We start from the raw sequence: 71,090 nt of genomic DNA, 5'->3' as shown, positions 1-71,090 counted from the left end.
TAGCTAATGGAGTAAAACAGCTGTGCCTCTTTCCCATCCCACACAGTAAAAATTTCAGGCCTTCCTCTTATTGGCACGAATTGTCACATGCCCTTTCCTGAACCAATCACTGTGGGCTGGGAAGATGAAGTCACCTGATTGGCCAGGCCTGGGTCATGTGCCCATATTAGGGGCGGGGAGAGTGAAAAGGGAAAACTGTGGGACTGTTATCACTGTGGGGAGTGGAGCTGGACTTCTGAAAACGGCAGGTGACCACAGAGGGGAGCCGCTTCCTCCTGACTGAAGCTTCGTCTCAAGGGGCAGACTTGGCTAAGCCCGTGTGGCCTCCCGGGCAGGGCAGGTCTGTGTTCTTGCTGCTCCTGGAAAGGTCTGGGATTACAGATCACACAGAACTAGAATAAATTCCAGCTCTGCCTGTGTGAATTGGGCCAGTTCTTTTAGCTCTCTGTGGCTCAGTTTACCCATTTATAAGTCAAGACTAAGTAGCACCAGCATTATCAATGTTATCAAGCAAGCAGGGTGCCTAGCACTCGGTTGTAAACCTCTTGGGAGGTCTGGGTGAGGTCCTTTTAAGGCAGAAGTGGCAGTGCTTTGGTTCCTGGATTGTTGGAAGGACAACAATTCTGTCTTTCTGTCTTTGGGTGGGTAAAATGTGTGAATGGTCCTTGCCCACTGGCTGTACCTACCCCTGGTGGAATAATACCAGGGTGGGGAAAGCAGGCCCTGGAGTCCATGAGCCTAGGCATGCCACACCTCCCCACTTGTTAGTCACGTGTTAAAGTCATGGAAGTGGGCTAGAATGGCTCAGGAGACCTAACAAAGTTGGCTGCCCCTTCTGGGATCTGTAACCATCCTTAGCTCACACTCTCAGCCTGACCTACACAAGAGACCCGTGGTGTTTTATTCAACAGTCAGAAAAGCCTTAAAATAGTCTGTTCCCACATGCCTGAACCGCTCTATCATGGCTCTGTGCCTTGAGTTTTAGACTTTCATCCCTTCCAAGACATAAATACTCCTGGGAGGGGTTTGACATTAAGCAGTTAATAACTGTTGACACCTCTCTGTGAATGAAGGTGCTGAGAACAAGATTTATAAAGGGATGAGAGAGGGAGAGAAATGGGCATTGGGTACAAAAGGAAGTGGGTCCAGGTCCTACTGATGGGGAGAATTATTAAGACAGAGAGGCTGAGGCTGCCACCTCCAGGCAGCACTGGCCCACACTGGAAAGCCAGCTCCTCACGCTGCCCTGCCGCTCCCCGGTGCCTGGGACCCTGCAGATGGAGGCAGTGTGGGTAGTGAACAGAACATGAGCTTTGGAAACATGTGGAATGAGGAGAGAATCCCGCCTTTGCCATTTAAACACAATGTTTGACCTTCAGCAAATCATTTAACGCCTCAGAATCTCAGTCTCCTCATCTGTTAAATATGGATCCCTAATACAGGGTTAGTACCGGGGTGTGTGAACTATGTTTCAAGACTCTGCGTTTTTGGCTTACCCACTGAGATTTTCCTGAAAGCAGCTGAGTGGCTCTAGAGCTTTCCATGTTCTCATGGCAACCCCACCCAAAGGAATCCTCCCTACACTTCCAGCTCCTGACCCTGACTTCAGAGACAGAACCAGACAGCCCATCAGATTCTTAAGAAGAGGCTCGTGGTGTTAGGTCCTGGCCTGGCTTTCAACACCAGGTCCCCAAATCAGGAGGCATCTTGTACCTCCCGGCTCCCTTGCCCTCCAAGCACCACCATTTGCCCGTCAAGGAACTTGGACCCGTGTCGAGTCAGACAATAGCAGCTTTGTTCTTCATTAAGGAATCTTAATGGACTGAAGAAGAAGGAAAAAAATCTGAGCTCTTCCTTAAGAAGCTCATAATTTAATAGGTGAAATGTCAGGGAAAATCAATGCCAGGCTGTTTCCTGGCGGCCTCATTATGCTGTCCATTAAACAACTTTTATGTTTTGTTTATAGTTGCTCGTTTTTTCCCCTTCTTATTCCACCCCCCCTTTCTTTAAAAAAAATAAAAGAACATTAAAAATTTTATGATGTTAAAAAGGGACACGGCTGAGAAACCGAGTTAGGAGAAACCTACTGACCATCCCTGGCAGGGCTGGGAAAATCCAGTCACCCCAGAAAAGGAGATGCTCCCAGCAGCGGACTGAGGGCCGGGCCCAGCAGCACGGGTTCGGGGTCAGCACATTCTTAGCATTTGGCTGATTCTGAGGGCATTTCTGAGGGAGGAAGGTCCTTGTTTGCTGGGCGATAGTCAGAGCGGTCCTGGAGGATCCAGAGAGAGGGAAGAGGGAGCGGACACTGGAGCTTTGCTTTTCCCTTCAGGGAGAGAAATGCGGAGCTCCGTTGTCTGGCAGGTCAAGAGAGGCGCTGGTCTGGGTGTAGCCTTGTTTACAGGCCTATGAGTGAGAAACTCAGCGTGCAAAGGCAAGTCTTAGGAAGTGAGGCCTCTGGCACGGCCAGCTGGGTCCTGCCTGTTCCCAGTTATGGTCTGGACACAAGCTGTGATCACTTGGGGGACACCCCAACATGAGGCATGACCCAGGCTCAGGATGAAGCTGCCCCCCGCCCCTACCCTCAGCCTGGGAGTCTCTAGCCTTGGTCAAGGGGGGATTGGGCAGAAGTCAATCTCTCTGGAACTTCTGGAGGATGTGTTTGTGCCCTCCCCTCCACCCACCCATCCCCTGCCCTGGGATTGATTCTCTGAATCATCTCAGACATCAGGGTCTGGACCAGATTCTGCCAGGTTATCAGAAGAGAGGGTAGAAGGTCTCTTAAGTATAGGCTCCCCCAAGAGCTGACCCAGAGAACAGAAGTGCACTGCAAGTAGCTGATGTGGGTGTTGATCCCAGGAAACTCCAGCAGAAGAGTGGGGAATCCAGAGTGGGAAAGGGAGGGAGTTGGTCAAGGGTGATTTACTGAGTTGATTGGGGCTTCCCTGGCGGCTCAGACAGTAGAGTCTGCCTGCAGTGCGGGAGACCTGGGTTCGACTCCTGGGCTGGGAAGATCCCCTGGAGGAGGGCATAGCAACTCACTCCAGTGTTCTTGCCTGGAGAACCCCCATGGACAGAGGAGCCTGGCGAGCTACAAATCCATGGGGTTGCAAAGAGTCGGACATGACTGATCAACTGAGCGAGTGACTGAGTTGATTACCCTGGGCAACCTGGGCTTCATTCATTTGTGGAAATAGCTAGCACATGCCCTGGGGAAGGGTTGGGAGGACACAGGTTCTGGATCAAAGCTTCCCCTCCCTCCCTGTCTGCCTTGGGCCAGGCTCCTGCCAGGCGCAAAAACACAGGACAGAGCCTGGGGAGATGCAGGCTTGTCCTGCAGGAGCTCCCTGCCCATGGAGAACCAGAAGAGGGGCGTACTCCTCGGAGCTGGCATGGTTGCTGTGCGCAGGCCAGGCCAGCTTCCCTGTGCTCCTTGCCCGCAGCTCAGAGCTGAGGTCTAGGGCCTTCAGGATGGAGGTCATCATTCCTACTGTGGCCTGCACATACATCCGAAGATGCTACACGGGCCACCTGGCACGTCACATGGACTAAGTCTCTCTAAGTCTCTGCTTCCCAGCAGGCTATTCCAGGCTTCTTCTTCTTTTTTTTCCTTCTTCTTAAAGTCTTTAGAAATCAAATTGCCAACATTTGCTGGATCATCGAAAAAGCAAGAGAGTTCCAGAAAAACATATATTTCTGCTTTATTGACTATGCCAAGGCTTTTGACTGTGTGGATCAAAATAAACTGTGGAAAATTCTGAAAGAGATGGGAATACCAGACCATCTGACCTGCCTCTTGAGAAACCTATATGCAGGTCAGGAAGCAGCAGTTAGAACTGGACATGGAACAACAGACTGGTTCCAAACAGGAAAAGGAGTACGTCAAGGCTGTATATTGTCACCCTGCTTATTTAACTTATATGCAGAGTACATCATGAGAGGGCTAGATGAAGCACAAGCTGTAATCAAGATTGCCGGGAGAAATATCAATAACCTCAGATATGCAGATGACACCACCCTTATGGCAGAAAGTGAAGAGGAACTAAAAAGCCTCTTGATGAAAGTGAAAGAGAGAGTGGAAAAATTGGCTTAAAGCTCAACATTCAGAAAACTAAGATCATGGCATTTGGTCCCATCACTTCATGGGAAATAGATGGGGAAACAGTGTCAGACTTCATTTTTTTTGGGCTCCAAAATCACTGCAGATGGTGATTGCAGCCATGAAATTAAGACACTTACTCCTTAGAAGGAAAGTTATGACCAACCTAGATAGCATATTAAAAAGCAGAGATATTACTTTGCCAACAAAGGTCCATCTAGTCAAGGCTATGGTTTTTCCAGTGGTCATGTATGGATATGAGAGTTGGACTGTGAAGAAAGCTGAGTGCCGAAGAATTGATGCTTTTGAACTGTGGTGTTGGAGAAGACTCTTGAGAGTCTCTTGGACTGCAAGGAGATCCAACCAGTCCACCCTAAAGCAGATCAGTCCTGGGTACTCATTGGAAGGACTGATGCTGAAGCTGAAACTCCAATACTTTGGCTGCCTCATGTGAAGAGTTGACTCATTGGAAAAGACCCTGATGCTGGGAGGGTTTGGGGGCAGGAGGAGAAGGGGACGACAGAGGATGAGATGGCTGGATGGGCATCACTAACTCAATAGACATGTGTTTGAGTAAACTCCGGGAGTTGGTGATGGACAGGGAGGCCTGGCGAGCTGCGATTCATGGGGTCTCAAATAGTTGGACATGACTGAGCGACTGAACTGAACTGAAAGCCTTTATTAAATTTGTTACAATATTGTTCCTGTTTTATGGTTTGGTTTTTTGGCCAAGTCATGTAGGAATCTTAGCTCCCTGACCAGGGATCGAACCTGCACCCCCTGCATGTGGAAGACAAAGCCTTAACCACTGGACCACCAGGGAAGTCCCTGGCCCAACCTCTTTTGTGAGCCGGTGACACAGTTCCACATGAGTGAGTGGAAGCTGCCAGACTTCCCAAGGCCTATGCCTGGAGCTGGCACTTCGTCACTTCCACCCCATCTATTGGCCAAGCTGAGAGTCTCTGATTAGCTCAGACGAAGGAGAGGTGAAATGGACTCCACTGCTGCATGGGGATTGGAGCATAGTTGCATTGCAAAGGGCACCTTTAAGGAAGTCATCAAGTGGGGCCATGAATTCAATCACTGTACTCATAGCACATTTGAGGGATGAAATGTTGTGTGTGTCAGTTGCTCGGTTGTGTCTGATTCTTTCCAACCCCATGGACTGTAGCACGCAAGGCTCCTATGTCCATGGAATTCTGCAGGCAAGAATACTGGAGTGGGTTGCCATTGCCTTCTCCAGGGAATCTTCTTGACCCAGGGATTGAACCTGCGTCTCCTGCATTATAGGCAGATTCTTCAGCGTCTGAGCTACCAGGGAAGCCTGAAATGTGGTACCATATAAAAGTACTTGGAAAGATTATGACTGAAATAATGCTCTCTACTGTTTTTGTGAAGGAGCCAAGAATTTTTTAAGATAAGTCTAGATGCCCATGGGTCATTGAGTCAGAACCAAATTACTTTAAAGCCAGAGATTCTTTGAGGGTGAACATATGAATCTAGATCTCTGCCTGCGTGTCACACACACACACACACACACACAACACATCCGGATGAGGTGCTCAGATATAGCTAGATACACACAGGTTCACGTGACCCCTACATGTCCCGTGTGTGACGCGTACGGTCACATAGGCACCAGAAGCTGGTTCACACGCCCAACAGACATGGATGGCCCCACTCATAAGGTACCTGCACACACACATACACATGTGCTCACACACCTGGACACACAGATGGGGCAACCAACACATGTCTCTCCCACACGGACACAATCTGCGCATACCCACCTCACCCCAACTACTCATCTCCACGGGGCTTTTCAGTGAGGCCTCTTCAAAGGGGCGGGAGGAGTGAGTGGGTGGGCTAGGGAACAGATGTGGCCATTTGGCCCCAGTGCTTCTGGGAGTTGGTATCAGTGCTCACAGGGCAGGCCAAAGGATGCCTTGTAGATAAAAGGGAGGCGGACTATGAATCTCAGGAGGAGGGATTCTCCCCAGGTGGGGCTGAGGACCTGAGGACAAAGCGCCCTCCACCAGCTCCAGTGCCTCCTCGCCCCTGGGAGGGATGCGTGAACCCTGGACTAAGCAGGCAGATTGATGCTACTCCACGCCCCCAGCCCCACCTGGTACATATTAGCAGGAAGTTAGAGGTGACAGTGATGATGAAAAATCCCACCACTTGGTACCTCATGCGGACTATGTCACAGCTTCTTGGCCATCAGACCTCCAGCTGCTGCATTCCAGGGTATAATTGGGCGGGGTGGGGGGGGGAGAGGGGAGAGGAGAGAGGGTTTCTAAGGCTCAGCCTTCCACCTCTGAGAGGATGACAGCTGGCCAGCAATCACCCCCACACCTCCCCTGTGGGTAGCATTTATTCAGTGCTTTGCTAAAAGCTCCTTTGTTTTATTTTTTAAAAATATTTATTTATGTATTTATTATGCGCTGGGTCTTCATTGCTCCCCGAGGGCGTTTCTCTAGCCACAGAGCAGGGGCTACTCTCCAGTTAGGGCGTGCGGGCTTCTCCTCGCAGCGGCCTCTCTGGTTTCGGAGCACAGGGCCTCTGGCAGGCGGGCTTCCGTAGCCGCAGCTCGTGGGTCCCAGAAGGCAAGCATAGCAGCTGTGGCTCAGAGGCTTAGTTGCCCCCTGGTATGTGGCATCTTTCTGCACCAGGGCTGGAGCTGGTGCTCCCTGCCCTGCAAGGTGGATTCTTAATTCACTGGACCACCAGGAAGCCCCTAGAGGCTGCTTTAAATCAGCGTTTCCCCAACTGAATCCCTGGTCAGGGAGCTTGATAAAAATGCACAGTCCTGAGCTTCACCCCAAACCTGCTGAATCAGCCATGAAGAGGTGGCGAGCTGTGTGCCTGGCTCATCAGGCCAGCTGGGAAGGAGGGCGGGGCCTGAGTGGAAGTGGGTGTGGCTTAAGGCGGTCAGTTCCTCCCCTTGGTTTGGGACTAAGGGGCTGCCCTGGGTGGCACTGGGTTGATCACTCTGAGTGGCTCCTTATATTAGTAACAGATATCTAGTGGGATGGCTTGGCAGGCAGAGGCATGATCCCTGAAATACTGCTTGGTTAAAGTGATTTGCCCCAGGTCACAAACCATAAGAGTCAGGGTCTTCCAATTCTTTGGAGGGAGTGTGCCTACGTGCTAAGTCGCTTCAGTTGTGTCTGACTCTGTGCGACCCTATGACTGCAGCCTGCCAGCCTCCTCTGTCCATGGGATTCTCCAGCAAGGATACTGGAGTGGGTTGCTGAGCACTCTTCCAAGAGATCTTCCCCACCCAGGGACTGAACCTGCATTTGTTAATGTCTCTTGCATTGGCAGGTGGATTCTTCACTGCTGAGCCTCCAGGGAAGCCCTTTGGAGGGAGCACTTCACAGTATTTGTCTTAGGCAGCCTCATCCATCCCCTCTTCTCTCTCTCCATCTCTCCCCATCTCATTGCTATCGTATTTCCAGCATTTTCCATCATTTGGGGGTCTCATGTCTCCCTTGTTCCATCAAGACTGACTATCAGGAAGGATGAGCTATCAGTGATAATACTTAGAAGTAATTTATGTGTGGGCTGTGCCTTTGAAGCTTAATTTTTAAGCTTGGAACAGAGAGCTTTTGGGAGCGGAAAGCAATGTCTGGATTGCCACTGAACAATAGCACCTATTCCTACAAACCCTGTCCCAGCAGCCCTGGGAGAAACTCAGGGGGTGTCCTTTCACCTCTGAAGGGAGCCTGGGGCCCTGGGCCACCCTGGCCCATCTTTGTCTTAACTCTCCCGAGAAGGGTGAAATCTTAGCTTTTGAGCCAGGAATATTGTTTTGAAAAAATGAAACGCCCAAAGAGTCCCTATAGTCCCCAAACCTCATTTTAAAGGGATTATAGCAGCTGGCTTGTAAATCCTGTTTCTTATGGTGGGGGGCTTAGAGTGGGGCTCAGGCAGGGCTGGGGTAGGGGAAAGAAAGGAGGTCATTTCATTTCCTGGAGAGGAAAGCCTGGGTTCTCCCCTCTGCCGAGCCTGAGACTGAGCTCACTGCCTCCACAGGGGAAAATGGACTTGGAATCCGGTGACCAGGGTTCTAGCCCCAACTTTGCATTCAATTTTGGCTGATCTTGGGGCTGCTCCATTACCTCCTCTGGACCTCAGTCTCCTGGGTGACAAGCGCTTTTTTTTTTTTTTTTTAACTTTTTCTTTCGTGTTGAGGTGGAGCCAATTAACAGTGCTGTGATAGTTTCAGGTGCACGGAAATGGGACTCAGCCATACATACACATGTATCCATTCTCCCCCCAGGATTTGAAAATCAAAGAGTTTTGCCACCCTCCTTTCTTTTCCTACCCTCCAAGTAGGAGTCCCTTTCTCTGGGTTCCCCTCGCACGTGAGGGTGTGACAGAGGGGTGACAGGCGAGATGGATCAAAATGCTCTGCCCAGGGAAGGCGCAGAGCTTTCTGGGGGCAGCTGTGGGGGCTGAGAGATTGCAAAAACTCTAATTTTAAAAAAAAGGAGGCTTATTTTTGGGGAGTGGGTGGAATTGAGGAAGAGATGTGACATCTGCCAGGAAGTGGGACTAGGGGAGGGCCAGGTAGGGAGAGAGGATTTCAAGTAAGTTTCACGGCAAGCTGGGCAATGCAGTTCTCCTCCCCGGAGCCCCCTGCAGAAGCTTGAGCGGCCACCATAGAGTTATGAGGTCAGATTTATAGTTCTTTTGGGCAAATGTGTGTGCAGACACAGGTCTCCTGGAAAGAACTGCAAGGCCCATATCAAACTGATTGGTGTTTCCAGACTCCAAGATGGGTCCAGACTGGTGGTGGTCTGAGGGTGGGGGACAAATCACTAGTGATGAGGGAGATGATTTGGGTGAACTTAAGGTTCACAAGGCTGAACTCAAGATAATTGTGAGGTATTGATTTAAATGGGTCCTGGAAGAAAATAATGCACGCATTATTTTAATATCCTTAAAATCTGCAATTTTAAGGATATTAACGCAGAGGACAAGGTCCTGAGAGGTATTTATGTTAATAAATTATGAGTTGATCCCAAGGGGAGTGTTTAGTGACACTCTGACTACAAGGCCAGTGGCTCTAAAGGCTAGCAGCAGCAGCTGCCAGAAGGACGAGAACTTGGTGGGGATCAGCTGGCCCACACCCAAAGGGTCTGTCTCCACGTCCACTGCCCACGGCCCTGTGTGCCAGGAGATTACACAAGCCCCTTCCCCAAATATCCGGTAGCTATCTGAAGAAGCGTTAGGGAGAACTGCGGAGGAATTGAAGTGTCAGTGAACAGAATGAGCTGATGAAAGAGATTGTTAAAGTGGTTGGATTAGAGGGAGTTGTGAACCAGACTAAGCAAAACTCAGCTTCGCTGTCTCTTTCACCCCCGCCTTGACTTCTTCCTTTCTCATCTTCTTTCCTTTTCCCATGAAGTGCAAGCTCCTTAGGGGATTTAGAGTAGCTTTAGAGAAAAAAATGACACAATTGCGGCAACTTCGCTCCACCTAGACCAGTAGCGCTCCCGGACGATCTTCATACACACAAATCATGTAAATCAAATTAAATAATTTTTCAATCAATAGCATCTCTCATGGCTCCTTCTCGGACAGTCATAATATTAGGTGTGAAAATTTAAGTTCCTAAGAGTGAGTGAGTGAAAGATGCTCAGTCGTGTCTGACTCTTTGTGACCTCAAGGACTGTAGACAGGCTCCTCTGTCCATAGAATTCTCCAGGCAAGAATACTGGAGTGGGTAGCTATTCCTTCTCTAGGGAATCTTCCCGACCCAGCGTCTCCTGCACTGCAGGCAGATTCTTTAGCATCTCAGTCACCAGGGAAGCCCAAGGTCATGAGAAGTCCTGTATTTAAAAAGAAGACTCTTGACTGTGAGTCTTTCTCAAATGTTTCGACTCTGGTATGTACCTCCATACAACACATGTTGAGATCCAACGGAACTGCTTCCTGAAGAACCCGTTTTGAGAAATGCGGGTCTGGGAGCTGGCGTGGGTGCCTTCCTGACATCCTGACAGCTCATGTGCTGATGAGCCGGGGAGATATCCAGCTCCCAGCCCAGCCTCTCCTGGGAGGGCAAGAGAATTGACTCCTCCACAGGAGGTTTCCAGCCAACATCCATCCCCAACACCATCTCTGTCTCCTCCACCAGGGAGAGGTTAGAGTGACCTGCCAGCCACAGATTTTTAGAGCTCCCAGTTTCCAAATAATTTCTCCCCACTGCCTAGGCTTCCTTTTGCCTCTGTTATTGGGATTAGAAAGAGAAGAACAGCTCTAAAGACATGAAACACCAAACAACCAAAAAAATCCCGGACTGAACAATACCCCAAGCCACATCAGAGCAGCTTTCCCTGCTGGCCCTCTGCCTTGCGCAGAGTCAGGGTGTCTGGGTATGTCTTCCAGCTCCACCCATGGTCAAGGCCAATGTTCTCTCTGGGGGGCCTTGGTTTCCCCAACTCTTCGCTTTTTCTCGGACACCCTCCTTGGGTGGTGTGAATGAATGGGAGGCCAGAACAGCCTCCATGATGAAATATCAGCCCTAAGGTAGTTGCAAGGTCTTTATTTAAGTACTTAAAATTCTGAACAACCTGAATACTGTATTAATCTTAATTAGTAAGTTAACATCTGTTCAGCATTTGACATTTTACAAAGCAGTTAGTCAGTCATTCCCAGGAAGAGCCCCTGAAGGGAATAGTGCTTCTTCCCTCCATTAGTGAGGAAACAGAGGATCGGCAGCTTGCCCAAGGTCACATAGGTAGTTGGCAGAGTTGGAATTTGAACCAAAGCCTTCTGATTTTAAATGGGGCATTTTTAAAGAGCAGAAGACCTTTGAGATTTTTTTTTTTTTTGACCTGTTGAGAAAACGAGACTTCCTTTATCCTACTTTCTGTTGTCTGTTTTTGGATGTGCGTGAGAATAAATTAGGCTGGGTAAGTTGTTATAGACACACTCTTACTCAAGAGATCTGTTTTCAGAGAAAGAAATTCTGTGGGCTGGAGCGGTTAAGGGAGTCTTCCTAGAAGAGGTAGGCCCAAGACTGGGCTTTAAAGAATAAAACACAAAACATATCAAAAAGCTCTAATACATCAGTCATTTACACCATAACATAAGATTCATTTGATGTTCAGTCTTTACACACAGGACAAAAACAAGGTTTTCTTATTTTTTCCATTCAAGACAGCCATTACTGTGAGGCAACTGGGGGCTAGCTTGCTGATACCAGCTTGTCCCTTGGAACAGACCCCTGGGATCAGAATATGATTTTAAATGTAAAGAGGAAGGAGACAGGGGTTCCCCATCCATGGGGAGGTGGAGGAGCTGAATTCTGCTTTCAGCCTCTGTTCTGTTCTCAACCTACTTCCCTCCGTCAAAGTGGCTCACCTGGCCTCCTGGGGACTGCTCGGATAGGGCTGAACACTAAGGCACTGGTCATGGGGTTTCGGGGGGATGGTGTGGGAAATCCAAGAAATCTAGGAAAACTGAATTTGATCCCTGGGCCAAATTCTGAGGCTGGAATTGGAGGCAGCTGGTGTCTAAGTGTCCATTCCGTCAAAAATACAGAAGAAAGAGAGAACCTAAAACAGAGATCATAAAACCACAGCAGGCCGAGAGGTCCAGAGATCGATCAGGATGAGGGTCGGGGAGGCTGAGCCTGTGGGTGGTGGGCAGAGGCGCTATCAAGGCCCTTGGGCAGGTTGGACAACTAGCGGAAGAATCGTGTTTCTAATTACATTTCCGATCTCAACCTCTGTTCAGTGAGTGAAATGAGGTAGTGATAGTCGATGGGGAATTGCTTCAAAAAGTAGAAGAGTTTGGCAATGGTAAATGTGACGTGAAAGCTTCTTGAGTGGTCGTTAGCTCCTCTCTCTCTGGTATTTACCTCTGTAGGTGGCAAATAGGGAACTGGTGCCTGAGTTTCTTGTCTTTTCTCTTTGGCTCCCTACAGGAACCCCTCAGTTATAGCTGAGGATACAGGCCCAGGGCAGTGATTTCTGCGGGAAGCATGACCATCTGGGGCTGACAGGCTGAAGGTCCAAGCTGCATGGTTTCTAGATTTTGTCTGATGAGTAAATTTGCATTCTGCTTGCCCTCAACATGAGACAGACAGCTTGTGATTCTGTGAGTGAAAGAGGCTGAGAGAGACAGGCTAAAACGGTGAGAAACATCCCTGCAAACCTTCTAGAACACGAGCCCTTGTGGTGCAGACAGTCATATGAGACCCTTTTCAGGGAGGGGAGGGGGGCCATAAGGGGAAATGGAGCCTGACAGAAGGACCAGTTTGGGAGATATTAATTGCTCCCCTTTTGGGGCTCCTGGCCACAAGTTCCTGTGCCCAGCCTGGATTAAAGCTCCATGTTGCTTCAATCCTGGGCCTCCAATGAAGAGCTTTCCAAAAATGCAAAACCGCTGATGAGGCCATCCTGATGGAAGGACATAGGTCCCCTCCCTGGACCTCATCCCTGAGTCTTGGCTTTGAAATCACATGCAATGCGGTGAGGGTGGGGGCTGTGACTCTGACTGTCTGGAAGCCCCCTTCCCCACCATGCTGCTGTTTTAGGACCAGCCAAGAATGGGGTGTGCTCCCTGGATGGGGCTCAGCCCCTCCCCAGCCTCCTGATCTTGGCCATGTTGCTGGGAAGTTCGCTTTCTTGGCGGAGTTCATGTTCCAGGCATCAGATCCCACCATGGGAACCTCACTGTCTAGGGCCACCTTGCCAAGTTGCACAAGCATTTACCACCCGCAGGCAGGCAGGGAGCAGCAGGGGGAACAGGACTCCGGTCTCCCCAGAAGCAGCTGTCAATCTGTGCTGTCTAGGCCTGGTGGGAGGCCACGGCAACACCTCAGGGACCCCTTCCCACACCCTACTGGCCCACCCAGCCTTGCCTGCGAACTGCTAGGCTGCTGGGCATCATGATGACCCAAAGAAAAGTGGGGCCCCGAGCGAACGCCCCACCTCCAAACTCAGAAGGAGCCATGGAGGGGCGTCTCCATAGGGCATCTTAGCAAATGCCATCCCTGACACAGGTGTGCCCTGACCCTGTACTCCAGGCGGCTGCCTTCTCGTCACTTGAGGGACCTAGCAAAGGACAGATGCAGAAACCAAGCAGCGTGGGGGAGGCCCTAGGGGACCCCTTCCTCATGACCTTCAAGGCCGATATCAAGTGTAGGACAATTTCGTTCTGGTGAAAACCCTCTTCCTGGTGGCAGACTGCTGACTTTTTGTTGTGTCTGCACTTGGGGGAGGGGGTGAGCTAGCTTTTTTTTTTTTTTTTAAATAAAGGCACTAATTCCATTTCAGGTTGCCTTCCAGAGGCCTCACCTCTTGAAGCTATCACCTTGGGCCTTAGATTTTCAACATAAAATTTGGCATGGGGTTCACAAACATTCAGATCATGGCAATATTCTGTTATTAGGTCTTCCCTGGTGGCTCAGCTGGTAAAGAAGCCACCTGCAGTGTGGGAGACCTGGGTTTGATCCCTGGTTTGGGAAGATCCCTGGAGAAGGGAAAGGCTGCCCACTCTAGCATTCTGGCCTGGAGAATTCCATGGACTATACAGTCTATGAGTTCACAAAGAGTTGGACATGACTGAGCGACTTTTCACGACACTTCACTTCAGGATTTATCCATATTGCTATGTGCTGTCATTTCACTTAGCTTAAAAAATTTTTACCTTTGAAAAAAATATTTATTTTTATTTATTTATTTTTGGCTGCTTTGGGTCTTAGTTGCGGCATGCGGGGTCTTCCCTGTGGCTCCCTTCCCTCTAGCTGCAGCACCCAGGCTCAGAAGCTGTGGACTGTGGGCTTAGTCGTCCTACGGAACGTGGAAACTTAGCTCCCCCCACAAGAGATCGAACTTGCATCCCCTGCATGGAGGGAGGATTCTCAACCCCTAGACTACCAGGGACGTCCCTGTTCTAACTTTTTATTTTGAAATAATTTTAGGCTTACATTGAAGTGGCAAAAGTGTACAGAAGTTTCATCTACCCTTCACCCAGCTTCCCCGGATAGTAACATCTTACATAACTACAGAACATATACTAAGACTAAGAAGTTAACACTGGTACAATCATAGTAACTAAACTTCAGGATTTATTTGGATCTCACTAATCTTCTCTCCAGAGTCTTTTTTTTTTTTTTCTGTTCTAGCAGCTAATCTAGGACGCCACACTGCATTTCATTGTCATGTCTCCTTAGGCTCTGATCTGTGATGGCACCTCTCTGGTTCACTTATTTTGACAACCGTATAATATTCCACTCTGTGATTTCACCATGTTGATTCATCCATAGTTGACCTTTGGGTTGCTTCTGAGGTTTTGTTCTCATGACGAGTGCTACTGTGAAACCACTTGTACATGTGTCTTGCTATACAAGAGTTGCAAGAATTTCTCTTGGGTGTATACCAGGAATTAAATATTCTGAATCATAGGTTTAAATATTCAGCTTTAGGAATAATGCCAAACCTTTCCAGATTGAGTGTATCATTCTATACGTCTATCATGGTCTATGAGCCCTTCCTTATTTGATGTGGTCAGACTCATTAATATTCACCAATTGCAAGGCTTGACTGCTCTCGGTCCTTTGAATACACCAGTGTCTTTCCCCCTCAGGACCTTGGGCATAGCTGTCTCCCTGTTGACATGCCCCTCCTTTCCAGCCCCCCTCTCCTCTTGTTCTTTAGATTCCATGGAAGGCTTCATCCTATGCCTATCCAAGCCTCCGCTCATCTCCTTATTGCATCTAGCATCTTGTCTTTTCTCTCTGACTGCAGTGTCAGCTCCACAAGGGCTGTGATCACATCACTCTTCCCCACCCATGCTCACCAGCTGGGCACGGTGCCTGGGACCCAGTAGATGTTCAACACGTGTCTGTTAAATGAATGAATGAGTGGATGGAACTTGTCTGTACAGGATGCTTCCTATTGGGAATCACCCTGGCCCCACAGCCAGTAAAAGTAAAAACTTCATCTGGTTTCCAAACTCCAGCCTCCTGTTTTCACCAGCAATAATTTGCTGCAAACCCTGCCAGCAAAGGACAGACCATTTGGGATGCATAAAGCAAAATGGAATCATGTGCAAGATCTTTGGGGTGGGCTGCGCTGCTTGTCCCGAGTCTGGGGGGGCCCTAGAGGCAGGAGTCAAGGCTGGAGGAGCAGCTGGGTGGGTGAGACAGAAGAGGTGAGGGAGAAACACACATCTCCTTGCTGGCTTCTTTTCTCTCAGTTTGAGACATGTGAGAGCTTGAGAGTGAGGGTGTGCAGGCCACACGGATGGTTCGGGGATCTTCCCCTTCACTGATGGTGGGTGGTCTCCTGGGCAGCCCCATGGAGGGATGGCTTCTCACAATTGGAGGGCTGCTGGGCTGCTGGGAGCATTTTCAGGGTCCCATCAGGGATTCTTGCCGATCTTTTATTAGAAAAATTACTGGGGCTTCCCTGGTGGCTCAATGGTAAAAAATTTGCCTGCCAGTGCAGAGTCATGGGTTCGATCCCTGATCCAGGAAGATCCCTCATGTCTTGGAGCAACAGGGCCACAACTATTGAGCTTGTGCTTTAGAGCTTGAGAGCCACAAGTTCTGAGCTCATGTGTTGCCACTACTGAAGCCCACACACCCGAGAGCCTGTGCTCTGCAACAGGAGAAACCAACTGCAGTGGGAAGCTGGTGCATCGCAACTAGAGAGCAGCTCCAGCTTTCTGTAGCTAGAGAGAAGCCCAAGCAGCATCAAAGACCCAGCATAGCCAAAAATAATAAAAATAAAAAATATAAATAAAATTAAAAACCATACTATTGTACTGTTGGTTCTTTCTGGTTGTAAATAAAGTGCATACAATTGTAGAAAAGAAAATAACTAAATCCTTGACTTATCCATCACCCAATGATCTCACTGGTTCCAGTGAGATATTTGGCAGTTCCAGCTGCCATATTTCTTTCCTGTCTTTCTTTCTCCTCCCATGTTCACTTAGGAGAGCCTGGGAAACAGTGATTATGAGTGGTTAAGAATATGGGTTTTGCAGACTGACAGCCCTAATTCAAATTCTGACTCTGCCTCTTGCTAGCTGCCCGTGTGTGTATGCTTAGTCTCTCAGTTGCGTCTGACTCTTTGTGACCCCAAGGACTGTAGCCCTCCAGGCTCTTTGTCCTTGGGATTATTCAGGCAAGAATACTGACATGGGTTACTATTTCCTACTCCAGGGTGTCTTCCTGACCCAGGGATCAAACCCACATCTCTTGTGTCTCTTGCCTTGGCAGACAGATTCTTCCCAACTACACCACCTGGGAAGCCTTGCTAGCAGCATGACTTTGGCAAATTCTTTAACTCCTCTGTTTTCCAACCTGTAAAATGGAGCATTAGCCCACCCATAGTGCCTGCCTCTTAGAATGGTTCTAAGGATTTCGTGCTCTATGCATATAAAGCACCTGGTCCATGGTAACTACTGAATAAATGTTAGCCACTGTTGTGTCAAACTCATCCAGTCATTCAGTAAACACTGTTTTGAGCATTTACTGTGTGCCAAGTACTGTCTATAGAGCGAGGCATACAGCAGTGAGCAAAGCAAGCATGTTGCCTGCCCTGGGGGAACTTATAGCCTCTTTGGGGTGAGGGTGGAGGCCTACCAAATAACATGCTAATGAATTTATAATCACGTGTTGCCATGAGCCTCATAAACATAAAGAATAGGGTGTTCTGAGCCATCTGAAAAAGTTACATCTCAGCCAGATCTGAAAGACAATGAAAAATATGCAGGGTGGGGGTGGAGGGAGGGATGTGAGGCAGAACGGGGGACTTGGTTAGAAGGAGGTTTGGGTATGTTGAGATACTGACAGCAGCCTCTGTGGGTGAACCCAGCTGAGCAAGGGGACAGAGGTGGGGCTGGAGGGGCAGCTGGGTCACAGTCTGTGGGGCCTTGTCAGTGTCCCCAAAGATTTTTAATCTAATTCCCATGCAAAAGGAATAAAAATTATAGGCAAATGTGTCTAAAAAAAGATCACACATGTCCACCATCCTGTATTCTATTCTTCTTGCACTTAGCCTAAACCCCACTTTCTCTAAAAAGCAGTCCTAGACATCATTTTGAATTACCGTGTAGTACTCCACTGTGTGGATGGAGGAATAATAAGTCATTTTTCTGTTGTTGGAGGATTGGGTTGTTTCCATCTGGGGGTAGCCAGTGGCTGCTCTTCACGATCCCAGCAGTTTTCCCTGGGGACACGCTCCCATCCCACCATGGCCCAGGAATCCCTAGTAGACAGGAGGGAAGGGGCATGCATAGCTTTCTCCCCAACCCCGGGCTGGCCTCTGATGTCATGGAAAGTTGGCTGGCAGCTGTTGGCTCTCACCAGCACTGGCTGTACCAGGCTGGCATCCACCCCTGACCACAGCGTGGAGCCCATTTGGGCTCCACCAGGACATCAAGAGCCAGGACAGGGCCTCCTGGAGCCTCCTTGCTCTAGTCTTTCCCTTCTCACTTCATCCCTTTGTTCTGCAGGGCCCTGCAGGCCCCCCCCCACCCCAGCCCTACCACCAAGGGATGAATGAGCTAGGGAGGGGTCTCTGGCCTGCTACTAATTATTTCCAAAAGTCCCTTGTGACTAGGCAGGTTGGACTGGGACAGACACCAGCTCTCCTCTCTCCATCCTGCCGCTCACGGTTCAGAAAACACAACTTTGAGGAGGAAGCCAGGTAGCCCTGAGTCTGTGCGAGGGGGCATGGAAGATTTCTCTGGAAGGACACGCCACCATTAGGGGCAGGTCCAGAAGAATGATTGATGTGGGATGGAACCTGCTGTGGGCCACTGGGAAGGCTCTGCACCAGAAGAAATGTATGCGGGGTCACTATTCACCTTCTTTTTCCACTCATAGGGTCATCCTGGGAATGTGGGAATCAGAAGGGCCTCTCTGGGTCTGATACAACATTAGAGCTTGATAAGGGTTTGCATGAATGAAGAAATTAAATAATCCCTGGATTCACAACCCCAGAAGGCACAAAAGAAGGACACCTGGAGATCACCCAGTGCTGCATGCTTCATCTCTCTGGGGTCAGGCTCTTTTTAGGAGAATCTGATGAAGGCTCTGGTCCTTTTCTCCAATCTTCTCTCTTATCCACACACACTCAAAGCCTTTAATATGATTTAGAGGCTTCCCTAGTGGCTCAGTGGTAAAGAATCCGCTTGCCAATGCAGGAGATGCAAGAGATCTGGATTTGGTCCCTGGGCCAGGAAGATGCTCTTGAGGAGGAAATGGCAATGCACTCGAGTATTCTCGCCTGGGAAATCCCAGGGGCAGAGGAGCCTGGTGGGCTACAGTCCACGGGGTCTCAAAGAGTAGGCCATGACTGTGCACACACACATGTGTGACACTGTGCCTGTCTCCTTGGGGCTGAGCCTTCAGAAAAGTTCCCACATTTGGGTTCAGGGTGTCACAAGCAGGCTGTGTGGCTTAGGGCCTCCATTTTCTGATTGATGGCATTGAATAGGCACTGGCTCAAAGCTCCTTCCAGGATTAGAACGCAAAAAACTGGTTTATTTCCAAATAAGACTTTCTCTCACCCTCTGAGGGAGTCACTTGCCCCGGTCAGCTGGCCACAGACGACAGAGAGACAGTGACTTGAGAGTCCCTCTACTTGGGTGTGGATGGGAGCGGGCAGAAGGAAGCGTGGCCAAGGGTCTGCTGCAGCTACTGACAAGGATTCAGTGACCTTGAGTCTGGACTACAGCATGGGAGAGTTCAGTGAGGGAGACTGTCATCACAACAGGAGATGGCCAGGAAAAGTTGTGGAGCTTATAAATAATGTCAGATAAAGTCTAGAATGTGGGACCCTCTACTCACCAACACCCAGGCTCCTGTCCTATAAATGGTCTCCTCTGTTCTGACTGCAAGCTTTGTGATTTGTGTCCACGAAGACAAAGATTGGCGTCTGAATCGCCCTTTCAACTCTGTACAGGGCCAGGCACAGAGTAGGTGTTCAAAAAATATTTGTGGAATAAATGAAGCAGTTGGGCTGCAGCAGTAGAGACTCTCCTGACCCCAGCCTCAGCCTGAGAGCATTGTTAGCGAGAGGACAGAGGCAGCTCCAAAGACCAGCGGTGCCCGGGGGGCGTCTATGCAGTCTGCTCCCAAGCCCCTTTGACAGGCCTGCTGGCATTTGGCACGTGGCGTCATCTTCTGGACCACAGAGTGCTTTCCCATGCAGGAGGCCCCATGGAGGCCTCAGGGAGCCAGGCATGGTCCTGCCCAGAAAGCTTCCACTTGGGTCATTAATAATAGTGCAATTAAGGAAAGCGGGCTTCAAAGAGCTGTGGCTTTATGGGAATAGACTTGGATGGAAGTCATTATTTTTTCTGCCCCATCTCACCCCTCATTCTGTCTCCTCTGTCTTCCATTCAGCCCACGTTTGATCTCCTGCCTGGGCTTTCTTCTGCCGGCTCGGGGTCCAGGGGGAATGGGCTATTGTGTCCATGGCAGGAAGGATGGGGAAACCCTTTGAACTGCCCTCTGGTCCAGAGGAGATGCCACCCTGGTGGGGTTGGGTGGGGGAGCTCTGAGAGGTGTCTGGGGGTGTGAACTGAAGGCAGGAAGTGGTGGGGAGGACCTAAAGAAAAGTTCTCTGCCAGATCAGGTGAAGGAGGGGCTCTGGTTTGCAAAACGCCTGCTTGAGAAAGAGCCAGAAGCTTGTGCTGCACCCTCCTTGAGAGATATGATAGCAATCATAGCGATTAACATAGTTCATTCTCACCAAGAGCTCATGATGTGCCAGGTCTGTGCTGGGCAGGGGCATTGTTTCATTTCATCTTCACAAGAGCAGTCCTCATTTTACAGATGAGGAAACAGAGACTCCAGTGCCCTGTCCCTTCTCTCCAGTCACACAGCTGACATCACTTATCTGTGTGACCTGGGTCATGAAGGTTCACCTCCCTGAACTTCTGTTTTATTCCCATCTGCCAAATAGAAAGACTGAGCTACGCGTATCTGGTTCTTGGGATGAGTCATATGAACTTTGATGTCATTTTTGTCTGGTTATGGCAGGATGGACCATACAGAGGTTACCAGCATCACTGTTTCAACAGCATGACTCCCAGGTCCCAGGGGAATTATTCAGGAGGTGTGTCTCCATAGCAGGTGAGAATCCATGGTGACAAAGCTGTGTCTTGAGGATGAGTTCTAGTCCTTACTTATCATTCGCAGAATGTGGCTCTTGGGGAAGACCACTTAAGAAGTCGTGGACTGCAGCCCCCAGGAGGGGGATGGGACCTCCTGGGTAAGCCAGAGGGTGTGGGCCCTGGCTTGGAGAGAGAAAAGAAGGGTGATAGAGATAGGGGAGAGATAGAACCAGACAGAGATGTAAAAAGAAAGACAGAGACACATGGCTTTACAGAGAGAAAGTGAGTGAAAGAGAGTGACTCGGAGAGAGAGAAAGAGAGAGGGAGAGGAAGACAGAGAGAGAGGGAAATAGAGAAACGGAGGCAGAATAAGAGAGGAAGAAAAAGAATGACAGAGGAGAGGAAGAGCGGGAAGAACGGAGAGTCTGAAGCGGGTAGGAGTGGAGGCTGCCCACGCAGCCCGTGTGGGATTGAGCCGAAGCCTGCTGTAATGGCGGTTCTGATCTCCCCAAGACAGTAGCTGAGAGGCGAACGCCAGCACCCCCGAGAGCCGCCTGCGGTGAGGGCCTAGGAGGGAGTGCCGAGACGCGAGGCCTCAGAAGGCGTTGGGTGGGGGAGAGAGAAGGCTGCGGTTCTTTTGGTTAAACCGAAATTATGATTGTCCTGCTCAATTTCAGAAGTGCGCCAGGGCCCTCAGAGCAGCCCTCGTGCTCTTTCTGTGAGGGAACATTGTGGGTGTTAAGCAAACATACTCTCTCAAGTTCAGTCGCGGAGGGGAGCTAGATGGGAGCGATTAAACAGAGCAGCTGTCACAGCTGGAAAAACAAATCCATGCGCGGAGGCATCAACCAGCGGCAGGAGCGGCCGCTCATCCAAGATGGCGGAGGGGGCCGTCGGCTTCGGTGGCGCGGGGCGCCTGGGGGTGGCCCTGAGCCCCGGTCTTCACTTGAAATCTCAAGCTCATCGACGGGCAGAACCAGACAGGCTCTGGGAAGCGAATGATAACAGAACTCCCTTCCAGGATAGGAAGAGGCCAGTCCCATCTAGTGCCTTACAAATACTCTCTTTAGCCCTCGAAGTAGCCCTCTTGAGTAGGTCCTGTTGCTTAACCTACCACCTCTTTATGGGGTAGCCCCATTTTATAGGCAGAAAACCCGAGTCCTGCTCTTTGTCCGAGATCACACCTAGCAAATGGCAAAGCCAGGACTTAAACCTCCTATCTCCCGCTTTCCCGCCTCTGCTGTCCAGGTGAGCCCCGTGAGATACTGCAGGTGCGTCCCACAGGGAAGGTCCTGGCCGTGGCCACAGAAGCCCCCATGGGTTGGGGATAAAGAGCAGGGGGCCAGCTGGAGGGACCCTGTCTCCTTTCCAGGTCATAACCTGGGAATGCAGACTTGCTCTTTTTTCCAGACCCCTCTGTAAGTAGCATGTATCCCCAAGAAATCCTTTTGGGGGAGGTGAACTGAGATGGGCAGATGGCAGGGTGGGAGAGGAATAACTCCTGACTTGTTGCTCAGCATGTTTTCATTTCTCCTTTTGCTGGTGACTCACTTTTCTTCTGGCGACCTCTCCTCCTCTGTTCGTTTGATTCTAGCAGAAGTTTCCAAAACGTTCCCCTGCCCTTCATAGTGGCTCGCATGTGACTCTCTGTCTCTGTTCGGAGTACTTTCACCTGTGAGTAATAGATTGCACACCTACCAGGAACTTCAACAACAAAGACACTGAATTATCTCCCATAAGGGAAAAAATCTGGAAGTGGAAATTTCTAAGTTTGGTGTAACAGCTAAACAATATCATCAAAGACCAGATTTTTATCATTCTCCTGGTATTACTGGACTGGACTTTTTTCTTTGAGCTTTTTGCCTTATGGCGGCAAGATGGCTGTAGTGACTTTTGTATTATGATTCCATCCAGAAACAAGGATGCAAGAATCTTTACTCTTGCTAACCTGGCTTTTATCAGGGAGAGAAAAACTTTCCAAGAAGACACTAACGTACTTCCCCTTATATACTAGGGTGTGTGTGTGTGTGTGTGTGTGTGTGTGTGTGTGTGTGTGAGTTGCTCAGTCTTTGCAGCCCCATGGACTGTAGCCCACCAGGCTCCTCTGAACATGGGATTTTCCATGCAAGGATATTGGAGTGGTTGCCATTCCCTTCTCCAGGGGATCTTCTGACCTAGGAATCAAACCCTGATCTCCTGCATTGTGGGCGAATTCTCTACTGTCTGAGCCACGAGGTTCTTATATATAGTATATATTTTAAGTTTTTATTTGGACATCTCTCTCTCTCTCTTTCTCTAAGTTAAATTAAAGTTGCCCAGGTGTAAAGTCTGAATTCTTTATTTTTGATATTGTTATAGGCGAAAATCCAGTGGTATCTTGCCCTGTGGTAGAGTGACTCTCGTGGAATTGAGTACAGAATGAAATGTCATGAAAGTATGAGAATGAAAGGGCAGTGCCTGGGGTTGCCTTTGCAACCCCCACAGACTGGCCCACCAGGCTCCTCTGTCCATGGGACTTTCCAAGCAAGAATACTGGAGTGGGTTCCATTCCCTTTTAGAGATCTTTTAAAATAGGATTCTATTGGTTTTCTATTCGTGAAAAGCAATTGACTGCACGCTTAGTAGCTTAAAACACTCACTGACATGCTCATTCATCATCTCATGTTTTCTGTGGGTCAGGAGTCCAGACACCTTTAGCTAACTCCTCTGCTTTGGTTTTAATCCAGGTGTTGGCTGGGCTGAAGTCTCATCAGAAGCTTGACTGGCGAATGATCCACCTGCAAATGCACTCAGGATGTTGGCAGAACTCATCTCCTTGTTGTCGTGGTACTGAAGTGCCTATCTTCTTTGCACCTGTCAGCTGGTGGCTGCTGGCATTTTCAAGAAGCCACCCACAGTTCCTTCTTTGTGACCCTTGCACAACAACACAGCAGTGTACTTCTTCAAAGCCTGCATGGGCATCTCTTTCTGTAGTCTGCTAAGATGGAGTCTTTTATAAAGAGATGTAACCATGGAAGTAACATCCCTGTGCACTTGCCACATTCTGTTGGTTAAAAACAAGTCACAGGTTCTGTCCCACACCAAGAGGATGAGCACAGATGCCCGGGCAAGGAGGCAGTGTGTCTGGAACAGAGTGAGGAGTGGTGGGGAAAGAGAGGGGAGAGGTTGGCAGAGACTTCTAGCCACTGAAGGGACTTTAGATTGTATTCTATGTGATGATGGGCTTCCCAGATGGTGCTAATGGTAAAGAGTCCACCTGCTAATGCAGGAGCCTGAAGAGATGTGGGTTCGATCCCTGGGTCAAGGAAGATCCCCTGTTAAAGGGAATGGCAACCCACTACAGTATTCTTGCTTGGAAAGTCCCATGGACAGAGGAGCCTGGTGGGCCAGTCTGTGGGGATTGCAAAGAATCGGACACGACTGAGTACGCACACACAGTTATGTAATGATGGAGTCCAGTTTGTCCAGTATTTTCCCATCTCTTCTCCCACTTTATCAGAACTGCTCCCTGAGGGAGAGGATGGTGGGGAGTAAGGTAGTCTCTCCATTTCACATCTGGGAGACTGAGTCCCAGAGAAAAGGAGGAATTTACTAAGTACTCCCAATTCAGGAGAGTTTGCCCTCTTAGCCCAAGAGCTCAGGGAAACCTCTTCCCATTCCCTGTTTGTGCATTGTGGAAGGGGTGCATGAATGGGAGAGATTGGCCCCCAAGGGTAGACACCCTTGTGGTTAACCAAGCCACATCAGGCATGCCCCAGTGCCAATCCACTTGCCCACCAGAAAAGCAGCCACACCCCCCCTCCCCTCAGTATGACAGGGACATTCCTCTCCCTGGGTTTCACCAGCCTCAAGACAGGAAACCAAGTGGGTTTACGGGTTTACAAGCTGATGAGACAAGAGACAAAGGCTCATTAACCCACTCCTCTTGGTCCTCTGGAAGGCTGCATTCATCAGAGTCTCTCGTCTCACATTTTGTTTCTCCAGTCCTCTCATGGCCATTCATCTGCTGGCTTTGCCAAGGTTCTCAGGCTCCTCTGTGCCCTCATGTCCTTCCTAGGTATCTCTCTTGTCCTTCTGAGGAGACTTAACCATTTTTCCCTTTTTTCATCCATTCATTATCCATCCATATATCCTTTCATCCATCCAAACTTAGAGTTGTTACTATGTTCTAGGACTTACAAGGATGAACATGGGGTGGCCTGCCCTAACAGGCCTTGGTTATTGTGACAGGTCAGCAGCATGAAGAGAAGGGAAAGCATGAGCGAGGGGTTGGAGGGACTGTAATCATGACTGTGTGAGGCTCAGGGCACTCAACCTAGGGCTCAGTCTCTCCAGGAGTTAGCATTGGAAAGGTAGGAACTTGCTCCAGACCGTCAAAGGGAGATGTCTAAGGACCTTCTGCATTTGACATGATGTTTGGGCTTCTCTGAACTGGCAACCTTTCGTGTCAGGGAGAGGAGTTATAGGAGCCCTAATGCCTTAGGAAATGGATATGTCTCCTAACCAGCCTTCTGTCTCAGGAGCCCACCGCTTCATCCATCCACAGAGTGATCCTTAGAAAGCACAAATCAGACCACATCTCTCCCCTGCTCAATGCATTTCTGTGGCTCTCCAGTGCTTTTAGGCTAAAGTCTAAGCTTCTTTGCTTGACCCCATGTTGTCTTTTCCCTTAGAACCCTCTGTTCCAACTTGTTTCTTGTTTCTCTCATGTCACTTCTTTTGCAAGTGATGTGCTGGTCAATCAACTGTCTGGAAGAAATAAAATTAAAAAGCCCTGATTTGTAGCATTTGCCAATTTCTGTGGTGCAAATACTCCCACCATGGCTGATTTCAAGCTGCCAACCTGATTCCCCTGAAAGCAGAATAGGGACGAGATGAGAGGAATGGGTTTTTGGAAGCCCTTCCCTTTTCTCCACCTGGTGTAGGACAGTGTCCAAGATAACTGTGCTGCATCCCCGTATCCCCCTTGAGTCCATGTGACTTGGGTCAGCTATTTAAGCTCTCTAAGCCTCAGCTTTCCCTAATCTAAAATGGGGACAGGGATAATGTCTCCTTAATATGCCATTATAAGAACAAAATGGTAGGATGCATCAGCATGGCTAGTACAATACCTGACACACAGCAAGTTCTTAATAAACTGAAACCATCGTCTCCACCTGTGAGATGCTTCCCCATCCTTCATCCTCAGTTCAAAGCCACCTCTTCCCTGGAGCCTTCTGTGATTTCATCATTGAACTAAGTTACTGATTTTCTACACCAAAGTGCACATTTTATACACCATTGTTTCACATCCTTTTTTTTTTTTTTTTACCAAGACCCTAACGCTGGTAAAGATTGAGGGCAAGAGAAGGGTGCGACAGAGGATAAGATGGTTGGATGGAATTACTGACTCAATGGACATGAGTTTGAGCAAACTCTGGGAGACAGTGAAGGACAGGGAAGCCCCCATGGAGTCACAAAGAGTCGGACATGATGTAGCTACTGAACCAGATTTTATCTTGTAACACGATCATAGGGTCTATAGTCCCACGTCTGGTGCATAATTCATCTTTGTTTTGTCGAGATTGGTACACAAATCTACCTTTAAGGACTACTAGTGAGTTTTTGGAGAAGGCAGTGGCACCCCATTCCAGTACTCTTGCCTGGAGAATCCCGTGGATGGAGGAGCCTGGTGGGCTGCAGTCCATGGGGTCGTGAAGAGTCGGACACGACTGAGCGGCTTCACTTTCACTTTTCACTTTCATGCTTTGGAGAGGGAAATGGCAACCCACTCTGGTGTTCTTGCCTGAAGAAGCCCAGGGATGGGGGAGCCTGGTGGGCTGCCATCTATGGGGTTGCACAGAGTCAGACACGACTGAAGTGACTTAGCAGTAGCAGTAGCAGTGAGTTTGTTCATGAAACAAGTATATGTGTGTTGGGGGGCCAGAGTGGGGTGAGAAGCAGGAATGTGGACGGAAGTGTGTGCCAGTGGTAGGAAGTAGCAGGGAGGGAGGCTCGTCACCTATGTTGGATGGACCAGTGCGTGTACATGACAAGCAAGGATGTCTGGCCAGCTGTGCTCACCTGGACACCCAGGTGGTCCTTATGCCTCAAAGCCAAGAAGGTCACAGCCATCTCGGTTCAGTGGAAGGAGCTGGTTCCCAGGGATGGGCGTGTCTGTGATGGTGAAGCCGGCAGGCTGGTTGTTAGAGAGAAGCCAGCACGGGGCCGTGACCCAGTGGAAAAATAAATCCACATCGTGCCAGACGAGCCTGGTTCCAGGCTGGGCGAGTTAATAAAGTGGCTCTGAGGTGGTTTGGAGCCATGGTGGAGGGGCTGGGGAGGAATTTTCTCATTTCTCGTAAAACCTTAATCAGTGTTAGTCACTTCAAGTGATTACGAGGACTTAAAATAGCCACCAGCAGTGATCCTGAAGGATGGGGCCGAGGCCGCTTTGTTTTCTTTCTCTGGGAAGCGGAGCCGGGCCTGGCAGGGACACACGTCTGTCCCTCACTGGACCACGAGCAATTGTCAGCTCACTGAGGGCAGAGCTGGGGCTGGCTGGCTGGCTGGCCCGTCCCCATGCCTGGCATGTCTCCTGGGACAAGCCCCTGCAGGGAGCCACCCACTGGCTGAGGGGGCCGCTCAGCTCAACGCCGGTTCCGGGGCCACTGCTGTCTCTCCAACACGACTTGCCCCTTGCTTGCTTTTTCCTCTGTTTTCCTCACTAGACTATCAATGCTTTTCTCACTGCTGAATTCCCAGTGCCTTGAGCAGTGCTTGGTAGATGCCAGGAGCTCAGTGGAGGGACAGATGAGATGGGAAACCATCTTCCAATGATGCCACTAGGATAGTCACGAGGTCACTGGTATCACTGTGCCCACAGGCCTGCCCTTCAGACCTGGCTCAGGCCAGGCAATGTTCTCCTCCTCCTGCCCACCCCGGGGACTTCTGGTAATGTCTGGAGGCACTTTTGATTTTTATAACTGGCTGGGGAGAGGGTGGGGATGGTACTACTGGCATCTAATAGGTGAAGTCAGTTTCGTTTTGTTTGAGTCGCTACGTTCTGTCCGACTCTTTTTCCACCCCCATGGACTATAGCCCACCATGCTCCTCTGTCCATGGGATTTCCCAGGCAAGCATCCTGGAGTGGGTTGCCTCTTCCTCCTCCAGGATATCTTCCCAACCCAGGGATAGAGCCCACATCTCCTGCATTGCAGGCAGATTCTTTACCACTGAGCCACTTGGAGATGCTGCTACACAACCTCCAGGGCACAGGACAGTCCCCTGCAATGAACCCTTATCCAGTCCCAAGTGTTCATAGTGCAGAGGCTGAGAAACCCGCTCCACATGGGGTTGGTAGTGCGATGTACGAAAGACTGGAGAATCATTACTTTCAGATGATGTAATAATGACTAGCATGTTTTATTTACAAGATAAAACTCTACCTTTTTGTTTCAACGATACAATACTGGGCCTGAAGGTGATGGCAATCCCCTGGGATGGGGTAGGGCTGTGTCTGTGAGAATTCAGTGAACATTCAAGGCCTTCAGCATGACACCCAAGGGGCCCTTGGACAGCAGGGAGATCAAACCAGTCAGTCCTAAAGTAAATCAGCCCTGAATGTTCATTGGAAGGACTGATGCAGAAGCTGAAGCTCCAAAACTTTGGCCACCTGATGCAAAGAGCTGACTCACTGGAGAACACCCTGATGCTGGGGAAGATTGGAGGTGGGAGGAGAAGGGGACGAGAGAGGATGAGATGATTATATAGCCTCACCAGCTCTGCAGCCCATGAGGTCACAAAGAGTCGGACACCTCTTACTGACTGAACAATATCAACAACCACCAAAGGGCCTGGCTGGCCACAATGAACCACTTCTCATGTCGGCAGGTGGTTTCTGCCATGTCCTTTCTGCTGCCTGCTGTCTGGCTGGTTAGGGAGCCAAGAGAAGATGCTTATAAGGTTGGGACCTGGGCTGCGGGGAGGATGCTCCACCCTAGCAGGTGAGATACAGGGCTGGGAAGCCCTGTACATGCAGATTCAAGTCCCATTCAGCCCTTTCTGCCTGTCTGAGCTTTGGCAAATTTCTTTAGTCTTTCTCTGGCTCAGTTTGCCTTGCTAGGAGCTGCGGCTTCCCGAAGAGGCTGTTGTAAGGATGAAATGAGATGATGAGAGTCTTGCTTAAGATCCTGGCTGTGGCGTCCCAGTAACCAGAGTGTGGTGTCCCAGCTCTGCCACTCACTGCGTGACTCCAGGCAAATGGCTCGAGTTTCTGGCCTTTTCTGGTTTCAGGGGACCTGGAAGTACCTGCCTCAGCGTGTCGTTCTGAGGATTTCACTGCAGCAGCGCATTGAAAGGAGCCCAGCCCATGAGGAGTGCTCAGCCTGTGCCACCGGTATGCTCCCAGGTCCTAGCATGGAGCCCGGCACACAGGAAGTGCCCTGAGTGTTAATTCCTTCCATCCTCGCCCGGGTCAGCCATGGCCCCTGGGGGGAGCCTTGGTCCCTGCTGGGACCTTTCTGTTTATGCAGCCTGCCTTCTGCCCCAGCCTCTGCCCGGGTGGCCAACCCGGGTCAGGGCAGGGCCTGGAGCCAGGCGGGCCTTCAGCTTTCAATTTCTGCCACTCCCCCTTCCCTTCCTTGGCCCATTCCATCTCGATTAGCTTCCTGGCCCGCCCCATCTCTTCCTCTTCCCCTTTGAAATCCCTGCCGCTGTCCCGGGTCCCTCCAGACACTGCACAAAGGCGTCTTGGATTCCAGCGTCAGCCCCAGAGGCCAGCCCAGTAATTCAATTATGGTGGGGAGGCTTTCTCCTTTCTTTCCCCCCCTCTTCCTCTCCCTTCCTTTCTTCCCGTCTTTTTTCTTTTTTAGATCAAAAACCAAAAGACAGACATTGTGACCCTCAGAAGATGCTGGGACTGAAAATTCCCTTCTCGGCTCCAGGCCCCTCAAATGAAATACCAAGAATTTTCTCCCCTCGGAACACGTGTGCAGCATTTGATGTGTGTTCTTTGTCTGGGGCTTCTTTCTGAGGCCTCCCGCCCAGAGCTGGGGACCCATACAAGTGTTCCACCAGAGGCACGATGGCGGTGCCCTTTGTCTGCCCAGCCTAGACTCCGGCAGCCCTTGGCTGGGCTCAGGAAGAAATACCGTCTCTTATAAGGCATTGCTCATTTCTGAGCTTGGCATGTATTTTTTTTTGCAGCCTCCACACATGTGAAGTGTGTGGATGGGATTGTCGCCTGGAAGAAAGCAGTTTGGAGGGATGGGGGACAGGGTGGTGGTCCTGGCCAGGATCTGGCTCTTCCGTGCCAGGTGATGGAGGCAGGTCACCAGCTCTTGCTGGGTCTTGCTCATCAGTGGATTTCAGTTCTGTCTGCAGTTCGGCAGATGTGGGCTTAGAGTCCACCAGGTTCCCAGTTCCATGCTGGGGTCTAGGGACAAAAACCTACCTAAAAACCCCATGTCCCAGACCTCCATGAGTTTGGAGAGAATAGTCTTGGAAGCCCTTTCTGGCTCTGGTGTCCTAGAAGCAGCCAAGAGAGGCTCAGAATAGACACTCGAGCTGACTTAGCCAGATGTTCCCAGGAGACCAGGTGGCAGGGGTAGAAGATTTTCTGTTGCTTTTTAAAGGGAATTTTCAGAAACAGAGTCTTAGAGGCGAAAGGTCTCTGAGTATTCAGCTGTTCCAATTCCTCTCCAGCGCAGAAAGTCCTCAAAAACGTGGAGGTCAGGGGCTCTTCCCACCTTGCCCCAGGGGAGATTGTCACCTCTAGGGGGCAGGCAGCACAGAGCATGGTGGGAGAGCTTGGCCTCTGTGCACCCCCATCGCTCGTCTTGCTTCTGCCCCCAAAGGGCTTCACAGAGAGAGTCTGATCCCTGTTTCCCCAGACAGGTTTGGGAAGATGGTGATCCTGTATTTATACAGGGATCCAAGGAGGAGGCTCGCTTCCTTTTCCAGTCTCAGCTACCCCTTCACAGCTCCTGATTTCTGCATTCGGGGCCCCCAAGGGGACCAAGAATGAACAGAATTGGAAAAACGCCAGGCTGGGCAGGGTAGAGTGGTAAGCAGGACTGGATCCATGGGATAGCTTAAAGATGCAGGAGAATGTTGGGGGTCCAGATGAGAATACCCCAATGGAAGTCGTTCACCAATCCACGGGATTTCCCAGGCAAGGATACTGGAGTGGGTTGCCATTTCCTTCTCCAGGGGATCTTCCTGACTCAGGGAACGAACCCAGGTTTCCTGCATTGCAGGCAGATTCTTTTTTTTTCTTTTGCCATGGACTTTATTGTTTGAATATTTGCAACTATTATTCTATACACAAATGTTAATTTCTTACAAAACTCTGTATTCCATATTGCTTGGTCACTTGACTCTTCGTTTTATGTCACATTTCCATCAAGAACTATTTCCCCCAATCACAGTCTGCCTGACTGTGTGTTGTTGTTCAGTTGCTAAGCTGTGTACGACTCTGCAATGCCGTAGACTGTAGCCCACCAGGTTCATCTGTCTGTGAGATTCTCCAGGCAAGAATACTGGAGTGGGTTGCCATTCCCTTCTCCGTGCAGGCAGATTCCTTCCTGTCTGAGCCTCGAGGGAAGCACACCAATATGGAGGATGGCAGAAAAAAAAGCTGTTTGCAAGGGAGGAGGAGGTCTAGAGGACGAGGGGCCTGTGCCTGTTTCTGCCTCTGAGCTTTTGCTGAAGCTCTTTCCTTCCTTCTGAAACACCCTCCCTACAACGCTGCACACTCACACCTTTCCTCCTCATCATTGTCTGGTTCAAAAGGCACCTCTTCCATGAAACGCACCTAAATCTCCCAGCTGGAAGATGTTTTGTTCTCCTTCAATCTCTCGTTGCATTTTGCCTAGACTGCTCAACAGATCATTTCATTTCATCCTCATACTACTTTAAAAGCGACGGACTATTGTTTAATCACTTTGCAGAGGAGGAAACCCAATCCCAGAGAGATTCTATAATTTTTCCAAAGTTGCAAAACTCATTTATTATATAGCTTCATATGCTCTTTTACCGTGCAGCACCCTGCTCATTATTCGTGGCCCAGGCAGTGTTATTTTTTAAAATGCTTGATACCCATTCCATTGAGGATGACTTAAAATTTTTCAGTCCTTATATATTTGCATTGATGTGTTGTAGTAAAAATATAATCAGCACAGTAGACCTATTATTTTATATATGCTACTGCATAAAATGAAGCCTAAAGAGGTTAAGTGAATTTTAAAAATTCAGAGGATTATTGTGTGTGTGGTGGGGGAGTGAATTTTAAATACTAATTAAATAGTATACAGAACAAAAACTGGATGTGGTTGAGAGATGACTGAAGTTTATGAAACACTGGTTTAAATACATCCATGGTCTACCAAGGTGTTTTTTAAAACTTCAAAAAAATTATGAGGAATGGTAATTATATATTAACTGGAGAAAAATTTAGCAATTGAGATGAGTCAGGAAAGGTAAAATCCTCCACACCACAGGGAGGTGCTGTGTACAGCTAGCCTGTTAGCTTGGTAGGAGCCCAAGCTGAATGTGGGTGGCACAATGGAAGTTCCCTGGCGAAGGTTCCTCGAAGCTACACTTAGAACCTGGCCTCGGGCTGATGCTGAGACCTTTGACTCGGTGGCAACGGCCTGCCCAGTGGCTTGGAGATGCCACCTCCAATGCTGCAGACAGGGGGTCAGGCTTTGGTTTCTCCTATCCGCTGCCCCAGGTCTTCCGTGTAGTCCCCTGAAGCTGGTGCAGACCCCTTCCTTCTGCCCTTACCCTTTGTCAGCTCTTGTACATGAGTTGATTTACATGTATACCATCCTCCTCCAAGCCCTTAAAGCTCTCACGGGTCTGAGACTTGCAGTGCTTTACACACAGCTTGGCACAGAGATTCTGAGTAAAGAAAAATTTTGCATCAGTGCAATTCTGTCTGGAGACCACTTGCAGACCAGATGGCTCCTAGAACCCAATAGGACCAAGAGAAGAAAAAGAAAAACTTGAAGAGTCTTTACTCTCTGCCCTGAGACAGATTGTCTCTGTTTTTTACCATGTAGTCTTCTTGGCTCTCATCTTTTCCTAAAATGTAATCACTGGAAATCTATTAACTATCCATCTATCCATCCATCCATCCATCTATATCTCTCTATTTATTTAGATCCACACGGAAAACAGTATTGTTCCTTTGGAACGCCTGGACATTGAAGGCAAATGGTATAATTTATTATAATGAGCAACTATTATGTTTCTGACCCAAATTAGTGCTTCTTCTAATTTATCTCTTTCAATCTTCACAATTGTCTTGAGATGTCAGATATTCTTCTTCTTCAAGGAAAAGGAAACTGACTCTCAGAATCAGTTGTCCAAGAGGACTGTGTCGATCACGAGTGAGGTTCACCAAGTTTTTTTTGTTGAGTTCCATGGCACAAGGTAGGATTGTACCTCCTTTGGAATTTGCTGGAGCCAATAAAATGTGAGTGCCTCATCCTCTCCCACTGCCCAGGTAGGTGATGGCATTTCAGGTGGCGGCAACTCCATCAGTCTTGGCTCTGGAGGGAGAATATTGGGGAGCGGAGTCTCCGACCGATTTGTAGTGGGCTTGTAGTGTGAGCAAGACATTGTTGTAAGCCCCTGAGTCTTGGGGATGTTAGTTACTGCACCATAGCCCAGCGCTTCCTGAAGCAAATAGTTCCAAAGCCAGTGAGTTGGCAGGGCTGGAATTTGAATCTCAGACTTTCTGATCCTAATGCTATTGCCTTTCCTACTGTCTCCATAGTTCCTGACACCATGTTTTGAGGGCACATGAACTGTCTGATGGTAAGACCTCAGAACTTCTGGTGTATTGATAATGTACACATGGAAAAAGTCACCTCCCTTGCAAGCTCTAAGTTTTCCTGATTTCAGATGAGTGTGCTGCAAGCTCATTTTAGTAGGGAGGGTTGAGTGAATGACTGATAATATAAAAATAACAATAATAAAAGAAGACAACTAAACTGGGTGCTTACAACACATCACATATTTTGTTGAGTACTTTATCTCTTTATCACCACCTTCCACAGCAGTACCTGTTTCATAAATAAAGAAAATTTGAGATTTAGACAGGTTAAGTAACTTGTCCAAGTTGATACATCCTTACAGCATGGAATGGCTTCCTAGCTGTCAAGGCAAAAATGGAAAGAAGTGGGTTATACACTTTTCATTGTTGTTGAAAGGAAGCCTGTTGGCATTTAGTACCAAGGAAAAGTCTGATTTCCCCCAAGAAAATGAAAGTTTTACCTGGATAATTTTGTGAGGAATACTGTGCAGTCCATGACTTTTTATAAAATCTTTTATTGTGAGTAACTTGAAAATTATAAAAAAAATAGTTGCAAGGATAGAACAAAGAACCCTCTGTTGCCCTTCATTCAGATTCACCCTTGTTAACGACATCTGCATCATTTGCTTTATCGGTCTCTCCTTCTGCACATATGACTATTAGTTTTCCAAGTCATTCAAGAATAAGCTGCAAACACCATTCTTCATTCATATTCCAGTTCAGAGTCACACATTACATTTAGTTATAATGTCTATCTGAACTCCTTTAAGCAGTCCCTCGATCTTTTGTTGACATTTTCCCAGAGCAGATTATTTGTAGAGTATCCTTCAATATAGGTTTCTTTGGTGTTTTTTCCATGTAGATCTAAGCTATGCATGTTTGACAGGAATACCACTGAAGTGATGCTGTGTCCTTCTCAGTACATTATATCAGGAGACACATGATACCTGTGTCCCATTCTTGTGGATGGTGAATTTATCCTCTTGAATAAGGGGGTGTCTGCCAACTTCCTTCAATGTCCAGTTTTCTTTCCAGAATAGGTAAATGATTGTGAGGAGATATTTTGAGAGTATGCAAATATCCTATTAATTCTCAAGTTTCACATACTAGTTTTAGTATCAACTGATGATCTTTAGTGCAATGTTTTTAACAGTGGTTTTATCGAAGATAAAAAAGAAAATCCTTTCTAAGACAGTTTCTTATTCAGAACCACTCTGGACATCTGGGATAGCACTTCTGTTCAGAAAGATAATTATCACTTCGCTGGATTGACTGAGGGTTCTTGATATTCCTTGACTGCTAAATTGTCCCAAGAAGGGAGGGGGAAGACTCGGGAAAACTTGGAGTCATTTCAAGCATCTGGGGATAAGAAAAGACTTCTACTCATTCTTGGAATAAGTGACAGAGGAAAGAGAAGTTCACGTTTAGAGAACCAAACCTGATTTATTAATTGGTAAGGATTGATGTAAACAAAATACCAGACTGGGTCTTAAACAACTTAAATTTACTTTCTCAGTGTTCTGGAAGCTGGAAGTCCAAGGTCCAGGAGACCTCTCTCCTTGTAGGTGGCCATCCTCTAGTATGTCCTCACGGGGCCTTTCCTCTGTGTGTACAGAGCTCTTCATCTTACAGAAACATCAGTCATGTTAAACTAGGGAGCCACTTTCTGACTTCCTTTAACCTTAATTACCTTTTTAAAGGTAATTAAGGCTCTTTAAATACAGCCAAATTGGGGGTTAGGGCTTCAACATATGAATTTGTTGGGGGTGGTGCACAATTCAGACCATAGCACTTGGATAGGGAAAAAAGTCAGGAGAACTAAAGAATGATGAAGTGTTGGGCAAGCTCTCTCTACCACCTCTGCCCCATGCACTCAGCGAGCTTGTTCATAACTGCCATGAATGAGCAGTCCTCAGCACAGACCTTCACAGTCCTTCCTCCAGAGAATATGTCCAACTCACTGGCAACCACACGGCGTGCAGACCCATCCTGTCTCCAAATGCTGCGTACCTGAAGGTTCTTCCATGTCATTCTAGATTCAAGAGTGGTGGTAGACAATGGAATCCCAAGGTGCTCCTTGAGGTATCTCCTAAAGAAGTGATGCCTTGATCTAGGGTCTGTGCCACACATTGCCCCTAATCCTGCTTGTATAATTGTGTGTGTCCAGCGGGGCTGACTCATAACTACAGCAGTATTAAACCTATAAGAACCAATCCCTTAGATCTCAAAATGCTTCTTTCTTAAATCTGGCCCTTAGTTCTCTGCACACTTTGCCTATCTATACCTTCTTGGTTGTAATGGATCTGTCTATAAAGAGAAACCCGTCAGATCTAGACACCATGTCTTTCTTCATTGTTAGAGAGATTCCCCTTCTCACAAGTTCCACTATCAGTGAGGTCCTCAGTGAAGGATGGTGGGGAAGGTCCTCTCCATATTCTTAGCTCCTTGAGTATAAAGGGCTCCCCAGTCCCTCAATCCTCTATCTTTCCCATGGCATCAGCTGCAGCCACCCCTGGTCATTTCCCCTGCTTCCAAATTCTGTTGTTCCTCCCTATAGTCCTTCACTGAGTCTGATACAGGAAGCCTAAAGCCCACTTGGGAGCCGTCCCAAGAGTTTTCTCTCCCTTCCGGACCCTCCAGGCTGGTGCCAAGTGTGAGGAGGTGGGGCGCAACTCTCCGCCTTCTTGCAACTCAGCAAATTGAAATTTATGAGTTTCAATCCACATGAAAGTTCCCCCAACTAAGTCTCTCTGGATTCATTCGGAATGCTGAATTAATTTGGAAAATAAGGGGAAAAAACAACTTGGTTTCAGCCCAGCAAGGGATCATGACATGTTACCAAGTCCTGTCACTCCTTTAAATTTTCTTCATCTCCTACTTGAGTACCTCCTTCCAGTCTAACCACAGGTAAAGTGGGGATGGTGGCAAAAGTCTATCCTGTTGTGAGGGTCATGATTCACTCAAGGGAGGGTGCTCACTGAGGAGTCTGGACCATCACCCATCTCTGCAGAGAGCAAGTGAGACTTCAGGGAAAGGACTCTCTCTAAGGGGAGTGTTTTCAGAGTTAGGCAAGCATGAGCCTTGAACTTTGAGGCTGAAAGAGCAAGGTTCCAATTCTTCCTCTGCAGGAAATACACTTTTTGACTGTTGCCTTTCCAAAAAGCCTTGAGGGGAGGGCTAGGGGGAGGACAACAGAAGGGACAACCTCCAAAATTCATCCTGTATCAGCACATTTCTCTCCCGCAATGATCTCACCTGAATTCACTGTAATCTTTCTCCTTTCCTGTTGCAGTTACCACTGGTCACCCACTTCCACTTTTGCTACCCCTTCTCCCCATCCTCAAATCAATTTTTCATGCAGCAGCCAGGATAATCATTTTAAGACATAAATCAGATCGTATCTCCTCTCTGTAAGCCTTCCATTGCTTGTCATCACACTTGGATACAAACCAAACTTCTCACAGGACCTGAACTGAGGTGAACTGAAAGTCACTCAATCATGTTCGACTCTTTGTGACCCTGTGGACTATAGAGTCTGTGGAATTCTCCAGGCCAGAATACTGGAGTGGGTAGCCTTTCCCTTCTCCAGGGGATCTTCCCAACCAACCCAGGGATCAAACCCAGGTCTCCTGCATTGCAGGCAGATTCTTTACCAGTTGAGCCACAAGGAAAGCTCACCGGACCTACTAGGTAATAAAAACTGGCTCCTGCCTTCCTTTCCACCTCATTCCCTCTCCCTGTGCCCCCACACTAGCCAATCTCCTTCCTTCTTCACTGCTCCTCCAATCCCCAGGCTCATTTGCATTGTCTGTTCCCTCTGCCTGCAACCTCTTCCCCTTCCACTTGTCTGGCTCCTTCTGGTCCTCCACATGCTCTTCAAATGCCCCTCGTAAGAGAGGCCATCGCTGAAACATCAATATAAAGAAATGCTCCTGACCCCAACCTGTTTTATTTTCATGGTTATTACCAGTTGAAAAACCATCCCCTCTGTTTTGTTGCTATTGTTTTGCTTATAGTCTGCCTTCCCCACTGAAATGTCGGGTCCATAAGCATAGGAACCCTTCAGATCTTGTATCCCCAGTAGCCAGAATGGTGTCTGGTCCATAGTAGCTGTTCAATCAATGTTTGTTGAATGAATGAATAATCAGAGGGGTGCTGGCAGGCAATGAGACCTCCTCGTCATTATCTGTTACCTCATCTAGAACATGGGGATAATAGCACCATGCTCATTAGGTTCTCTGAGGGTTAGATGAGTTTATAATATGAAGTTCTTAGAACAGTGCCTGCATGCGTGCTTGGCTGCTCAGTCATGTCTGACTCTTTGTAATCCCGTGGACGGTAGCCCGCCAGGCTCCTCTGTGCATGGGGTTTTCCAGGCAAGAATATCGGAGTGTGTTGTCGTTTCCTCCTCCAGAGGATCATCCTGACCCAGGGATCGAACCCATGTCTCCAGCATCTTCCTGCACTGGCAGGTGGATTCTTCATCACTGAGCTACCTGGGAAGCCCTAGAACAGTGCCTAGTGTATAGCAAGCACCAGTAAGTGATAACTGCCAATTTTGTTATTTTAATAGTATTACAATTAGGGTTATGGATGTATTTCCTAACACTGTCTTTAAAGATTTAGTGTCTCACAGGTGCCACAATATCCAGGGGTGCTCTTCTCTCTGAGGAATGTCCTCGAGGCCCCTTGGTGGTGGGAGGCTCCATTTCATCTCCTGGCCTTTGGGAGACTCTGGTAGAGGGTTGGGAAGAGTGTGAGCTATAGTCAAATGTGGACAAATACAGGTCCCAACTCTGTCATTTAATCAGCATTTGATTTTGAGCAACAAATAAGACCTCTCTGAGTCTCAGTGTCTTCGACAAGGAGGTGCTAAGATTTCTCCATTGCTGGAGGGGTTAATGACATGAGCGGGTCCTCAGTAAAGTTCCGTGCCCATGGAGTCCAACTCTGCCCCTGCTGGGAAAAGCATTGATTGGAGGGTGCTGGTCTTCCTGCGATGTGGGACACCTTGGCCCGCTGCCCCTCTGTGTCAGCTCCAGAACTTGCCATCTCAGAAGAAATCAAACATTCCAGGAAAGATGACTCTGGCCATGTTGTTATTGTTCGACAGCTGTCAGAATGTGGCAGGGCCTCCCCATCTCCTGACTGGAGCTGGCTTCCTTCCCCTGTCTCTACCTCTCTCTCCCCGCCCTGGTACGGGCAGGAGAGGTGGGAATCACATAGTAAGGGCTTGCAAATAGCTACTGGCCTGTGGCGAGAACTGGTTTATGCGTCACTGTGGACCACCTGGGGCTTCCCTGGGGGCTCAGACATCAAGAACCTCTCTGCAATGCAGAAGACCTGGGTTCAATCCCTGGGTCAGGAAGATCCCCTGGAGAAGGGCTTGGCAACCCACTCCAGTAATTCTTGCCTGGAGAATCCTATGGACAGTGGAACCTGGGGGGCTACAGTCCATGGGGTCATCACCACTTGGTTGATATCAGTGAGGGTCTAGAGTAAATTCTCTGAGTCTGAGCCAGGTATTGGGTTCAGACCCTAACACTACCATGTAGCTGCATAAGCCCAGAGGGCTCTGGTCACATCAAATTCTACATCAAAGGAGCCTGTGAAGCAGAGGTAACTCCAAAATTGGGGTGTTATATCCCTGGGCTTATATGACCAAACTTTAGTTTCCTCGTCTGTAAAATCAGTGGAGAGATTAAACCAGGCAACATGCAGAAGGAGCTGGGCATCATAGTGGCTCAATAAAGAGCAACCATGCTGATGAGCTCTGCTTCTTTCCGTCGCTGGGTATTCCTGGGATATCTAGCCTGTGTGAGGTCCCCCAAGGGCTCACTTGCTTCTGCCTAGAGTCACTCGCGTCTGCCCCCACTTTGGAGCCTTGTTCTTAAGATCCTCATGAGTAAAAACCCTCCAATATATCTTCCCAGGAGCAGGTACTCAGGGCGGCTTCCAGATCTTTCTCTCTAGCCTCTGTCCCTCAATTCTTCTGACTGTGAGGGGCAGAAAGTCTCCGTCGGGGACCAGTGGTTCTGAACACCTGGGGACGTCTCCCGCCCAGGGAGTTGGAGCAGCAGGGCTCCCCTGGGGCGCAGCAGCGGTCGTGAGATGATGGTGTGGGCCTGATGGAGGCGGGAAGTGCTGTCCGTTTTCATACCTGGACTCTGGCGGTTCCCTCCCTTGGGCCTGTGTGAAAGGTGAAGGGTTGGGGTGGGGGGAGGGCATGACTTCCCTCCCTCTGTTTCTGGAAATGAATCCATGGAAAATCTTGAAGTGGTGTTCCCGCCTCTGGAGCCACTGGGACACCGCAGGCCTCAGGCTGGAGACCGGCTGTGGGAACAGCAGAGACGACAGGATCAAACTGACTTTCTGACACATTTCTGTGGGAAGGCGTCGCCGAGTGAGAAGCCAGCTCCCAGGGCCGAGGGGGAGCTTTCATGTGGCTCCGGGGCTGACACTGGCCCCCTTCACAGGAACGGCGGGCTCTGCCTGGGCCGAGGCAGAGGCCCGCCATGGACTCTGGTGATCCAGGCCCAGGCCATGAGGAAAAGGCTCAATCCCAACTTCTTTCTACCTCCAGTCCCCCGGCATCTGCCTCACCTAAGACTGGGGCAGCAACCTGCCTCCTGGGTTCAAATCTCTTCTATTCACCAGCTTGTGTGACCTTGGAACAAGTTATATAACCTTCTGGGTTTTCATTTTCTCATCTGTAAAAACAAAGATGAGTCAGAAATGAAGCCGACCAGTGGAAAAAAGTAGTGTAAGTTGCTGATTACGGCAATGTTCCAGACACTTACAGGGGTACTGTTTCATTAAAATGTATTATTGTATTGATATAGGTAACATATATTTTTATTTCATTGAATCAGAACAATCCTGCAAGGGAGAGATTATTAAGCCCATTTTACAGATGAAAAAACTGAGGTGGGGGCTTAAGGAACAAACGGATGGTGCGGGGCACAGCCCAGGTGGAAACCAGAGCTGTTGGCCTCCAAAGCTTGTGTTGTTTTTACTACATTCAGAAACCACTCGGCCTCATGCTATTAATGGAAATATAGTTTGCATTCTGTTAATGAAGCTGATCGTGACCACCTAGACCTAATAGCATCCTCATGGCCCTGTCCTTGGAGCCTCTGGGCATCCATGTGGTGGAGACAAATGTCCTCCTTTCACGGGGTGGGTGGGACACTGAGGTCATAAGACCAGAGAAGAGACCCAACAAGGCAAGTGTGTGGGCAGCAGGCTTCCCACTGATGGTGAGATATCCAATCCACTCTTCTTCCCCTGGAGCCATACCAAGCGTGGGAACCAAGGGGCCTTTGGAGAATGCCACCTGCAATTAGGGTGGCCAGGCAGGAGCTGTCTGCCCCTTGGCCTTCCTGCAGCCTCTCCAAATAGCCGGGGGGTGACTCATATCCCGTGGGGCACTTCTCTAACTGTCCACAGGTATGGAGGACCTCGCTGGTGACCGTCCCAGGGACTTGATGGAGTCCAGGCCCAAGTGCAAGGAACTGAAAGCCAAGTGGCCCAGAGGAGGTCAGGGAGGGTGGCCGTCTCTGTGCCACTTGCCTGGGACCACCAGAGTTCTGTTTTTCCGTGCAGGGTTGGATCAGCTGAGGTTCAGGCCAGGTCAGTGCCCTGGGGCCACGTGGAAGAATGCTGGGCTGGGGAGACAGACAGAATCAGCCTTGAATTCTAGTTCTGCCGCAAACCAGCTGAGAGACCTTGGTTAGCTGACTGCCCCTCACTGAATCTCAGCTGCTGCTCTGAGAAAAGGGGCAGTAATGGTAACCCTCCACAGGGGTGTCAGAGGACTCCAAGTTGATACTGCTTATTTGGCAGTAAAGAGGTTTCCATATGGATGCACTCAATATTTGCCAGCTGTCACTGTTGCTGTTATTGTCACCCTTGGTCCAATTTCCAGAACCTTCTGCCAGCTCAGAGCCACACAGAAGAGTGGTACCCCGGGCTGCTTTGATGGACAGCCCCAGGTGGGGGGGCCTGAGGGTCTCTTTCCACCAGCATCAGCTCTTATTTGGGGGACCTGACGGACTTCTGGACTTTGGAGTGTCCCCTGTGGAGATGCCAGCACCTGTGATGGGCTGTTATCAGTGAAGCTTTCATTGGGTGATCAAGGGACGGAGTGGTGGCCTTCTGGGGAGGTGGAGTGGGAATGCTGGCTGGCGAGACTTTCTTTCCTCTCTGAGGCCCTTCTTGCCTGGCAGAATCTGGATGGACTGAGGCCTCTATGCGGTGGTGTTTGGGGCCTGGGGTTGAAATGACCCGAGCTGTGAGGCTTTCTCCTTGGTGGGTCCCGGGAGGGCCCCTCTCAGGACATGGTTGTCCTTGCTGCAGAGGTGTGGTACCCTCCACGTTGGCAGAGGACCGCGGGGCTGATTCACAGTGCAGCTCGGGCAAGACGAGGCCCTTCTCTTAGCTTCTGTGCTTCCCTCCAAGCAGTGGGTAGAGTCTCCTTGGCTTCCTCTGCCTTCCTGGGAGAAGCCGAGGGGAGCAGGAGCTGGAGAGCATGCCGAGGGGGACCCAGGACGAGCTCCTGATTCGACTGGGAGAATTGGTGGGTCTCCAGGAGTCCTGGCAGGCAGGCTCATCCACACAACTGAGGGTGGTCAGCGCGCACTCCCGGCCTCTGCCGGGGCTCTGTGCTGTTGGTGGCGGCGCCTGCTCCCTGGGCAAGGAGTGAAGATTAATTAAAGTTGTCAGAGCTTAAGCAAAGTCACTAATGTCAATTTCCTCCCTCTGGTTCTTGCTGTCAGAATAAATTGGATGGTCATTACCTAATACTCAGCCCTGTTTTCCCAATATTTCATGGATGCTGAAATGCTGATGGGAAACAGGGAAGGTGAGGCCCTTCAGAACAGGGCAGAGGGGCAGCTGCATGGGGCTGTGCTGTCCTGGCACAGGCTCCCATCTCAGGCCTCTCTCTGAGCCTGTGGCCTCGGGAGTGGGCTCAGAGGACAGTCCCAGGGGCCAAGAATTGGGCTCTGTCCATAGAGGTCACTGTTCTAATCAATGAGACCAAAGCACCTCTGTTTGCTGACCTGTAAAATGGAGACGCTGTGCTTTAGGTCTGCCTGTCTCCCCAGAGTGTTCATGGGCTCCATTACACCAGGGCTTAGGGTCATTCACCTCTAATCCCCAGGGCCTTATGACACCATGAAGAGGTGGGATTTACTATGTATTTTTTGAACTAACATGTGCAATAATATCAAGCATGGGATAGGTCCAGAAATAGCCAAAAGAATCCTGAGAAAGAACAACAAAATTGGAAGACTTACTCTTCCTGATTTCAAAACCGGCTACAAAGCTACAGCAATCAAAACAGTGTGGTATTGGCATAAAGACAAACACATAGACCAATGGAACAGAACAAAGAACCTAGAAATAAAGGCTCCAATATACTGTTAAATTATTTTTGACAAGTGTGTAAGACCATTCACTGGGGAAAGGACAGTCTTTTCAACAAATATGCTGGGCTAAATGGAGTATTCATCTGCAAAAAATGAAGTTGGACTCTTACCTAACACCATATACAAAAATTAACTCAAAACAGATCAAGGACCTAAATGTTATAAAACTCTTGGAAGAAACCATAGGACAAAATCTTCATGACACTGGATTTGGCAGTGATTTCTTGGATGTGACACCAAAGGCATAGGCAACAATAGGAAAAAAAATAGACAAATTTGACTTTGTGAGAACTTAAAAGTTTTTTTTTTTTTTTACATTAAATGTTACCATCCACAGAGCAAAGCGACACCCCACGAAGTGGGAGAAAATATTTGCAAGTAGTATATTCGATAAGGGGTTAATATCCGGAATATATAGAGAACTCTTAAAATTCAGCAACAGCAAACAAACAGCCTGATTCAAAATGGGCAAAGGACTTGAATGGACATATCTCCAAAGAAGATAAACCAATGGCCAACAAGCACATGTGAAAAGATGTCTTCTTTCCATCACTACTTATTTAATAACATTTTTAACACTAATCATTAGGGAAATGCAAATCAAAACTACAGTGAGAGTTTATACACCTACACCTCACACTGGGACCTCACATGAGAGACCACATCCATCAGGATGGCTGCGGCGTAAAAGGCAAATGAACAAACAGAAACAAGTGATGGAGGGGAGCAGAGAAACGGGGACACGTGTGCACTGTTGGTGAGAGTGCACAGTGGTACAGCTCTGTGGAAAACAGCGTGGAGATTCCTCAAAACATTACAAATAGAGCTGCCATGTGACCCAGCAATTCCTTTTCTTGGTATATTCTCAGAAGATTTGAATGTAGCGTCTCAGAGAGATACCTGTACACCCATGTTCATAGCAGCATTATTCACAACAGCTAAAACAGTGGAAGCAACCCAAGTGACCATCCACCCAGGACTGGATTACCAAAATGTGGTCTATGCCTACATCATTCAGCCTTAAAAAGGACAGAAATTCTGACGCATGCCACTGCATGGGTGAATATTGAGGACATTATGCGATCTGAAATGTCAGTCACGAAAAGACAAATACTGTTCGATTCCACCTACAGGAGGTACTTGGTAGTGGTGGTGGTTTACTTGCTATATCTTTTGCGATCCCAAGGACTGTGACCCACCAGGCTCCTCTCTCCATGGGATTTCCCAGACAAGAATACTAGGGTGGGTTGCCATTTCTTTCTCCAGAGGCTCTTAGTCAAAATCAGAGACAGAAAGGATAATGGTGGTTGTCAAGGACTGGAGCAGGTGGAGGGGCGTGGATGGGCAGTGTTCAATTGATGTAGAGTTTCAGATTTACAAGATGAAAACAGAACAATGTATTTATACCACTGAATTGTACACTTGACATGAATTTGAGCAAACTCTGGGAGATAGTGGAAGACCAGGGACCCTGGTCCCTGCAGTGGTTGGAGTCGCAAAGTGTCCGGCACGACTTAGTTACTGACCAACAACAAAGGACACTTTAAATGGTTAAAGAGGTAAACTTTACGCTACATGTATTTTTACACAATTTTTAATAAGAAAAAAAAATCAAGCATGGACAGTGCTTTGTAAACTCTGAGACTAGGCGTATCTTGGACATTTCCTCCTGGGTTGGACCTTGAGAGATAAATATTGGGACCAGCCCTCAGTTCGCCGTTTAGCCCATAGGGCAGGCACCTCCCAGGCCACGGGAACATCTTAGGCAGAGATAAGAAGCAAGAAAGGGGAGAAGCCTGCCGTGATGGAAGTTTGTGTTTTTTCTTTCTAAGCAGTTTGTAGGTCTGGAGCAGACACGGTGTCACCCTAATTCCTGAGTCCAGCGGCACCACCCAGAGGGTCCCGCCGACGTGGGACACGGACACACCCCTGGCTGCTTCCGGGAGGCCCAACTGGCTGCTCTCCCTGAAGTCCCATCGTTCCCAGGGCTTCACAGTGTTGCTTAATCCCCCCCAAATACAAGCAGCTTTTAATTTGCGGGGACTCAATCGTGGCCCTGGGGCCTGAGCTAGGAATCAAAGCAAACAGGCATCATTTACCATAAACAGGCCTTTCCCCAGCGGGGTGTGCAGCCCGAGGACAAGGAAACCCCGAGATCCTCGGGCACGCACAATAAAAGCCACCAGCACACAGGGCGGCCAGCCAAAGCTCTGATGCAGAGGTTCATCAGCTCCTTCGAGGAGCCTCGGAGGAGCTGGGGGGGCCGTGGACAATGGGGGGCGGAGCCCGCCGGCTGGCCAGGGAACAATGGGTCCTCATCAGTCAGGAGACTCCACAGTTGTTCCAAGTACGTCCTGGAGGTGGGGGCGATGGGGGGGGGTGGAAGGGGTTTTTGGGGGGATGGCACCCCCCCCTCCCCCGCAGCTGGCCAGAGTCCTGCAGACCAGTATTGTGCTCTTAAGCTGCTACCAACCAGTTCTGGAGGGGGCAGCTTTGAGTTATGGCATTTCCCGATTTCCATATTGTAAATACTCCCTTCAAAGGCCAATTTCGAGCACCCTTGGTATCACAGATCACAGAACTGGGAAGAGGGGTGCGGACAGAGCACCACTGTATAGGGCTCCTGCCATGCCCTACGCATAGATGTACGTAACCTCGTGGGCATTGATAATAATACTACCCAAAAAGGTACTAAAGTGCTTAGAAAATAAATGAGCTTTGATTATTTATTACCTCTGTTTTTAATATAGTGTATTTATTTAACTAGGTTCCTATTGTTTGGTTTGGTTGCTAAGTCATGTCTGACTCTTTGCGACCCTGTGGACTGTAGCTCACCAGGCTCCTCTGTCTGTGGGATTTTCCAGGCAAGAATACCAGAGAGGGTTGCCATTTTCTTCTCTAGGGGATCTTCCCAACTCAGGGTTTGAACCCAGGTCACGTTCATTGCAGGTTGTCTCCTGCAGGCAGATTCTTTACCAACTGAGCATCACTAACTGCTTCAGAAAGTCCTGCGCTCGAAAGTCCCAACCTCCTCGTGAGTCTCGTGAGCTGAAACAGCTTTGTGTGAGTCAGTGTGGCTCCTGTGTATCACCGCGGACGGGAGACCCGGGCCAGGCCCGTCCCAACCTCCTTTCCAGCCTCTGCACAATACTGAGCAGCTCCTGGCCTTTCGGGAGGTGAGAGACTGCCCTTGGGTGAAGTCTGGACGCTGACCGGGGGGGAGTGGGGGGGTGGGAGGTGGGGAGAAGCCAGAGTGGCCACTACTTGGACTCCAGCCCTGACACCCCTTGGCCTGGGTGGCCTGCTCCTTTCCCAGAGTCCTGCTAAGGTGGGGCTCTGCATGACGCCAGCCACCTTTGTGGGGTTCAACTCTTCCTGCAAGCCCCCCTTTTGCAGCGGGGTATCCAACCCTAGTTGACCACAAGCCCTGCCACTTAGCCATGGGTAGTTCTGACAGAAGCATGATTCCACAGCTTTATCACAGTGGGAAAATTTTTATTAAAAAAAAAATCACATTTATTTATTTGGTTGCACCATGTCTTGATTATGGCATGCACGGTCTTTAGTTGCAGCAAGTGAACCCTTAGTTGCAGCATGTGGGATCTAGTTCCCTGACCAGAGATCGAACATAGACCCCCTGCATTGGAAGCATGAAGTCTTAGCCACCGGGGATGTCCTGGAAAACTTTGGGCTCCATGGGTTCTTCCGGTATCACATTCTGCCCACACCACCCCTTGCCTGCTTACTGCTAACAGAACAACTCAGTTATATTGATGTTGACTAAGCGCCACGCATCATCGGGCTACCACAAAGCAACCTTAGGCGGGAGGAGCCACTCCTACCCCCATTTTTGTAGAGAGACAACCCATGGCACTCAATGGGGAAGTCTCTTGCCCAAGGGCACACAAAGACTATGCTAATACAAGCCGAGTCTGTTGTTGAAAGCAATGACAGACACATTTCACTTATATTTTCTAAATTAGTTAGTCCTCTTTTTGTGTGTTAGCGTACAATTGATCTTCTGTTTGTCCCTGGAAATCTTGGTTGGTGATAGAGTCCTGGGTTGGGGGACAGAGAAAAGTTCTGGGGATGGGCAGAGGGCCACACATACCAGGAACAGAAATTAACATGTTGGCAAAAAAAAAACAACAAGGAAGATATTTCGGTCTTTCTTCCTCTGCTTGCTCCCTACTCAGGACACCCTTTCCCTCTGGGGAAGGAGTGTTTTCCAAGAGACCTCGATCTGTGCTGGGTTTGAGTCCTAGCTCCCCCCACTTCCCAGCTGTATACTCTTGAGCAGGTCAGTTTTCCTGTCTGAGCCTCAGTTTCTTCATCTGTGGAAGGGGAGAGCTTAATTCCAAGCAGCGAGGGTGGTGATGAGAGTTAAAGCAATGCTCCCTCAACACAGTGATGGCAAGTGCCTGTCCATCCCTTATTTATTAATATCAATAATTTTAGGGTCCAGATGATCTGGGCTTTAGTCACTGTGGCCCGATTGCACCCCTACCCTGAGCCTCTAGTCTCTGTGGGCACCCCTTCACTGGCACCACGAGCAGACTGTTTTTCTGGTCTTTTGACATCAAGATTTAAAGCCCCATCTGGGTGCATTTGTTGAAACTGTGAATGAAATTCTAGGGGAGCAGCAGCCCACCTCTCCCCTGCTCTGGAGCTGCCTGGTGTCGACGGAATAAATGCTCACATTTCCCGCGCTCTCCTTGGACTCTGGACTCTGTATCTGATCACTTTAAAAGGACCTGACGCAGACAACCCAGGTTTGGAGGCTGACAGGGGAAAGAGCACAGAAGATCACACATCAGATGAGATTCTCCTGGAGCCCAACCAGGCCTTGGAGCAGGGCAAGCAATTCACACTGGCCTGGGGCATCTCGGCAGACTCAAGCCAGGCCTGGACATGGGTGAAGGTGACCAAGAAGCCAGCCTGGTCAGGGGCCCAGGAGGCCTGAGGGGTTCCTGGGGGTCCCTGGGGGCTGCCCCAGGTCTCTCTCCTCCACAGCCGCCACCCTGCCCTCTGGGTGTGAAGCCATACCCTTCACCCATGGGGCCGGAGCCGTGATGGGAACAGAAGCCACGAGCACGGCCTCTCCCTCCAGCTTTGCCAAAGACAGACACCCTCACCGCAGATTTGCAACGTCCAAGGCTGAGCTCGAGTCGCCCTCACAGCCACCTTTGGGAGGTGAGTGAAAGGCCCACTTCACAGATGGAAAAGGAGAGGCCCAGAGAAGCCCATTGGCTGGGCGGGTGGTGAACTGTAGTCTCTCCACATGTTCTAGGCCTTCTGATTCACGGTCTAGCGCTCTTGCAGCCAGGCCGCCACGGTCCCCACGGAAGTGGCTGGGTGTGTGGCAGTGGGTAGAGGGTGAATAACCTTGTCCTTTTGCAGTGCCTCTGACCACCCCAAGTCTGGCAGATTTACAAGAACAGACTTGTAAACTCAGCAACACCCCATAACCCTTTTTATGGGGCCTTCTGCGGTAATGGACATTCATCAGCTCTCCCAGGCTACGCGTGGTGGGCCTTGGGGGCTGAGGGGCAGAGGGGAGACATGCCGGCCCTCTACCACCCCCATCACTGGATCCATCATCTCGGGAAAACCGCAGGACCAACAGGTTTCTGATCAATGCCAAGACCCTCAGCCAGGGGGCGCTGCGCAGCCAGGGCCGGAGAGAAAGCTACAGAGGTCAACAAAGGGTTGAGACCACCTGGGACCTGCACTGGCTTCATCTTTCTGTCCCCCCAGGAGCTCGGGTGGGCCAGCAAGAGGGGAAGTGCTGTCTAACGTGCCAGTTCCCAGGCTTCTCTCCAACCCCTTGAATCAAAATCTCCGACGGTTGGCCCGAGGAACGTGCCTTTAGTAAGAGCTCACGATGCAGCCGACATCTCATATAGGTTTAGGGAGAGGCAGAGAATAATGGCAGAAAAGTGCAAGGTAGGTCAGATTTCTCCTTTACTCACTCGACAAACATCCTTCCAAACCTGGCCCTGGTCTCGGACAGGTGAGGCCGCCCTTTGCCTCCTCGTGGGTAGCGTCTGCCTTTGCTTTTCACCTGTGCAGTGAGCGTGGACCCTTCCCTGCCCTCTCTGGCCACTGTGTCCTCCTCCGTCAAATGGCAGGCGTGTCTGCGGTCCTTTTAGGCTCTGACACTGTTAGATGATTCAGTCGGGGCGTAAATAATTAACCAGGGTGGCCTTGTTATCAGTTAGCATCTGGGCTATCAGGGGACTGAGGACAGATCCTGGTAATACCCTGGGACTCCAGGCCGAGGGCCTTTCACATCCCTTTTCTGCCTGCCCACTCTCCCTGAGGGTGTGAGCTGTGCCCTTCACGCCAGGGGAGAGCGTGGTGGCGCCTCCCTCTGTCCACGTGAGTTCAGAAGGCCAAGCGCTGGGGATCTGTGAGGCCTGAGGTGGACTTGACCTTATCTTGAGGCCCCCTAAACAGCAATATTGCTTGTCGGGTCTTAGAGTAGGGTTTTGTTTAGTTAGATTTGGGTTTTAACAGGTTGCTAAATGATATGTCATACCTGAGTACTGTCAGCATCGTTATTTACTTCATACGTTTCCTAAAATTCATTGATTTTCTTTTATTTAAGGAAATTTATTTAAAGGGGAAATGTTATATTATTAATACTACTGTAAGTGTAAAAGTAGAATTAATTTTATGAAGGGAATAGAGCAATAAAAGTTAATACAAGGAAAACAAAACAAGGTGATTAAAACCTAGGCAGATCTAGAGTGCAGTGGTAGTCACAAGGATCTACTCATGATAAAGTGACATAAAACTCTCCATGGTGATGGTTTAGTGTCCAAATCTTGTGACCCCATGGACTGTAGGCGATCAGGCTGCTCTGTCCGTGGGATTTCCCAGGCAAGAACACTGGAGTGGGTAGCCTTTCCCTTCTCCAGGGGATCTTCCCAACCCAGGGATCGAACCTGGGTCTCCTGCATTGCAGGTAGAATTTTTTTATCCACTGAGCCACCAGGGAAGCCCGTACATTGTACCAATGTTGATTTCCTGGTTTGACATTGTACTTTAGTTATGTAAGCTGTAATCATTAGGGAGAACTGGGTGAAGGGTTCACAAGACCTCTCTCAATCATCGTTGCAACTTTTTGTGAATCTATAATTATTTAAAAATAAAAGGTAAAAAAAAAAACCCCTATAGATTCTTTCTTCTAGCCTGAGGCTGGCTCTCTCTCCTTTTAAAGAGGGATGGGTAAGTGTTGATGTCAGACATCCTAACCCCATACCAAGATTTTCTCCTAGACTAACCAGAAGGTTCGAGAGAGATTCTGAAAAGAACCAAACTTTTTCACTGTGGGAGTCAAAATCACTAAACACTAAACCATCTCACGCGCTATGTATGTGTATGTATCTACTTTGGGTGTGTGTATCTCCTTTGGGAAACACTGTCCCCAGTTTTGCCTCTGCTGCCCAACCTGGGATAGACAGCTCACAGCCTTGCTACCTGGCTGAGAGAGAAGCTGCTTAGAGTATCACAGAGCTGCAGGCCCCAGTCCCACATCCAGGGACCCACAGACATGGGCCCTGCTGTTGCCAGGCGCCTCCCATGAGCTGGCACAGAGCATCTTGAGATCAGGATGCCTGGGTCTCAGTTGCAGCTCTAATTAAAAAGTTACTCTGTGGTCTTGGGCAAGCCCCTCTCCTTTCTGGATCACTCTTTTGTATCTGTTATACGGGATCTGGGTTTTTACCCAGCTAAGAATCTTGAGAGGGTACCAAACCTCTTCAAGTTATAAGACAACTGCTGTCTGTGCATCGTTCCAAGGAGACGGTCTAGGGTTATGCTATTCAATCTAAGGCAACCAACCATTCCAGTTTGCCAAGGACCCAGGGGTTTCCCAGGACAAGGGACCATCACTGCTAAAATCAGGAGAATCCTGAGCAAGCTGGGATAGTTGGTTACTATAAACTATAATGGCCAGTAGACACATGTGACTACTGAGCACTTGAAATGTGACTAGTCCAAATTAGATGGGCTCTAAGTGTGAAACACACAGCAGATGTTGAAAAAAGGATGTAAAACATTTCAATGGTTTTTAATTGGTTACATGTTGAATTGATAGCATTTTGGACATATTTGATTAAATAAAATATAATATTAAATTATTATTAAAATAAGTCTGTTTCTTTTGATTTTTTTAAAAAAATGTGGCTACTTAGAGAATTCCCTGGTGGTCCAGTGGTTAGGACTCACACTTCCATTGCAAGGGACACAGGTTCAATGCCCGATCAGGGAACTAAGATCCCACAAGACATAGCATGGCCAAAAAAAATGTGGCCACTTAAAATTTTTAAATTCAATATGGGTCTCACATCTATGTCTCACATTGCATTTCCATTGGACATCACTGCTCTAGAGCCTTCTGGTCTGTGACTCTTAAAATGCTCCAGCCCTTCTTGATCGAAGGTGTCAAGGTTCCTTCCAAGTTAGTGATGGCCCTTTGTGCTTTTCTGAGTAGCTGCCAGGCCCTTTCCTCCTGGAAAGTCCTTGTGTGGAGGCGCTCACATGCGCATGCGCGCGCGTGGGCCACCACCCACCCCTCCCCTTTCCCGATGGCCCCCCTGCCCTTGTCCTTTTCTTGAAAGGTGTTCCGCCTAGCTCGGGCTGCCTCTCCCCCTGCTCCATGTGATTTTCATTTGTCTAATTAAAACTAATCTGATAAAGGCAGGAATGGCAGAGATGCGTAAAAGCTCCAGTGAGCATAGGTCATGGCCTGATCTAAAGAGGGGGTCTTTGTCTCCCCACCCCCAGGCAGCAGCCAGCTGGGCAGCGGGTTCCCCGGGGGAGCCAGCCGAGGAGCCGAGACCAAGGAGGGGGCTCTTCTGGGACAAGCTGCTCTGACATCACTGGGTTGACCGTTTGCAAACACAACAGAACGAAGCTAAAAAAGGAGAAAAGTCGTGTGAAAAAGAGGGGTGCTCAGGAGTAAACTGTGGGTAGGAAATCTTCATCTTTCCCATTTGGTAAGTGGCAGAATCTATAAGAGAGGAGGGGGGGTTTAGCCATTACTCTGGGGAAAAAGAGGAGAGTCTGGCATGGATGACATGGGTCTGGTATCATGTATCCAGGGACACCGAGCTTCCTCGGAGCCTTGAGATCTCCCCAGGTCCACCCCTGGACCATCCTCCATGGTCTCCCCACAAAGACACCTCTTCCAGAGCTCGGAGCCCTGGAGCAGCCCCTCTGACAACACAGGACACCCACCCACCCTGTCTCTCAAATTACTGGGAATCCAGAGACAACCTAGGTAGGGTCTGGAATATCTGAGATGTTCTGTGTTTGTTGCGGCTCTTCAGTTTAAAACTTTCTCCTTCTTCTTTGGTTGAGGGAGGTAGTCCAGTGGGGGAAAACCAAAGATGCTACCGATGAATGAATTAACCAAGCTGGAAGCATTTACTGAACAGTTGGTGGGTAACCGGGTCTCTGCTGCAATTTTTTGATGGAGACAAGAGAAGAAACAAGGAGGTCACACTTGCGCTGGGGAGGCTGCCCTCATGCACAAGAACAACCAGGGAAGAAGATAGACCCACTCAATGGTCAGGCTGAGCAGAGCCGAGCTGGGGCTCTTGGGGGTGAGAGTGGGGAGACAGCCGAGGAACATCGGGTGTCAGGTGGGCATGAGATGAGGGCAAGAGTAATGGGAAGAGGCCTGAGCTCTGCTTAGGCGTTCTTACACAAACCCTTTGAACCTGGGCAACCTAATCTACTCCCTGGACCTCATCTTCCTCATCTGTAAAATGGGGGTGATACCCAGGTCTGCCTCTTTACTGAACAGAAAATTCTAGGACTGGAAGCAGCAAAGAGGAGTGGGTGAGAATTCCAGGTGGGAAGAAGTATTGGTGCACTCCTGGGAGGACTGAGACAGCCTCCAGTAGGGAGGACCCGTGCTCAGAGATGCTGGCAGGAGCAGCCCCCCAACGCTGGGGGAAAGGGACCCAGCCCTCCTGCTCATTCCAGTCCATCTCGGGGCAAGGAAGGCCCGTGGCCTCGCTGGGTCTCAAACAAGCAGCTGTATTGTGTGTGCCCAGCTGGGGTGCGGGCCAGGGCGGGTGTCATGGGAACGGCCCCTCTGCTTCTGAAGAGAGGAGCGAGACATGGCCTCAGAGGCCTCGCCCGGCGCCTCTGTTCTTTGCTGACAGATGCAAGGCCACTTCCCTAGAGCCCCCTCCCGGCCTTCTTCACCATCTTCCCAGGCGAGCTGAACCCCAAGTCAGAGCTGGCTGTGCAGGGAGGAGCACCAGGGAGGTCAGACCTGGGTTCTAGTCAAGTGTGAAAGATGACTTCTGCCACTTCTGGATCCTTCCTCCTGGAGCTCACTCATGCTACAGACCCTGTCACACCAGTGTGGATTCAAAGTATGAAAATCAGGAAGTTCACCAACGCAAACAACGGTGGGCCTTCCTCCTTGCCTTGTTCCTTCAACCGACCAATCTGTCAGGGGGTGTGAAAGGCTGTCGTGCACCCAAAATTGTGCCACAGTGTTTGCAGATGTGCATAGCTTGCTCTTCTAACGTTGGAAGATACCCCGTATGGACTGCACCCCAGGTATGGGTCTTCTCTGCAAGGTGTCTGGGGCCAGGTGTCTCCCTCCATTGCATGGCCTTGCTTTCTCTTCTTCACGGACCCATTGCTATCCAACACTATCTCATACACTGACTCACTTGTCTATCTGTGCACTGTCACCCAAGCGCATGGCTCCGTGAAGAGCAGCCCTGAGCTTGTCCTGTTTTCCTGCGGAATCCCTGACCCCTAGAAGAGGCCAATCACCCGGCAGGCGGTAAAGAGACGTTTGTTGAATAAATGAATGTGGAGACTGGTGTGCTGCCCTCACGTGGGACAGTCTAGAATGGTAGGAAGGTGCGATTAAGCAGAGCTATTACTGGGGCTGGCATCAGCCATCGGTCAGGGCTCCGGTGGGAAACAAGGGACAAACTTGGACAGGATAATTGAGGTCGGTTGACCCAGGGGCTGTTTACAAAGACCTGGTCAGTGTCAAGGGCATGAAAAGGTGGCAGAAACACAGGGGTGAGGGAGAAAGGTGTGACCCCTGGACACCAAGGGCAAGGCGGGATGGATGCGGTCAGTAGAATCACAGCAAGGGGAGCCTGACAGGAGCTGTGGCCTTTGGTTGAGAGTCAAAGATGACCCTCGGTGACCTCGCAGGGTGGGAGTCAGGGAATAAATGCCCGGCGTCCCCTCCCCCTGTTCTTCCTCCCACTCACCTCCCAGCACCACCTGTGGGCTGAGCCCAATCAGAAGCCAGAGGCCAGGGCAGCCATTCACACAGGAGATGGGGTCACAGGGGGAGTCAGCCTCATAGGGCCCAGATAGGGTGAAGGGGATCTGGAGGGATAAACAGAGAATGTCCAGCCCAGCTGACAGAGGGGGACACGGCTGTGCCTGTGACGACTGCTACATAACAAATCTCCCCCAAACTCTGCTTAGAAACATCTGCCACTAGGTTACTACTTTCATGGACTCTCTGGGGCAGGGATCCAGGAAGCGCTTTGCAGGATGGTTCCAGCTTGCAGTGGGCGGTGTGGGTGGGGCGGAGGGCCTCTCACAGTTACAGATGGACGGTGACGGCAGCCAGGGTGGCGAGGGGCTAGAGAAACCGGATGGGAGCAGGTATCTCTGATTCTTCTAGAAACCCCTGGCCTCTCTGTGTGGTCTGCCCGTGGGAGCTCGATTGGGCTTCCTGGCATCATGGCAGCCTCGTTGTGAGAACAAGCCTGGCCCGGGACTCAGGGCTTCAGTGGGAGCCTGTTTAGTGAACCCAGCACAAGTACTGTCACCTTCATGACCCACCCCCGAGTCAGAAGGTGTTGTGTAGCGTCACTTCTGCCATAGTCTAGCGGCAAGCCAGTCTCTAAGACAGGTCCAAAAGCAAACGGGGGAGGCCATAGACCCCACCGCTTAATGGGAGGAATGTCGAAGAACTTGAAGAAATGTTTTCAAAGATTAGAGAGTGTGGGGGCACTTGAGTTGTAACTGAGCATCGTTTGGGTGTTTGCCAAAGAAGGCTATGACGTGGTGGAGACAGGGATGGGGCGGAAAGTTCCAACGTGGTTAGGAAGTTGGATCTGTTGAATTTCTCTACTTCAGGTGCTAAAGGACAGGTCAAAGAGCATCCAGCCTGGGGAGGCCGAACCCTTCCCTTAGTCTTTGGAGATTCCGGGCTCCCTGAAAAGGGAAGCTGGGTAGTGGGGGCAGAACTGGCCCCCACAGGTCTCTGGGGCTGCTCATCCGATGCTAGAGAACCAAAGGCCAGTTGCTTTTGGCTCATTTTCCTCCCACATTCCCCTCCCAGGCACCAGTAGCCTCCCTCCCTGGAAGGAAGGGGGAGAGAAAGGCAATTTGGAGACTATCAAAGCGAGTAGCTTTCACTTTCAGGGAGCAGGCTGGGGAAGATTGCTTCCAGGTGCCTCTCGGGGCCCCTCCCAGCCTGGCTGGGGTAGACGGTGGGCCTGGAGGCAGGGGCAGTAGGCCTGGGGACTGGGTGAGCTGCTCCCCGGCCTGGGTGTCTCTTTCCAGAGCTGTCAGGGCGGCCTGCTTCTTAACCAGGTCTCAGCTCAAAGGCCCCCCTCCTCTTGGAGACCTTCTCTCATCCCCTCAACCAAATCAGCACCTCTGACCCCACAGCTTCCTAGAGGAGCAGCCCTCAAACCTAGTTCAAACGTCCCCACTCTGGCCTGACTTCTGGGGTGGGGAGTCCATGGCCGAGGTGGTATGCCTCCCTGGAGAACACACCTGCCCGTCTAGACAACACTCAGGGTTCTGAGAGCTCTGGAATCCCCTGTCCGAACATCCTGAGTCTGCTTCCCCTGGTCTGTCCTCCGAGGGCCAACTCTGCTCCTTGTGTGGGCACCCACAGTCCTGAGGGGTAGCCCAAGGGTGGCCCTGGTGTGTGTACGGCGTGGGTGCTGGAGGGCCTGGACAGAGCTTTGGGGGGTCCATGCACACGCACATGAGGCCCCTCAGGATTTGGAGCAGAGAGTAGGAGAGAGGGGGCATGGACGAGGACCTTCCTTTGTGTTAGTGCTAGGCCCGCAAATACCAGGGGTGCTCCTGGATTTCTGCCTCATCGCTCTGTTTCATTTATTCCTAGTGCTTTCCACTGTCTGACATCTATCACTTCTTTTCATTTTTTTCTATCCCCTTCCCCAACTGGAATACATACCCAGCAGGAGCTGGGGCCTTGGGTTGCATGCCTGCTTGGGAACTGGGGTCTCTTCATCTCCTTTGCATGAGGTAGGGGTTAGTCTAAGTCCCAGCATGAAGGAATTCAGTTCAGTTCAGTTCAGTTCAGTTCAGTCACTCAGTCATGTCTGACTCTTTGCGATCCCATGGACTGTGACCTGATGGACAGACCTCCCTGTCCATCACCAACTCCCGGAGTTTACCCAAACTCATGTCCATTGAATCGGTGATGTCATCCAACCATCTCATCCTCTGTCGTCCCCTTCTCCTCCTGCCTTCAATCTTTCCCAGCATCAGGGTCTTTTCAAATGAGTCAGCTCTTCACATCAGGTGGTTAGAGTATTGGAGTTTCAGCTTCAACATCAGTCCTTCCAATGAGCACTCAGGACTGATCACCTCTAGGATGGACTTGTTGGATCTCTATGCAGTCCAGGGGACTTTCACGAGTCTCCTCTACCACTGTAGTTCAAAAACATCAGTTCTTTGGTGCTCAGCTTTCTTTATAGCCCAACTCTCGCATCCATACATGACTACTGGAAAAACCATAGCCTTGACTAGACGGACCTTTGTTGGTAATGTTTCTGCTTTTTAATATATTATCTAGGTTGGTCATAACTTTCCTGAATCTTAATTCCAAGTCACCCAGTTTTACAGATGTGCAAACTGAAGCCCAGGGAGAAGAAGGGACTTGCTCAAGGTCACCTAAGTAGTATACATGTGTACTGAGTCCCTCTCTCGTGTCTGACTCTCTGCAACCCCATGGACTGTAGCCCGCCAGGCTCCTCTGTCCATGGGATTCTCCAGGCAAGAATACTGGAGTGAGTAGCCGTGGCCTCCTCCAGGGGGATCTTCTAGACCCAGGAATCAGACCCAGGTTGCCTGCATTGCAGGCAGATTCTTTACTGTCTGAGCCGCCAGGGAAGCCCTAAGTAGTATGCAGCGTGTCACAGGTGACAATGCTGACTCCTAAAAGCATGATGTTAATTTTTTAGCCAATTGACTAAGTGGCCCCTCCCAGGCCCAACCACTGACAGGGGCCACCTCTAAGCAGGCAGCTCCCAAAGGGGAATGTGTTAAAAAATACAGGTTCCCAGCCCCATTTGTCTTGATGCAGGATGTCTGTCCTGGCACCAAGATGTCTGTGCTCCCAGCATGTCCCACGGTGAGAATGGGGGATGCCCAGCGTTGGGAGGGAGGGCAATGCTGGGTTTCACAGCTGTTGGTGCCAGAAATTCCTTCCATAATCCAGTCCCATACCTTGCTCAGTCTTTTGAGGGAGGACATGATGCTTTTAGATGAGGGTGCCTGTCCTCAAGTTCCAGGTCTCAGAAGGCCCGATGCCCCCAGGAGGGCAACAGATGGATGTGGGGAGGCAGTGACATCTCTCTCTTGCCCCCTGCTCTATCTGAGCTGTTTTTGTTTTCGTCATTATTTCAGCCTCTTCTGAACTCTTTTTCCTCTTCTTGTCCCTACTTTTCATCTGATGCTGAGTCAAAATCCATACATTTACTTTTTTCTTTGTGGAAGAGATGCCCACTCGATAAAGTCCCCATCCCTCTTTTCCTTCTCCCCAGTTGCCACCTCACACCCAGAGAGGAGGACCACGCCATTTAGAGAGGGCAGGGAACCTGAGTGTCTGACCCCAGCTCTGCTATGAGTGTGTCGCACATTTTCTGCACCCTTAAATGACAAACAGCAGCTTCTTCCCTCCCAAGGATGGAGTGATGGGTGTGATCATGAAAGCAAAGCTTCCTCGAGAACCAAAGATGCTGCCCGTCACAGGGGTGATGCTTCAACTTAGCAATGACCCCACTGAACAAACACATTGGATTCCTGCTGTGAGTGGGCATCCGCGATGCGTGGAAAAAAGTAAATACGTGGATTCTGACTCAGAGTCAGATGAAGAATGTAGACCAGAAGAGGAGGAAATAATGAGAATAAAAACAGCGCAGATGTACGGAGTGCTTACTCTGTGTCAGGCATGGTTGTCAGCGTTTTCCAATTCCATGAATCGGGTCCTATTAAACACCCATTTTACAGATGAGGAAGCTGAGGCACAAAAAGTCCACAGAACTAGTAGGTGACAAAGGCAGGATTTGAACCCAGGACAAGCCAGGCTGAGCAGGTGTAGCTGGGCAGGAGAGGTGAGGCCAGGGCCCCCTTCCCTATAGTGGGGCTCAGGCAGGTGTCTCGGCCCCTGAAGAAAGATGAGATTTCATGAGGCTGACGGTGTCCTGCGGGGTGGAATCTGGCAAAGCGGAAGTGATTCCCGGATTCCTCATGCCGGGCATAGCTGCCACGAGGGATTCCAGGATTCTCCGAGTCCTGTGTCACTAAGCCTTGTTATGTTGGAGGCTGGGACTGGCCTTTTGTCTTTGACTCTCTTTTCTAGTAGTGTCTGCCTGGTTTGACATACAGTAGGTGCTCATAGAATACTCGCTGCCCTGGGAACAGGCTCTGTGGGTAGGGGGTGCCCAGAAACAGGCACAGGCTCCTCTCTGGAATCTCAGTGCTGCCGGGAGACTGTCCTCCATCCTGGCCGCCCTGGCCTCCGGCTGGCCTGCTTGCTGCCTCCTCCCCTCTCCAGCAAGGTCCTTCCGTTCCACCACCAAGATGTCCCAACAGAGCATCCTCTCCTCTGAGCGAAGCAGGGATCAGAGGTAGGCAAGATGGGAAAGGGACACCAGACAAGAGACTGTTTCTTGCACAGGTGGTGACCAGCTCATCCTTGCCGTTGAGCTTCCCCATCCCAGGTGCCCTTATCAGGACTGCATCTCAGATGCTGCCTCCAAACTTCCCCAGTAGAGGCTACCTCCTCCGCTGTTCGACACCCACATGGCCTAACTCACTCCATTGGCCATGGTAGGAAATCACTTATTTGTGTGTGTGTGTGTTTTAATTGTGATAAAAGTATACATAAACATTTACATTTGTATGCTACATATATGTAGCATTTACCATTTTACGCTACCTTAAAATACGCAGTTCAGTGTTGTTGCTGTCATTGTTTAGCCTCTAAGTCGTGTCCGACTCTTTGTGACCACATGGACTGTAGCCCACCAGGTTCCTCTGTCCTTGGGATTTCCCAAGTGAGAATCCTGGAGTGGGTTGCTGTTTCCTTCTCCAGGGGATCTTCCTCATCCAAGGATTGAACCTGTGTCTCCTGCGTTGGCGGGTGGATCCTTTACCACTGAGCCACCAGGGAAACCTCATACAGTTCAGTGGTGTTATATATGTTTACGTTGTTGTGAAATAGCTCTCTAGAACTTCGTCATCACGCAAATCTGAAACTTTATATCCATTAAACAACAACTCCTCTTGTCCTCCTCCCCTCAGACGCTGGCAATCCTCACTGTACTTTCTGTCTTTTGAACTTGACTGTTCTAGATACCTCGTATAGGCAGAGTCATCCAGAATTGGTCTTTTTGTGTGACTGGTTCATTTCATTCACAGTGTCCTCAAGGCTCAGCCATGTTGTAGTATGTGTCAGAATTTCTTCCCGTTTTGAGGCTGAATGGTATTGCACCGTATGTACATGCCACATTCTGTTCATTGATCCATCTGTTGGTGTACCCTTGGATTGCTTCCGCCTTTGGACTATTATGAATAATGCTGCTAGGACTTTTCTAGATATACAACACTGTGCCAGTTATTCACAGAGAAGCAGGTACTTTATGTATCTTTCTAGAAGACTAGTTTTGCCTTTTACAATGGAGGAACAGTCTCATGGAGGTTTAGAGGCTAAACAATAACGACAACAACAACCCTGAACTGTATATTTTGAGATATTATAAACTGGTGAAAGTATGTCACTTGCTCCGAAGCCCACAGCAAGTAAGTGGCAGAACCTGGCTTTGAATTCATACTGATGCCAAACCTCATGTGTCGCTCCCGCTTTCTGCTCCCTCCTTTTCTCAAGGCCGTTTGTTTTCATCTCTTATCTGCTGGGGAGACGTCCAGGCTGCCTGTGCCCACCTCTGAGGCTCGGGGCCAGTGCTTGTGCAGGACAATATAGTACGGTGGTTAAGATCAAGGCTTGAACCCAGACTGTTCAAGTTCAAAGTTCGACTCCTCTCATTTCTTAGCTGTGTGACTTTTGCCAAATTACTTAACCTCTCTGTGCCATGGTTGATTAGTGATGCCTGCCATAGACTCAGGATGGGGTCCATGTGTCTCACAGCTCCTTTGACAAAAGTAAAATCTCCCCTGAAACCACACCTTGCACCAGGTTCTGTCCAGATTGTTAGTCTTGGAAGCCAGGAGGTTTCCCATAGAACTGCAAGCAGAGAGGCCTTGAGGGCAGATGGGGCAGGACTCACTCCAGAGGGATTTGGCTTCCCGCGGAGTGGGACCAGCTCCCAGTCTATTTACCCCGAGGCAGTGGAGTTGGTCCCCAGACCTTGCGGCCAGCAGCTGGGGGAGATTAGACTGTGTGGGGCTCCCCTCCCCAGCCTGTCCTCTGAACCCCCTGCATACATTACTGTTCCCTGAGCTGTTACTGTGGCCGGGCCACACTTCTAATGTGTTCACAAGGTTCCTCGTGGTTCCTTCCTCCCCGGAGTTTCTGAGGCCCTCAGTTTTCCGGCCTCTTTTCCCCGCCCCCCACCTTGTCAAAGCCGGTCTTCATCTGAGATCCCAGGAGAGATGGCGTGAGAGCTTCAGCTTGGTGGTATCTTGAACACAACCTCTGCTGACCCCAGGGCCTCTGAGTGGAAGGGAGATGTGTCTGGCAGCTATGGGCCAGTGTGTGTGGGTTCAGGCACGACTCTAGGGGATGGGGAAGAGCAGTTAGCATGACACCTGTGGACTCCCCCGGCGGGCCAGTGGTTAAGAATCCGCCTGTCAGTGCAGGAGACACGGGTTTGTCCCCAGTCCGGGAAGATCCACATGCCTCAAGGCAACTAGACCTGCGGACAACTACTGAGCCTCCTTCCCCTCCTCAAGCTGGTACTCGGCCACAAGGGCGAAGCCCCCGCTCGCTGCAGCTAGAAAGAGCCCATGTGCAGCAACGAGGACCCCAAAATAAATTAAATTAAAAAAAAAATGACATCAGTGAGTGCCACTGTGGGTGACAAGGAGACTGCTGGAGATGAAGGGTGGGTGATGGCGCAAAGAAATGGAACCGCAGAGGCTAATGGTGAAGGGGGAAGGGTGACAGGAGACCCCATACGTGTCACCATGAGTGATTGACAGAGCTGGCCCTGTGAGAATTCATGGGGATGACCTTGCGCCTGGGTGATGGTGGCAGCAACACCGTGTTGGGAGACAAGCGAGCAGCTGAGAATGCGGGCTGAGGGTGGGTGGGGGACCTCAGAGGGCGTTGGGAGGGTGGCTGGGTGGCAGGCGCCCAGACTCCGGGCTGCCTGAAGCCACGGGTCGGGGCCCCCAGCTTGTCTCTAGGGGACATTGTCCATGCCGGAAAGAGAAGAGCGAATGTGTTTTCTCCGCCTGTGGAAAGTGATTCCGAGCGAAGGGGCTTGCGTCCTGGCCGGCGTGAGCCTGACTCCGCCGTGTCAGAAGCTGATTTTTCACAGATGCTGAAAAGTTAGGAAGTGTAATTACGGGGAAATTGCACTCAGGCAAACGAGTACAAGCCAAGGGCTGCCAGGCCCCATTCCTCACCTGAGCCCCCTGATTGCGGCCGACAGCCCCACATCTGTATGTGCTTTGCAGCCGGGAGAGGAAAGAAAGCGGGAAGCAGAGAGGGCTTGGGGAGGAGGGGGGGGTGTGGGGACCTTCGGCTTACCCTGCCCGCCGCTCCCCCACCTTCCTCAGGGAGGAGCTGAGGGATGGCGAGGCCTGGGGGCGCATTCTTGGGATCCCAGGGCCTCCCAGGGTGCCCACGACTCCTGGGGGTGATGGAAGGAGCTGGAGGAAGAAGAGGAGGCAGGCTGAGGCGCTTTCCTTCCAACGGCAGGGCAACAGAGACTGGTGACTGAGCGCAGTCACACGGGGTGGGTGCGGTCAGCAGGATGCGACCCTCCACCTTCAGACCAGCCAGGGCTCCTCTCACACGCATACCCCCTCCCCAGCCGGGAGGCAGGGGGCTGACGGAGGGGCTGAGCCCACGTGTGGCAGGCAGCCCCTGCCCTCCACCCAGGCCTCTGCACAGAGCCATCCAGCAGCCTCAGCATTCCTCGGATTCCTCTCTCATCTTCTCACTGCCCCCTGGCACCTCCCTGCTGAGGAAGCTGGGAAGCTCCCGCCCGGCCAAGGGGTGGTGATGGTGGGGGGCCCTCCACTTCCTCCAGTACTGTGGAGACCTCTGCTCCATCCCATGCCCCTCCACCCCTCCACTGGCTCCTTGTGTTTCTCTCTCCAGCTCCTGGGATGGCCCCAGAGAGTGGGGCAACCCACCTTGTTCAGTCCCTCTTGGGCTGACTCACGGGCATCCCACCCGGATGCTCACAGCTCCTGGCTCCTTGCCCGTCTGTCCCCCAATGGGGAACTATTCTTGCCACCAGGCACAGAGTGTGCTCTCCAGCTCCATCCTGGTAACCAGTGCCCTTCCCCGAGGTGGACACAGGCAGACCCTGAGTGGACCAATCATCCTACCGTCCTCCTGGCCCTAGCCACTGGGTCAGGGGGTGACCAGGGAACCCTCACTGGGGAGTCACTAGGAGCAGGAACGGGCTTCATTCTCGCTGGAGCTGAGAGGTCGGGAAACTACACAATAGGAAATCCTAGGTTTTCTTTTTCTTATGCAGAAGCCCATCGGTGGGGGGTGAGGGGTGGGGATCGAGGAGCGGAGGGGGCGGGGCAGAAGATCAGCATCTTTGAACTCTGGATTCAGCCCTCTCTGCATCCCCACAGCTCCCAATTATATTAGCCAATGATTCTATCCTATTCTACTCTACGGGCTTCCTAAGTGGCACTAGTGATAAAAGAACCTGCCTGCCAATGCTGGAGATAAAAGATGCTGGTTCCAATCCCTAGGTCAGAAAGATACCTTGGAGGAGGAAGTGGCCACCCACTCCAGTATTCTTGCCTGGAGAATTCCATGGACAGAGGAGCTTGGCTGGTTACAGTCCATGGGGTCAGAAAGGGTCAGGAACACGACTGAAGCGACTTAGCAGCAGGCACATTCTATTCTATTCCATTCTGTCTGCTTTCAGTACATTCAACCAGATTTCTGTCCCTTGCAATCAAAAGAGAGCTGATTCACGTAGCCACCTCAGAGCTGGAACTTGGGTGTCCTGGGAGGTACTGATGGGGACATTGGCAGGACTGAGGTAGGACCTGTGCCAGAGAGCCTGGTGGTCACCTGTTGGCCGGGAGGACCTTGGTGGGGGCAGTGCGGCCTGGTAGAAATTTGCTAAGGAGTAAGTAGGCACTAAGGAATGATACAGTAGAAGCCCAACACAGAAGCAAGTGGAGAGCTGACTTCTAGCTGCAGCCCCTGGAGAAATGCTTATCTAGGGGAAAGAGAAATACCCCAGCCCCCAGAGAGAAAGGACACCTGAGGGGAGGGGCCTTCCGGGCCATGCTCAGCCCAGAAGGTTTACGTCTACTGCCCAGCTGAGAGTGGTCACTGGGATGCTCCTGCAGCAGCTGTACCGGGAAGGGAAGAGCCAAGAACAATCCAGAGAAGGTTTGAGCAGAAGGCAGCCCAGCGTCACGGTTCCCAGGGCTGGATCTAGGCAGAAGTGGACTGGTGTCCGCCCAAGCGTGGGAAACACCAAGGATGGAGGACGTGACCTGGAGCTGAACCCCCGCTTCCCCTTGAGTCTGGGATCTGAGGAACTGCAGTCAGAGAAACGACAAATGATGTGAGATACCAGACGTGGGCCGGCCGGCCCTGAGCAGGACCTCACGGGTTTCTGGCAGCCCCGGCTAACCATTGCCAAACCCTGAGTGAAGAGGGATTGGGACTAACCTCAGCTATGCAGCTCTTTACTCTCAAGGAGGCTGTTGAGAATCCTTCATGTCATTTGGCAGGGAAAGTTCCATTACCCAGAGGCAGCACAGTATGGAAGGAAGAGTCAGCGTTTAGAAACAAACGTTAATTGACTTGAAGTCCTGGCTCTGCCACTTTCAAGCTCAGAGACCTTGAGCAAGTCATTTGATCCCCCTGAACCTCAATTTTCTCATCTATGAAATGGGAATAATCGGGGTATCTTCCCCATGCGGGATTAAATATCACAGATCTAAGGTGAATTAAATGAAGCAAATGTATGTCAGTTCCGGGCACTCCCCAAACAGTCTCCTTTCCTTTTGTTTGCTGTGGTTTGAGCAGAGCCCTTGTGTTATAAAACCATCTCGGGAATTGTTAATCCAAGGTACCGAACTAGAAAAATGTTTACATCACTCTTCTGCACTCAGCTTCGGCTGACCGAGCAAGTAGCTCCCCACCCCTCCCCAGCCCTCACCAGGCAGCGTTCAAGGCAGAATTCTTCTTGGGAAAGCCAAGTTTACCAAAATGGCACAAGACACGACATCTTGAATAAAGTAAATGGTCTCGCTTAGTTCGAAGCTCTTCAGGGTCGGTTATTAGCAGCATCAGGAAGCTGTGCAGTGGGAATTCGTGGTGGGGAGAGCCCACCCTACCTTGCCTCTCCTTGCTCCAGTCCCTCCCATACACCTCAGTCAGCCCCAAGCATGCCACACTCTTGCTCTGCAACCTTCCATAGCTCCCTCTTCCTTTGGAAATAACTACAATTGTTTTTTTTTTTAAACCTGGGTTTTATGGTCCCCGCTGCCCGATTGCAGCCTACCTTCAAGCCTCATCTCCTACTACCTTGCTTCTTACCCCCTATCCCCTGGTCCAGCTGAACTCTTTTCCAGTCACACCCTGTGCTTTGCAGCCTCTGTGCAGTTGCTCAGCTTGTGCCTGCTGCCGGGTTTGTCCTTTGCCCCTCAGTCTTTGGAAATACGATTCCTTCTTCACAGCATCCGGTGAGTCCCATCCCTTTCTGAAGTTCCTCTCTTACCCCAGATCAGATGTGGTCCTTTCCACCTGCTTTACACACTGCATCTCATCTTGTGAACTTCACCTTCGATAGTATGGAAACATTCCTCCCCCGAGAAGGACTGATCTCTTCCACTCGGGGTCTGCAATTGCGGTTCTCAGTATGTGGCTAGGATGAGTTGTTCAAGAGCCTGTTTCCTCCATCAGGCCACAGAGACGGGGACGCCTGGCCTTGCCTGTACACCTCTGTGACCTTGCCTAAGGATTCCAACATGCTCAGCCACAGGATACTGGCTAGTCCCATTCTCTGCATATGTCTAACATGCCTGGAAATAACATCCTGAGAGTCACTCTAACTGTAAGTCAAGGCCACCCCCTCTGCTCCCGGCAGCCAGGGGCCTTCACATTCTGTTTCCCCTTCTTGCTGTTAAAACTCCTCTGCCACCAAGAAGTTAGACCTTGGGTAAGTCACCTCTCCCTATCTGAGCCTTGATTTCCTCCACGGGAGGATGGAGTTTGGCCAGAATCATCCTTAACATTGCACTCAGGCTAACAATTCTCCTGGCAGATTCTTGTGGAGGGAAAGCAAAGCACATGGCAGATATATAGTTAATAATACTACAGTTAAAATCGTTAATAATATTTGAAAGTCATTAAGAGAGTAGGTTATAAATGTCCTCACCGCAGAAAAGAAATGGCTGTTATGTGATGGAATGGAGGTGCTGGTTAAAGCTATGGCAGTCATCACTTTGCAATATGTAGGTGTATCAAATCAACACAATATCCACCTTAAGCTTACACCATGTTGGGACCTCCCTGGTGGCCCAGTGGCTAAGACTCTGCGCTCCCAATGCCAGGGGCCGGGGTTTGATCCCTGGATGGGGAACTAGATCCCACATGCTGCAGCTAGGGGTTCATGTGTCTCAACTAAAGATCTCGCCTGCTGCAACTAAGACCTAGTGCAGCTAAATAAATAATAAATACTTTAAAAAATTATACAATGTTATAAGTGTTTCCCAGTTGGCACTAGTGGTAAAGAATCATCCTGCCAATGCAGGAGACACAAGAGATGCAGGTTCGATCTGTGGGGTGGGAAGATCCCCTGGAGGAGGGCATGGCAACCCACTCCAGTATTCTTGCCTGGAAAATTCCATGGACAGAGGAAACTGGTGGGCTATAGCGCATGGGGTCGCAAAGAGTCAGACGCGAGTGAAGTGACTTAGCATGCACACATGCATACAATGTTATATGTCAATCATATCCCAAGAAATTTAGGAAAAATAATGTTGGATAAATACCTCGATGGTGGAATTCTAAGCACCTCGACAGACATTTGAAGCAGACAAGAGTAACCAGGTTGATGAAGGTATAGACAATGTTGGTAAGATTTATCCTTATCATTTATCGGGTATTACTGTGTACGAGGCACTTCGCGTAAGCTATCTTGAATCCTTCCAGTAAATCTTTGAGGGAATATTAAAACTCACTTTATAGATGAGGAAACTGAGGTTCAGAAAGGTGACGTGACCTTCTCATTATTCTACCAGTAAGTGGCCAAGGCAGAACTTGGAGCTGGGCCCGCTGGGCTCCCTCCCAGACTCCTCTGGCACATTTCAGGCAGGCCCAAGTGGCCAGAGCAGGCCCCGCCTGCCTCCCCTCCTGCCCTCTGCGGCTGTTTCGCATCCTGCCGGATTCCTGAGGTGTCAGGCCTCATTAGGGCCCATGGCCCCAGCAAGCGAGGAGAGGCAGTTGACAGGTATACAGTCTGACCGCGGCTCCCTTCAAATTATCGAGCTGTCTTCAGGCAGGAACGTGCCGGGAAGCTGGGCAGAGGCCCCTGGCTTGGCTGCATAACCTGATGCACATTAAAAACATCTTTTGGACGCCTTTTCCCTGCTCATTCTCACCCTCCCAGCTCCTCTTTTCCTCCATCCAACAAAAGCTGATGAAGTGAGCAGCAGTGCAAGCCCTCCAGCCCAGGCAGGGTCTCGTTGACTGGACGGCCACCCAGGAACGGCTGACATGCTTGGTGTTTGGCTGGCATCTGGGGGAGAGCGCCTGTGTCATTGGGCCAGACCTGCGCGAGTTATGACAGGGAACAGAAGCTCGGCCTCCTTCTCCAGTTCTGGGGAAGGGCTGCATTTTTACCACAGGCTCCAGTAAAAAGCTCGGACTAATACTAATCATGAGTGGCATTGGGTGAGTGCTTGATTTGGTGGCCAAACCTCTTTTTGAGTGGGGGGTGTTCCCCATACCATGAGTCAGGGCTGGAGGAGGACGGCCTGCCTTCCACCAAGAACCCGAGAAAGCCAGAGCCTTGCTTTCCCAGGGGCCTTTGCCACCAGGAAGTGGGCACGTGACCGGAGCCAGCCAGTCCGATGCTCCTGCCCAGCGCTAACTCAGCCCAGGAGCAGTGGAGGGCCTGCTTCACTGGTCTGGGGCGGCCGGGCCACCGGCAGCGGGCGTCTGGTGCACAGGGCTGCAGGTGATACCCGGAAAGCTTCCCTGGGTGAGTCCATACCCTAGTGTGGACTGTGGCTCTGCCTGCTAGTTCCGCCCTGTTCTGGCATTTTCTGACCCTGGATTTCCAGCCCTTCTGATGACTCTTCTGCTTAAAGCAGCACAAAGGCAACTCCTGTTGTTTTAATTAAGGTTCTTTGGCTAGAACTCGCATGATGGCTGGTTTAATTCTTACAACAACCCTTGACGTAGCTCTACTTGTTTACTCCCATTTTAAAGATGAGGAAACTGAGGCACAGAGTGATTCAGTAACACAGGCCAGACAGTAAAAAGCAACAGGATGTGGATTCAAACCCAGGCGTGAGGGTCTGGGCTGTCAGACGCTTCGGGAAAGAGCCTACGGTAGTCTGAATGATGGTACCCAAAGTGCTGGATATAACTAGGTTGAGGGTCTTGACGTGAGGGGATTATCCTGGGTTATTTGAGTGGGCCCATTGTAATTACAAGAGTCCTGTAAGAGAGAAGCCACTCAGTCGTGTCTGACTCTTTTCAACCCCACGGACTGTAGCCCTCCTGGCTCCTCTGTCCATGGAATTCTCCAGGCAAGAATACTGGAGTGGCTAGCCATTCTCTTCTCCAGGGGATCTTCCTTACCCAGGGATCGAACCTGGGTCTTCTGCATTGCAAACGGATTCTTTACCATCTGAGCCAGAAATAATTAAGGACAGAGCAAAGGTCAGACAGGAGAGAAGCTGCTACCTGGCTGGTCTGAGGATGGAGTGAGAGGCCACAAGCTCAGGCTTGCAGGCATCCTCCGGAAACTAGCAAAGCCGAGGAAACAGATTTCTCCCCAGAAGGAGCCTGCCCTCCCAACACCTTCTTTCTAACCCAGTGAAGCTGATTTTGGACTTTTGACTTCCAAAACTGTAATATACAGATTTATGTTGTTTTAAGACACTAAATTTGTGGTAATTTGTTATGGTAGCAGTAGGAAGCTCCCCAGAGCTATAAAAATGTTTACATCATTTGTAATTTCTGTTGAAGGTAGGCTATTGAGAAGTTGGAGCTCCATGAGAAGTGCCCTGGGAACCCCAGGGCCCAGCACGGTGCCTGGTTCAGGGCTGCTGTTCAGTATATCTAGAAAGCGGCACTATGGTTCCTGCTTGAAGTTGCTTGTAAAATCACTCATTCAGGCCCTCTGTGCAAGAGACAGATTTGAAGAATCTGTGCCTTGGCCAGATTTTTACCTCTTCCTATATTGTTCCCATGAAAGGGAAAGAGGAGAGTGAAAAAGCTGGCTTAAAACTCAACATTCAGAATACTAAGATCATGGCACCCGGCCCCATCACTTCATGGCAAATAGATGGGGAAACAGTGGAAATACTGATAGGCTTTATTTTCTTGGGCTCCAAAATCACTGTAGATGGTGATTGCAGCCATGAAATTAAAAGATGCTTGCTCCTTGGGAGAAAAGCTATGACCAACCTAGACAGCGTATTAAAAGGCAGAGACATTACTTTGCCAACAAAGGTCTATCTAGTCAAGGCTATGGTTTTTCCAGTAGTCATGTATGGATGTGAGAGTTGTACTATAAAGAAAGCTGAGTACCAAAGAACTGATGATTTTGAACTGTGATGCTGGAGAAGACTCTTGAGAGTCCCTTGAACTGCAAAGAGATCCAACAAGTTCGTTATAAAGGAAATCAGTCCTGAGTACTCATTGGAAGGACTGATGTTGAAGCTGAAACTCCAATATTTTGGCCACCTGATGTGAAGAGCCAACTCATTGGAAAAGACCCTGATGCTGGGAAAGATTGAAGGCAGGAGGAGAAGGGGATGGCAGAGAATGAGAATGTTGGATGGCATCACTGTCTCGATGGACATGAGTTAGAGTAGGCTCTGGGAGCTGGTGATGGACAGGGAACCCTGGTGTGTTGCAGTCCATGGGGCCGCAAAGAGTTGGGTATGACTGAGTGACTGAACTGAACTGATATTGTTCCCATGAGGTCATGGTTGGTGGGAGTGTGCCCTGGAATAGCTAACACAGTGAATGCCTTTCATGGGCTCATTCCCTTTGTCTTATTTCTGGGAAATAGCATGGGCTCCAGGCAAATGTTACAAAATCCAGGAGATTCTCCCATCCCTGTCATGCTCAGAAGCTCCAATGCCTAGGGCTGTGCCCTGAAAAACTCCTGTTCATCCTTCAAAACTAAGCTGACTAAATGCCACATGATATCCTGGATTGGATGCTGGACTGAAAAAACTGCCGAAATTCTAACAGAGATTGTAGTTTAGTTAACAGTTAGTTGCTCAGTCGTGTCCGACTCTCTGCGACCCCATGGAATGTGGTCCTCCAGGCTTCTCTGTCCATGGGATTCTCTGGGAAAGAATACTGCGGTGGGTTGTCATTTCCTTCTCCAGAGGATCTTCCTGACTCAGGGACTGAACCTGGGTCTCCTGCATTGCAGGCAGATTTTTTTTTTTTTTTTTTTACCACTTGAGCCACCAGGGAATCTCAGTTTCGCAGAACGGTACCAATATTCATCTCTTAGCTTTGACACGAGCAGCTTGGTTACGTAAGACGTTAACCTTGGGGGAAGCTGGGGAAGAATATATGGGAACTTTCTCTGCAACCTTTGCAACTCTTCTCTAAATCTAAAATTATTCTGTAATAAAACATTTATTTAAAAAGAAAAGTATCTTGGTCCAGGCATGGCCAAGAGTGGAAGCCCACAGACAGAGGACAGACTTATGGACATGGAGCGGGGGAAGTGGGGAGAAGGAGAGGGTGGGACAAATGGAGAGAGTAACATGGAAACACATACACTACCATATGTAAAATAGACAGCCAGTGGGAATTTGCTGTATGGCTCAGGGAACCCCCACCGGGGCTGTGTGACCACCTAGAGCAGTGGGATGGGGTGGGAGGTGGGAGGGAGATTCAGGAGGGAGGGGACATAGGTATAACTATGGCTGATTCATGCTGATGTTTAGCGGAAATCAATACAATATTGTAAAACAATTATCCTTCAATTAAAAAATAAGTAAATATTAAAAAAAAAGAAACAAAAAAAAAAGAGTGGACACCCCTGAGGCCAGGCAGAATCCCTGCCACCTACGTGGCCTGTTCTCTTCCCTGTCGTGGCTGGGATGTGTTGATCTTTCTCCTAGAAGCTCATGAGGGCAGGCGCTGGGTCTTATTGCACCTTCTGTGACTGTCACAGAGCATTTACAGCGTGACTGTCACTGTGCTAAGCGTTCTACGTACCTTCCATATATTAACTCCTCTAGCCCTTAGAGCAGGCTTGGAGGCAGGTACTATTGTTATCCTTGTGTGATGGGGATACAAATGGACATACTGAGGCATAGAGATGTCAAATAACCAAAGTCCCACAGCTAGCAAGCTAGGACCAGGATTTGAACAGCTCCCATAGGACGCTTTCAAAATTCACATTGTGCACCCTCTGCCATGGGAAGCCATATAGTTTTGGGGCTGAGCAGACGTTTTGCATCAGGTTAGCATCCCAGCTCACCGATCACCAGCCGTGTGACCCTAGACAAATGGCTCAGCTTCTGAGTTCAGTTCCCTCATCTGAGAAATGATGAGAAGAATAAAAACCTCCCAAGGAATGCATGAGATGTGCAGAGTGCTTCGCCTCGTGCCAGACACATAGCAGCTGTGATGATGATGGTAAATGGTAACCAAGGGGATGATGATAAAGGTGGTAAATGGTAACCATGGTGACGACAGGATGAGTATGGTGATGATAGCAAGGGTGATTTCATGCTTGCTGACTGAGTGAACATTGCAGGAGAAAAAGGGGGACTATTCTCAGCTTCTGGAAAAGTCAAGACACAAGAGACTGGGCATTGGAGGAAGAGTAGATGGCAGCTGCCGGCAATGACTATCGATCCAGAGGCCAGAGTGGAGACAGTGAGGGAGGAGGTCAACTGCCAGGGAGTGCAGCCAGCGGAGAACAAAGGAAGAGAAAATGGTCCCAACTCTGGACCAGATGCATGCTCCTCAGACTCTGCCAGTGGGTGAATGTGTGCACCA

General features: G+C 49.9%; 2 long non-coding RNA genes across 4 annotated transcripts; both read left to right on the top strand.

The window, feature by feature from the left end:
• Positions 1-20,230: 20,230 nt before the first annotated feature.
• On the top strand, positions 20,231-23,207 carry LOC139037006 (uncharacterized). 3 transcript variants are annotated; one of them, XR_011489779.1, is made up of 3 exons: positions 20,231-20,349; positions 21,324-21,439; positions 22,918-23,207. It is a non-coding gene; the product is annotated as an uncharacterized lncRNA (long non-coding RNA). The 3 variants fall into 3 exon arrangements; XR_011489780.1 differs by lacking the exon at positions 20,231-20,349 and adding an exon at positions 20,436-20,750; XR_011489778.1 differs by lacking the exon at positions 20,231-20,349 and having other exon boundaries at positions 20,769-21,439.
• Positions 23,208-28,033: 4,826 nt separating this feature from the next.
• Positions 28,034-29,157, top strand: LOC110132361 (uncharacterized). Its single transcript, XR_002312445.2, has 3 exons — positions 28,034-28,176; positions 28,466-28,568; positions 29,044-29,157. It is a non-coding gene; the product is annotated as an uncharacterized lncRNA (long non-coding RNA).
• The last annotated feature ends 41,933 nt before the right edge of the window (positions 29,158-71,090 follow it).

The sequence above is a fragment of the Odocoileus virginianus genome, chromosome 10 (genome assembly GCF_023699985.2).
Source record: "Odocoileus virginianus isolate 20LAN1187 ecotype Illinois chromosome 10, Ovbor_1.2, whole genome shotgun sequence".
In the NCBI taxonomy this organism is placed as follows: Eukaryota; Metazoa; Chordata; class Mammalia; order Artiodactyla; family Cervidae; genus Odocoileus; species Odocoileus virginianus.
The sequence above is the reverse complement of the archived record's forward strand: the minus strand, read 5'-3'. Positions and strand labels throughout refer to the sequence as shown.